General features: G+C 43.2%; 1 protein-coding gene and 1 long non-coding RNA gene across 2 annotated transcripts; one reads left to right on the top strand and one right to left on the bottom strand.

The window, feature by feature from the left end:
* Positions 1-13,634: 13,634 nt before the first annotated feature.
* On the bottom strand, positions 13,635-21,669 carry LOC144826932 (uncharacterized). The gene is made up of 3 exons (XR_013609974.1): positions 20,141-21,669; positions 15,027-15,591; positions 13,635-14,988 (listed from the first exon to the last, which is right to left on the bottom strand). It is a non-coding gene; the product is annotated as an uncharacterized LOC144826932 (long non-coding RNA).
* On the top strand, positions 20,742-30,233 carry LOC144826931 (GTPase IMAP family member 5-like). Its single transcript, XM_078685393.1, has 2 exons — positions 20,742-20,803; positions 28,741-30,233. The coding sequence occupies exons 1-2, from the start codon at positions 20,788-20,790 to the stop codon at positions 29,544-29,546; spliced, it is 822 nt and encodes a 273-aa protein (XP_078541519.1). The 5' UTR covers positions 20,742-20,787; the 3' UTR covers positions 29,547-30,233.
* The last annotated feature ends 41,856 nt before the right edge of the window (positions 30,234-72,089 follow it).

Below are 72,089 nucleotides of genomic sequence, written 5' to 3' on the forward strand. Positions count from 1 at the left end.
CAAACATCTAATAAGTGTCCAACGTAGTCTTAATAATCTGCCAAGACATTCTCTGGGTGGAATCACTCTGTATGAACTTTTGTTTGGTACTAGAATGATAATCGAAGACCTCTATAGTCAGACTTCAGTGGTGGAACATAAAACCTTTGATATCAAAGATCGTTTGGCTGTTTTACAGGACTTAAAAGAAACAAGAAGAAGTCTAAGTAACACAAAGCTACAGCCAACGGCCACTGAAGAAAAACCAGCTGTCCCAGCAAGACCTGTCTGGATTCCAAAGATTGGGGATCTGGTCAGAGAAAAGATCGCAGTGAAGAAGGAATTTGGGCCTTCTTACAGAAAAGCAGTACCTGTCTTAGCTATCAGCAGAACAAGATCAGTAGTACTACCGCCCCTTGCTGGTAAAAAGGAGAACAGAGTTGTAGCAATCGACCTGGTAAAACCACAATCATGTGGCCAATAATAAGTAGTAGGCCCAGTGGACTCCCAAGATGTAGCAGAATACCAAACCTTGCTACAATTCAAGAGGTTCAAACTGAGTGACTAATCACATCTGATAAACCTACAGTGAATAAAAAAGGACTATGCAACAAAGCCATGGAACTTGTGCCTCTTGAAACCCAAATTGCAACAGCTCTTCATGAAACACCTGTCTACAATGATGTAGCCTCTGACTATAGTAATATGTCAAAAGAAGACGCAACTACAAAGATTAATAAAAATCCGGAAACAATTCCAACAATTGACAGAACTGCATCTGCCTACTTCATCAATTTCGATGACTTTTCTGAAGATCCAAGTGAACATGAAGAAAAGCAAGCAAATAAAACTTTCAAAGAAAAAATAATTGAACTCTTTCATCAACTTGGAGAAACATATCTGATTTCACCATGGATTGAATTGTGGATTGTGTTAGGTGTACTTTTCCTCCTACTCTGACTCATTTTAGTCTTAAGCTTGGGAAGAATGATTGATGGAAAATACAGTACAATGGACACAGCAAGTCAGAACATCAACTTGGTTCTAAAGCCTCACAGATCTTCTCACATTGAAAAAAGAGAACTATCATCAGTAAACATCACAGCCATTTCTATACCTGGTGGTGTAGCATGGGACGCTACTGATTATGACATCTATGGCTCGGTTGAACTCTTGAAATATCCACATCAGTTCAAGGTTTCTTTAAGTGACTTTGTATCACCTAGCACTTTCGCTGATGATTGGGACTTTGAAAATATTAATAATATGATGTCAGATTTAGAAATGTCAGCAAAATTTACAGAACATGGGGCTAGATGTAGGTAAATCTTATTTACCGATTCATAAATACTGAATTTTACCGATTCTGTAATTATGAATCAGTAAATAAGATATAGGTAAAAATTCAGTAATTTTTACCGAATCGGTAGTATTCGTTATTTACCGATTCGGCAATTACCGAATCGGTATTTGCAATTGATTCCTATGGGCCTTGAAGCTCATAGGAATCAATAGCAAATACCGATTCGGTAATTACCGAATTGGTAAAAATACCGAATTGCCAAGGGGGACAGGGTGTCACTTTCACACCTGTTACACCCCTCTTTCTGGCTTGTGTGCCATGTGACACACATACATGCCCTTAGGGCCACATCCAAATGAATCTCGTGCAGGAATCCACTGCGACCATGATATATTTATAGTTGCCATCCCTTTGTAAGGGACCACAGTGGTCCAGGTAAACACATGCTAATGGTTTATCTGAGATTAGAAGGGGCGTCTGTGCAGGTCGTTTCACTGTTGATACCTTAATTTTTTGGCATATTTCATATTCTAAAACATAGTTTCTAGTCTGTTTTCTCATGCGTGGCCACCAATATCTCTGTTTTAATAATGATACTGTGGCGGAAACACCAGCATGTGCAGGAGCGAGCCCTTCATGTGCCGCTAAAATTAGTCCTAACCTACGTTCCATGTTTGGAATTGCCCTGTCCCCCACTGCAGGGATTACAGCAAAAGGAACATTATTTGCATCAGTTTTGTATGAGTACTTTACTGGAAAGCCTTTCGGGAGTGTTGACCACTGTTTTTTACTGAAGCACCGACAGCTTGCATTATCTCGCTGTCTATTTTTATTTTTGACCGGGTAATGGCAGCTACGGAAGCCGTTTGCACAGCAGCCTTCGCAGCCTAATCAGCCAATGAATTCCCTGCAACGTGAACGCCATCACGTTGATGACTCAGTGTATGTATCACGTGAGTCTTTCGTAGTTCTTTCTGTAAAAGAACCACTTGTTCCCAAAGCATTTTATGCTTGATTGTGCCACCTTTTGCATCCTTGAAACCGTTTTGAACTCAGTTCTGCAAGTATTCATTGTAAGACTGGATGCAATAATACAAATTGCACACTATTAGTGTGGGGAATTTGCGATCGGTATTTTCAAGCGCCATCTTAAAAGCCTGTAGTTCAGCTCGCTGATCTGTACAGTCTCCGAGTGATTGAGTTTTAGTGACCGGGGCTCTAAATTTTCCTTCTTGCTAATGACCTTTAACAATCACGCACGCAGTACTATATGCTTGTTTACCCCCAACTGTGGGTTTTGCTGATCCGTCTGTATATATTATACAGCCGTAATGTTCCAGAGGCAGAATTTCAGTCGGCAGAGGACATTCATAATCGTATTGGAGAAATTCTTGCGTTTTTAAGTTAGGATCAAATTTGTATACTACGTCTGATGCAGCAAGAGAATTAACCCATTGTATCCATCTCGGATGTAAAGCTTTAGCATTCAGAAAGCTGGCTCTTGTTACTGCCTCTAGGGCAGGTACCGGTGTAACGATTATTATACGTTTACCTTGTGCGAGGGCTCTTTCTTTTGCTACAGCAGTTTGGACCGCAGTCAGAATTTTTTCAGTAGAACTGAATTTTATTTCAGCTTGTGGGTACAAGTGTGATTTATAATCTATTGGTACCGTTTCTCCCTCATTAGAGGTCAGGTACGTAAATCCGCATCTTCCTGGGATGACTCCGATTACAAGGGTGCGTTCATTTGCGCGTGTTTGCAGTTTTGTTTTAGTTAACATGTCTGTTTGTATTGATCGTAAAATGTTTGTGTATTTCTGAGTCCAATTAATTGGTTTGAAATCAGGTTTTATTAATTCGTAGAGGGGTTTAACCCTTTCTGCGCAGTTTAGAATGTAAGTTCTTCTGAAATTCAGGAAACCTAGAATTGATTGTAAGTTTTTCAGCGTTTTTGGAGCTTGGAGTACTGCACACTTCTCTAAGAAGTTGCCTGCTAGGCTTTAGCATTCACTTGATAACTCATATCCTAAAAATAGGACAGTGAGGTGGGCAATTCGGGATTTTTTAAAGTTGAATTTGTAGCCTTCAGATGCGAACCCAAGTATAATGGTGTTCACTCTTTTCAAGTGTGTCTCCAGGTCATCGTCTGTAAGATAGATGTCATCGACATAAGATAATGCCTCATCATCATACATTTGTAGTAATTCTGGTACCCTTGCTGAAAATAATCCTGGGCTGTTCTTGAATCCCTGGCGCAGACGACAAAATTGCGTCTGGGCCCCCATACTGGAGAAAGCGGTCAAATACCAGCTTTCTGGTGCAATGTTTTGACAGAAGAAACCATTTGCAATATCTAATGTTGTTTTATATTTTTTGCGCACAATGTTATTCATTACCCTTTGGTATTCAAGTTGACCTAAGATCTCCCTGGCTTGTTTTTTAGCTTCTTGCTTAACAGGATACTGCCTCTCTGCAGTAGGTTGATTTTTTAACAGAATTTTTTTTTTTTTTTTTTAATTATTTTTATTGAAGTCTTAGATAATCAAGCAAAATCAAACACTAACATATCATATGCTAGGCAAAATATACAGATAACAAAATGAAATCAGAAGACACACAACAGGCCATCTCCTAAAGATGAATCACAGAAAAAAGAAAAGGAACCAACATAATCAATTTGAATCATTAAGATCGAAGTACGAACCCCAGATTTTCTCAAATTTACGAATCGCCCCAACTCTTTGAGCATACAAATGTTCACTATTTCTGACTTTTTGCATTTTATAGCACCATTCATATAGATTGGGGCAATATTGTGAACGCCAGTTTTGTAGAATTAGCGATCTCGCTACAGCCATAGCTATGTATATTAGTTTAACTAGTTGCCCCTCTAACATCATTTCAGGATCAAATCCAAACAAAATCAATTTAACATTAACCGAGATTGATATTTTACACTGGTTTTGTATAAATGCAAATAATTCTTCCCAAAAAGGTACAATTTTGGTACAATAAGCAACAATATGAGACCAATTAGCAGGATTATAATGCAGACATCTATAACAGCTGGAAGAGCAGTTAGGATACATTTTACTAACCATTGCCGGAGTGAAGTGCAGAAGCCATTTACTAAAAAACAGCATTCTGCGCCAATTGGCACCTCTTAATACGGAAAAATTCAGAACATTAATTCTCTTCCATATAGCTGGGGTTAATACCATGTTTTCCTGCCCTTGCCACTTATTGATTGCTTTTAGACACAAATCCGGGTCCCTATTCACGGTTAAGCATCGTTTCCACTCCCCCGGCTTTCTTTCTTGTATTAAACAAAATAAATCATTAAATAACGGAGCCGGGGAAAAGAGGAGTGAAGGGTCTAGTTGGATCAAGATTCCATAAATCAACTTATATGATCCCAGCAATAGGAAATTACCTTGAACCAAGGTTGACATATCAGACATCCTAATCCAAGCGCCATCTTTCATAAAATCGCTTAATATCTTAAACCCTATCTTCTGCCATTTTTCTAGTAAATCCATGCGGATATCCACTCCGAAGAATGAAAAAGCCGAGCAGAGGGAAGAGGATGTATTAAGAAACGAAAGGGAGTATCTCTTTAGGAGTGCTGAGCGTCTCTTAAAAAACCAGTGCAGCACCTTATACCTGACTGTTTTTGGAGATTTAAATAATTTAAGTGGGGAGGGAATCTGGGATTCTTCACAAATCAAATCAATGAAAAAATTTATAAAGAGTTGCTGATTATTATCCTTGAATCTGGTCATGAATTGAGCCAAATATGCATTGTAATAGTCTTTAAGGTTGGGAAGGGCCAGCCCACCTTGTCCCTTATCTTCGAATAACGTATTCAATGCAATACGAGGCGTCTTTTTGGCCCATATAAATGAAGAGAACAAGGCTTCAGCTTTGGAAAAAAAAGATGCCGGCAGAGCACAAGGAATTGTTGAAAATAAAAAATTAAATAAAGGGAGGACCGACATCTTAATTAATGCGACCCTGCCAATAATAGTTAATGGTAGGGGATTCCATCTTTCGAACATTGCTCGTACCTTCTGCAACAATGGTATAAAGTTCAAGCTGTAAAGATCTGAAACTGCGGTAGAGAACATAACCCCCAAATATCTTTTCGGTTTGTTATTAATGCATGATCTTAAATCAGGGTGAATTACAGGATTAATTCCCCCGCATACTAAGATTTCTTTTTTTTTTTTTGTTTATCCTATAGCCCCCCAACGCCTCAAACTCTTCAAATATTTGAAGTGCAAGTGTTTGGCATTGCAATTCCGGCTTAATTAACAAAATTATGTCGTCTGCATAAAGTTTGATTTTAGGCATCAAATTAATTGGGGGGAATAAAAGAGGAGCTTTCCTAATTGCAGTTGCTAAGGGTTCGATAAAGAAGGCAAATAAAACCGGAGACAGTGGGCAGCCTTGTCTAGTACCACGTTTAACCGATACTAGCCCCACAGACTCTGCATTGATTATAATATTAGCCCTAGCCCCTGAATAGAGACTCCGAATTAAGTTTATAACTACCTTTGGGATAGCGAAGTGCTGTAAAATAATAAAAAGTGTCTCCCATACCACCAAATCAAAAGCTTTTTCGGCATCAAATAATAAAATTAAAGCGGGGATCTTACGTGACTCAAAAAAATCCAAAGCCTCTGCTAAAAAATGAGTGTTAGTCAAAAGCTGCCTGCCAGCAACAAAGCCATTCTGGTCTGCGTGAATCAAATCTGAAGAAAAAGAGTTAAATCGTGTGGATAATAATTTAGTGGTAATTTTGTAATCTGTGTTAAGAAGCGTAATGGGTCTATAAGAATTTGGGTCGTTGGGGGGTTTACCTTTTTTAAGAAAACTTACTACTGTACCTTCCCTGAAAGAATCCGGGATATTTCCACCCAACAACATAAAGTTTAATAATTGAACGAAAACATCTGAGAACGCAGTAAAAAAAAATTCTGTTAAAAAATTCTGATTTTTTAACAGAATTTTATGGTGAGGAGAATCCTCATCCCATCCTACATGATTTTTATATAATGCAGGGGCTTGGGCCACTGCCCATTTTCTAGCATATGTGTATTTTTTATGAATTGGAATGTGATTTGAGAAAGCAGGCATAATCATTTCTTCGCCATGTGGGCACTCCCTGACAAACTCTGGTGGCCAGTCTTTCTCTGCTAGAAGGATATCATTGCCTTTAGATAGATTCTCCCAAAAGAGACCTCTTATTTTCCTAGTTTTGTCCCCTTCTATACGTAATGTTATTTCATATAATTTATGGGGTACACTAACTCTGGTGTCTGCAGTTTTCACCTGAATGTATTCATTCGTGTCCACTGTCTCCAGAAGATTCATCAGGATCTTGCGAGCTATGGTCACTTCTGCTGCGCTGTCTAGCATTGTCTGGCCCCATTCTCGGTTCTTGAGTTGTGTCCTCAGAATCCTCGACATGTTTTATTTTAATACTAGCTACCTTCTTTTTGGGAAATTGTAATTTTTTACTTTGATGAGCAGGTTCCTTGTCTTTGGACTTGACGCACTCTTCTTTATGTTCTGACCGTCTTCTTCTTTCTGATTTGTGTGAGGAAGTCTGAAAAGATCGAGAGGGACGTGTATCATTATCTTGATATCTGTCAGGTTTTCTTAAATTATCCCTATTTCTAAGGTTGTATCTTTTTTCAGAGGGCTCCCGTTGTGGAGACCTGTCCCCTCATCCTGGATATCTATTTCTCCGTTGCGGAGACCTTCCTCTGGACTGAAACTGTTTTTCCCTGGGAGTGGTTTGGTTATTACCCTCCCACTTCTTTTTTGGAGTAATGAGATTATTCTTAATAAACGTTTTTTCTGGATTTTCACTTAGTTGTGGTTTTAGTGGTTTCCCAACAAAACTATCTCTACCTAATTCTTCATAGGACTTTTCAATTATTCTGGCACGTTTAAAAGGTTGTTCTGTGATTTCTGTTTCTTTTAATGCTGCTTCTCCTTTTATGTTGGCTAGTAGTATAGCCGAGACTTGCTTAAAGTCTTTCAGTAATTTCATACCTAGATTTAAAGCAGGCTCTGGACCGTATTCATTTTGAATCTGTCTTAGTACGTCTGGTATAACCGCCATAGACGGAACACCATGTGTTTTTGTGTATATTGAAGCAAAGACTGTTCCCCAAGTGTCACCGTCCTCCATATGTGGTGCAATCCCCATTGGTAGACAGATTGTCAGAATTGTGTGTTTTTCGCATAATGCGCATAAAGTTAAACCTTGGGATCGTGTCCAGCACACATAAATGAACATGAAGTGAGTTAAACATGCAAGATCATTCACATATGGTTACAGAAAACAACGGTATTGCCACTGGGCCACTGTTAGACCTGGCATCATTGGTGTGGGTCTTCCTTCCCCTCTACTCTTCCTGTCTTGTATGTTGACTGGATATAGATGTTCTAGGCGCCGTGCCACTGCTAATCGGTGCCACAACACAAATGCTCCCTGTATATAAATGACTGTGTGAATAAGGATAACTCTAATGCCTACATCTGTGCAGCCAGTTTTTTAAGGATTACTTTCTATCACCCTATCCGGCACTAGGAACCAGATAGGAACTTCGAGTTTGATATAAATGATTCACACACTGCCTCTGAGATAGACTTAACTGCTCGTGCTACATTACCACAGGGTGGACCCTCTGCCTTCAGAGGACAAAGGGTTTGCTAGTATAAATATGGGTACCGAGGACCCCAAGACTTTAGAGCACTTCAGGGAACAAGACAAACCTTTTGCCAAGGAGAAGAACCAAGGAAGCTGTAGGAGTTTGGACTGCCCCTCTGCCAGTGTGCTGTTTGCTGGGGTGGCCTACAGTGGTCTCTTCATTGCCAAGGAAAGGAGAGGGAATTTTTAACCACATCCCTGCTAGAGATTTTACCCTGCTGTGCTGGACAGCAATAAAAACGGGTGAGGTCATGATGAGCTCAGCTCGTCATGAGCACAGGAGCATGGAAGGGGTTAAAGAATGTTCATCATCTTGCAGAATATTTCTCCAAGGGATTGAACTTGTGCTTGCCTCCTGCTGAAGCCTCAGGGCAACAAGACTTCACCAGCAGCTCCCCTCTGAAATTCCTTGCTGGGAAATCTATCTGCAGAAGCATTCATGTCGCTGGGACCTGGAAGTGCGACTCAAGAGTCTTTTATTCGGTGATTAAAAAACACCATAAAAGCACATGTATACAAACAATTAAAATGCAATTAAATCATTATCAGAACCCCGACTGCAATTACATGCTGGATTTAAAAGAGACTAGCAGAGAAAACTCATTATAATAGAAACAAACAGGCCTATCCTCTAGTTACCCTCAATCGCACCGCTACTTTGATGAAATTCATAATGCAACATAATGTTAGGGGGTCAATCGCCTTTTGTAAAAAAAAGTAAAGCGGCTTTGGCATGTGTCAGTTTGGCTTGTTTTAAAATTCCTACCAGAAATCTGCGCCTAGGCATTGAATAAAAAGAACACAAAAGTACAAAATGAAGGGTGTCCTGCGGAGACCTATTGTCGCAGCCGCAGGCTCCCTTCTGCTCATTTAAAAGTGTAAAACCTTGTGGATCCGCCAGTAAATATGGTAACAAATTGAGCCTAAAACGAGATATTAAAAACCACTCCTGGGCGTTATACATAAGGTAGAGGTACGGCTCCATTCCCTCAGTGCTTTTGACAAGGCTGTGGGCACTCACAGTACATTTGGTCCCTTCAACCTCTGTTCTATGTGTGGATCTCTAGGCTAATAAAGATCTCTTAATAATCAGCTTGTCTTGAGATACAATTGCTGCGGGATTTGTAAAAAGGTCCTTATGACCGAGGCTTTTCAAACTAGTCTTTACATAATTAAGCCATGGTATACTTCTACTTTTATCCCTTCCAAGGCAATCACCTAGGATTTGCCTACTCAAAGTCGCCTCGGGATTTATCCAAATTTTTAACCAGGCCAAGATAGGTCTAAGCTTAACCAAGTATTCAAGATATGGCCTCCCTAGTTCTCTATGGGCTATTACAGCTGGGGTGCTCTGCGGGATTTTCAAAATTGATCGTAGGAATTTATTTTCCTCCCGCTGTAATTGGTTAATATTCGCAAAGCCCCATACTTCAGCCCCATACATGGCTTTGGAGCAACAAATAGAGCTATAAAGATTCATTACTTGTTCAGTAGACCAATGAGAAGAAGCGTGTCACTACTGCGAGGGTCGTCATCGCATCACTGGAGAAGCGGGTTGCAGGGTCTGTCGCAGCTCGAAAGTACAGAGTTCGCCGCATGGCCGTCGAGCGTGCATGCTTCATCTTCACATTGTGGCATCAAGGGCGCCTTCTTATCTCATTGCACCGGATCGTCGCATCGCATCGAAGCGTAATCTTGTCGCATCGCAACTGGAATGCATCACGAGAATCTACGCATCACCTCCTCTCCGGTGAGGACTGAGACGATTGTCTCCCCCGAAGTGAGGAACCAACGCATCTCCATTCCTGCGAACCTTTTGTTTGTTTTGCGTTACACATACAGGTAATTTTGGGAGAACTTTGTCGCATTCATCATCAACTTGAATTAAGTAACTTCTACCATCTTTAAGCCAATTTTAAGTACAGTATTGTTGATTTTTGTCATTTATGGTCTTGTGTTAAGTCTACATAAAGAATATATTTTTTTGTAAAACCTGTGTGGTGTCCATTTGTAGTGTTTTCACTGTATTACTGTGTGTATTCACAAATGCTTAACACACTGCCTCTGAGGTAAGCCTGTCTGCTCGTGCCAAGCTACCAAGGGGGTGAACATGGGTTATCCTGTAGTGTAATACCCATTCCCTGACTTAGAAGCAAGGGCCCCTATTTGGACAAAGGTGTAGTCTGCCAGTTCTAACAGTCATCATCCTCAAAGTGGGCAGTAGCCCCTAGCACAGGCTGTGCCTCTGTGTGGAGGAGGTCCTCCAGTGTCAGATGGCTGAGGGTCATGCCACATCCTCTAAATGTGTCTCCTCCAGAGCGCCCTCTTCTTCCGTGGCAGACACTTGCATGGTGATTGACTGTGACACACTTGGAAGTTGTCTACCCTTGGTCTCGGCACTGTTCTGACGTCTTCAGGTCAATCAGCAATATCCTCACTTCCCATGTGGTTTCCCAGGAGTGGTCCGTGGCTGCGTTGGCCCAGAGCATCACTGTACCTCGTCCACTGTGTCTTTCTTGATGGGTTTTGCTCTCAGGGCTCAGGTAGCGGGTGTGTTTCGAACTTTGGCAAGCTCCATTTCTTCTGCCCGGCTGTTGGAAAGTTCATTGGAGCTTGCAAGGATTAGAATGTCATCCAGGCACATACCAGGTTTGCAGAGTATTTGGCATCTCAGTGCCACTGATGTGCACCCCTGTATGATCTGCTCGCAGATCTCTTTACGTTGGTCAATGTTCACAGACGTGAGTGCGAGTGCGAGTCTCCAAAACCTGGCGTTGGACATATCAACAGTCTGCACTCCTGTCTGCTTGGCTCGACGAAGCTTGAAACGCTCATAAGAGGGATTCATTTGGGGATCAAAATGCCTGTTGAGTGCAGTGATCGCTGCATTGTAGTCATCATCTTCGGCCTTGTTTGGCAGGGTCTCATAGAGTTCAAGCATTTCATCACCCCAAAGTGCATCAACTGTGAGTGCTTCATGGCCCGTCCTTCTCCCTCATCGCACGGAAGTAGTGGATGAGGTGTCCAAGCCAAAGCTTCTGCTGAGGTGCAGCCATAGCAGGATCGGCGAACATCCCCACTACAGGCAGGATCACATTAAAGTAATGTTTAATCGTAACAGAAATGTGTCCCATCCTCGCCGCCACTTTCATAAAGTGATACCAAAGGGGATGATGGACCCTTTCCATCATCCCCTTTGGTATCGCTTTTTTCACCCTAAATTGGCAGGGTATGCCCAGACGTGAGTCCCTTGCTCACTTTGCTACTGGATTCAAGATAGCCTGGCTGATGAGGGTTATGAATCTGAAACCAGTCCCAGGATGCTTGTTTCCGGTCCAGGGAAGACATGGCTTGGCAGTTCGGGTTGGACTGTTCCCATGAGGCACAGGGTCAGACTGATTTCCATATGGCCTTGTCTGAACTGGGGTGGTGGAGTGAGCTACAGAATGGTGATGGATTAAACCCAGATCAGTTGACTGGGGGTGAGTGTTTGATTTGCTCCAATGCTCCGTCCATCAGCCCCTTTGGTATCGTTTCATAAAGTGACACGGCCAAAGCGAAGACAGATATGTGTATTTAAGCTCCGTACATACGACCCCTGGCAGATCGTCCTGCCAATGCTTCAAGCGCCCTCCTTAGAATCCCACCTCCAAGCCCCGTGCTGGGCAGGTTCGCTTCTTGCGGGGTGGGGGAGGGTGCAGTTTGTAGGTGGTGTTCATGCTGTGCATGCAGTGCTGTGATGTCACTCTTGCTGTGCAGCACTCTCGGGTTCCAAAGTCTAAAATTCAAAGCACAATAACCCAAGTGTCCTTGTGCTGAACAACGCTAACTAGGCGTTATATTATCACAATGGGTCACGAGACTGCCTTTCATTTTCTTGATGTAAATTCACAGCCAGAGATTTGCAACGATCTTAGAAGATCGGTAGATGTCTGGCGCCCTCGTGTGTTCGAAGGCAGCACAGCACTGCCAGGAGGCGGCGCTAAGGGAGGCTGCTGGGATTTCACTCCTGCACCGGGGACGAGACGAGTAGTTTTGAGTGGAGAGCGGCCACGGAAGCATCCACAGATGGTGGGTGAGACGTCCGGGTGCAGGTGAGTGGGAGGGGGGCTGCAAGGAGGGGTGGGAGTGGGAGGGGTGTGCTGCAGCATGAGAAAAACAACCATGCCAGAGTTCACAAGATGAACCAGCATTAGTGCTTAACATTCATTTTACGTTGGGTAAGTTTAAGGATCTGCCACAGCCCAAGGGTGTAAGAAACCATGATGCCAGTTTGTTTGCGATACATAATTGTACATTTTCCTGCACAAAAAAAAATCATAGAGGCGTGTTCCTCCAAGTCTGCTGCATTCCCCTCTCTCTAGGTGTGCTGCACACCTTCCTGCACACAAAAAATCCACAGAAGAGCTTTCCTCTTTCTGTCTGTGCTGCACGTTGATCGAACAATAAATAGTCCTTACAATTTCATTGTATCTGGAGACATTTGGTGTGGCTCAGAGAGAGGTCAAAAGTCAGAAAATGGCTTTTGGTAAACTTAATGTTTTTTATATACAGTTTTTTTCATTTGTTTTCGAATACTGAGTGAGTGAGTGACTTTTCTTACATGAAACGAGTGACAATCTTGATGGAGTTCAGGTGCATGGAAGGAAAGGCCGCAGTATGTCAAATATAATGTAATACAAAATAAAACTTAAATGCACAAGAAAACACTAATCTTAGTATTAGTCATGAAGGAGGCCAGCTCACGTACAGGGAGCACAAAGAGAAGAAACAAAGTCATGTCTTGATACTTTGCACAAATCTTTCCCCCCAATAAAGTTCTTCCACGTTGGCTTCTTCATGGAAAGTTTTAAACTGATCCGTTAAGCCGGGGCCAAGATGCAGTGGGATTAATCCCAAACGTATGATTTTCTTGTTAGATCGCCTGGTGGTAACTTTGCACTCCAATACAGAAAAAACAGCTGAACACAATTACGCCAAACTTTTCAAACTTTGGTGATAAGGTGTCAAACCAGGTGTCATTTTCGAGAAATTCATGTTTAAAGAGGTGCATTTGGTTAAAAATCATATTGATATCTGGACAGGTGTTCCCTCGCAAGTCCTATTAGTTCTGTAGTACGGTCATTTCAAAAGATTACTTCCTCTAATGGGCAGGAAACCTTTTCTCATTCTAGTCTTTTCAAGGCCACTTGACCAGTACCGGCTGGCGGTCCGAGTAGTCTGGCTGTCTGGCCTCAACTTGAAGAAAAATATTGCAACTGTCATTGCAGGACACAGAGACTCGGTTTGATTGGCCCAATGTGTCTTTTTCATCTGTTATGTCTTTGGGGGTGAAGATGATAATGTCGTAGGTCATATGCAAATTGATGTTGGAATATAAATTAATATACAAGGGCCTAATTGAGGGTCTCTTGGTATGAAATGATTTATTTGGCACTTTGGCAACACAGTTTCTGCTGCAAGAAGTTCTGTGTGTTGTGCAACTTTGACCTGCACTGAGCCTCCCATCCAATCTCAGGTTGCTGTTGTTCTGAGATGTTAAGTAGGACCATTTCTAATCATGAATACACTGACCTGTGCCCGGAGAGTGGCGCATCCCAGTTTGTCCTCCTCGAGAAGTCAGCTCATGGGAGTATCTTCTTTTGCAGTGTGAGTAACACGTGCTTCATTTAAATGCCTTAAAGTTGCTCTCTTGAGTTGTAGACATCATCATCACTGGTTTTGACCCTTAAAAAAGTGTAGTCCAGCCTCCCTTCTAATTCTGTGATGTGGTGTGCCAAAGAGAATGTTTTCCTTCTCAAGGCACGGTCGCCTGATGTCAGCTTTGACTGCCTTTATTCTTTACCAGATCAGACTTCCTTGTTCAAACCCACTGTTGTGATGCAGCGTTTGAAGGCTCAGATCAATATAGTTCCTTCTTCTCCCTTTGTCATTGTTGCGTCATTGTTGCGTAAGACCTGCTGGCCTTCAGAAGACTCCTCAAGACCTGGCTTTTCGATCAGTAGCAGCAGCTGCGCTACATTCTTTGGCCGTCCATGAAGAGACAGCAACAGAGGATGTGAGCTTCTGCCTTTGGTGTTTCAACATGTCATAAACTTGGAAGAATGTCCTACGATTCAGGCTACTGTCTTTAAGTCAGGCCGCAGGGATTCCTTGACAGCATTTTTGGATGGGTTAATCATGTAACTCTATGAACAGTTGTCCATTGAGGTTTCTCATGCTGAAGGTAGCCCTTTTTTATTTCTTTGAACTATGCTTATTTTTGTCAGCATACTGCAGGCCCTGTCTGTTCATCCTCCAGGTACCTCTTTCTTCCTGGATTAACTAAGGCTCCTGGCAAGACCTTCCTTCGGCAGGAGGTGGTTCCCCCGACTCATTGCAGCACAATTGATTACCTTGCAAGTGGGATTCCTTCCCCTCTTCATCCTACCAAGGACGCGGGAGGCTGCAATGCTTAGACTCTCACTGTGCTTCAAGCTCCTCCACTGATAGGAATCTGGACATTTCTGTTGACCATAAGCCTTTTCTAGTCTTTGCCAGGTCAGTTTTCAGCTGTCTTGGTATTTGCATGAGGTTGTGCTATTTCCCTCCTGTCAAGAAGGATGCAGCAGGATTCATCCCAGCAGTGAGGGATGCTTTCGTAGCACTGTGCTTCTTTGTCATTATCCCGGGATATGTTGGGTCTGGACATCTGCCAGGCTGCGGTATGGGAACGCCGGCTATCAGTCCTAAGTCTGCAGAGATGGCCATTTTGCCGGGACTGAGCAGCGAGACATTTTGGTGTGATGACCCCACGTTACCAGCACAATAGAGATACTGCTTCATTACTTGTTCACAATGTAAGGGATCAGTGAGTAGACCTACCTATCAGAAGAAGAAGTTGCTTTCCTTTGCAAACAATCTTGCCTGCAATACTTTCTGGCACTGCAAATTCTCACGGACATTGCAAGTCTCCTTGCTCTGAAATGTGCTCTTATGGATTCTGCATGGAGAAAAGGACAGTATCTGGTATCAGCATACATGGTCAGATGTGCAAAGGTTTTCTTTAAGGTTGCAGAATCAGGCCATTTGCGAACACAAAAAAGACAATATAAAATCTACAAAGGGCAAATTGTCAACTGGTAACTTGATACTGAATCACAATTTGCATTAGTGATTCAATATTTAAAAGGAGCATGTTTAGGGCTTCACTTCCAAATCCGTATTCCCAGGAGTATGTATTAATGTTTTGCGATCAAATTCAAATTGCAAAACTTTAATACTTTACCACCCATTGAAAAATGGTGGTAACCCATGCACAAATGGGAAGGGGTCCCTGTGAGACCCCTTATAAAATTACAAAATAAATATTTTGTATGAGCAAGCAGTGATTTCGCGTACCACTGCCTACTCCTAAAAAAAGAATTTAAAACATGTATTTCTTTTCTTTTCAAATGCATCCCATTTCCTTTAAGGAAAATGGACTGCATTAAAAGAATAATTGCTTTATTAAAAAGCAATCACAGACATGGTGGTCTGCTGATTCCAGCATGCTACCATCTCTATAATGGCTATGATACCTAGTGGGTCGCAAACAGCAACCTACCTCATTAAAAATCACTCTCCTTACTGGAGGATAAGGCACTATTTACAAAAAGATCGCACGCATAGATGAGCCTAAACTCTTACAAATCACCAACACCACAAATATACTTCAATCATGGTTATCCAAAAGCAACAAAAATGAACTTTCTAAAATACAGACTAGGGATCTTGCCAAGTACAGAGCATCAACCGCCATGGCTCAGGAAAGACGGGAAAGAAACCTGCACACTATGCAACTTAAAGAATGGTGACATTCTTCATGTAATATGCTCATGCACAGAACTGCAACACGCACGGCAACTGCTCCTTAAAGACCAACTCAAGCAAAAAGGGATTAGTACTCGAAGGCAAGCGGTGCTCGCCTGCCTGAATCCGTCAAACATCAAATTAAACTGCAGACTGGTGAGTCAAGTCAAGTCAAGTCATGGAATTTGTATAGCGCACTACATACCCAGAGGGTTTCAAGGCGCTTAGGAAGGGGAGGAGGGTTACTTGTCAAATATCCATGTTTTAAGTTGCTTTCTGAATGCTAGGTGGTTCTGGGTAAGGCGAAGGTACGCGGGGAGTGAGTTCCATGTTTTGGCAGCCAGGTATGAAAAGGATCTGCCTCCCATGGTGGTCTTGTTGATGCGAGGTACAGTGGCGAGGGCTTGGCTGGAAGAGCGTAGTTGGCGGGAGGGGGTGTAGAAGGACAGTCGTGAGTTGAGGCAATCTGGTCCGATGTCGTAGAGTGATTTGTGTGCGTGGGTAAGCAGACGGAAAGTGATCCTCTTATTGACGGGTAGCCAGTGGAGGTCTTTAAGGTGACCGGAGATGTGTTCGTTGCGTGGGATGTCTAGTATGAGCCTGGCTGAGGCGTTTTGGATTCGTTGGAGCTTCTTCTGGAGTTTTGCGGTAGTGCCTGCGTAGAGGGTGTTTCCGTAGTCCAGTCGGCTCATGACCAGAGCGTGGGTGACTGTTTTCCTCGTTTCGGAGGGGATCCAGCGAAATGTTTTCTTGAGCATGCGAAGAATGTTGAAGCAAGAAGAGGATACGGCGCTGACTTGTCTGTTCATTGAGAGTGAAGAGTCCAGGATGACGCCTAGGTTTCGTGCGTGGTCTGTTGGGATGGGTGCTTTTCCGAGGGCTTCTGGCCACCAGGAGTCGTCCCAAGCAGAGGGGGATGTACCTAAGATGAGGACTTCTGTTTTGTCCGAGTTCAGTTTCAGATGGCTTTGTTTCATCCATTCGGCAACTTCTTTCATTCCTTCGTGTAGGTTAGCTTTGGCGGTGCTGGGGTCATTGGTGAGGGAGAGGATCAGTTGAGTGTCGTCCGCGTAAGAGATGATGTTGAGGTTGTGTTGGCGTGCGATGGCCGCGAGGGGGCTCATGTATACGTTGAAGAGGGTGGGACTGAGTGAGGATCCTTGTGGTACGCCGCAGATGACTTCAGAGGCCTCGGACTTGAATGGAGGAAGGCGGACTCTCTGGGTTCTTCCGGTGAGGAACGAGGTGATCCATTCAAGTGCTTTTCCTTGGATTCCGATGTTATTGAGGCGTTGTAAAAGGGTGCTGTGGCAGACTGTGTCGAAAGCTGCAGATAGGTCAAGGAGGATGAGGGCGACTGTGTCTCCATTGTCCAGTAGAGTTCGAATGTCGTCTGTTGCTGCGATGAGGGCGGTCTCAGTGCTGTGTTTTGCTCGGAAGCCAGATTGTGAGGGATCGAGGGATTTGTTGGCTTCGAGGATGGCGGCGAGCTGGTTGTTGACAGCCTTTTCGATGACTTTGGCCGGGAATGGAAGAAGCGAGATGGGGCGGTAATTTTTGAGTTCGGTGGGGTCTGCTGTTGGTTTTTTCAGGAGGGCGGTGAGTTCAGCGTGTTTCCAGTCTTCTGGGAAGGTGGCGGAGTTGAGGGAGCAGTTGATGACGTCTCGGAGGTGTGGTGCTATGACGGAGTCTGCTTTGTTGAATATGTGGTGAGGACATGGGTCTGTGGGGGATCCTGAGTGGATGGAATTCATCAGCCGGATGGTGTCCTCAGTGGAGATTGGGTTCCAGTTGTTAAGGGTGTTCACGGGGGGAGGATGATCAGCAAATGGTAGGGTGGGTTGGTTTCCGGGTTGGTTGTCAAAGCTGTTGTGGATGTCTGCAATCTTGTTGTGGAAAAATGAGGCTAGGGAGTCGCAGAGGGCTTGAGATGGGGTGATGTCGTTGGAGTTGGCCGAGGGATTGGAAAATTCCTTGACGATGTTGAAAAGTTCCTTGCTGTTGTGGGCGTTGTTGTCAAGTCGATCTTTGAATGCTGTTTTCTTGGCTTTTCGGATCAGTTGGTGGTGAGTGCGGGTGGCGCTTTTGAAGGCGTCCTTGGTGCTGGTGGTTGGGTCTTTTTTCCAAGCCTTTTCAAGGGAACGGCAGAGTTTCTTGGACTTCTTGAGATCATCGTTGAACCATGAGGCCTTCTTGCTGCCAGGTTTGCTTTGACGTTTTTTCAGTGGTGCTAAGGTGTCGGCGGTGTTGGATAACCATAGGGTGAGGTTGGCGGCGGCTTCGTTGGTGTCAGAAGATAGGGCTGGGGGGTTTCGAAGGAGCGATGCGGAGATTTGGTCCGTGGTGATTTTGTTCCAGTTTCTTTGCAGGGTAGGTTGGAGGAGTATGTTGGGTTTTGGTTTGTTGTAGGTGAAGTGAACGCAGCTGTGGTCAGTCCAGAGGAGGTCCGTGGTGTGGCTGAAGGAGACATGGTTGCTGGAGGTGAAGATTGGGTCGAGTGTGTGACCTGCGATGTGGGTGGGGAAGTGACCAGTTGTTTAAGTCCGAGGTTGGCGAGGTTGTCCAAGAGGGTGGTGGTGTTGCGGTCGTTGCTCTTTTCAAGGTGAAAGTTGAGGTCTCCCAGAAGGATGTAGTCTTTGGAGGGGAGCGCGTGTGGGGTGATGAAGTCCGTGATGTCTTCACTGAATTTAGCTCGGGGTCCTGGTGGTCTGTAGAGGAGGGTGCCTCTGAGTGTGGTCTTGGGGTCGATGTGTATTTGGAAGTGGAGGTGTTCGGAGTTGGCGAGGTTGGCGTCAGAGCTGGTTGAGATGCAGATTGATTTTTTATGGACGATAGCGATCCCTCCTCCGGTGTGGCTGGTACGGTCTTTGCGAGTGATCTTATAGTCTTCGGGGATGGCAATGGTGATGTCTGGTGCGGAGGAAGCGTTCATCCATGTTTCCGTTAGGAAGGCGACGTCTGGAGAGATGGTGTCTAGTAGATTCCATAGGTCGATGGCGTGTCTGTGGACTGATCGGGTGTTGAGAAGGATGCATTGTAGGTGGTTGGGGTCGGGGATCTGTGGTGTGGTCGTAGCGGAGATGTTGACGGTGCCGCTGAATTTGCAGGAGTAGCAGGAGAAAGGTCCATGGGTGTGTCCAGGAACGGCTTGGACGCAGTTGGTGGAGCGGCCGGGGTTGAGGGCTAGGAGGGTGGCGGCATCGTAGGTGACGCGGGGGGGCTGGGCAGCGCGAGGGGCAGGGGGTATGGCGCTGGGCGCGGTCCAGGCGCGGACGGGCGTAGACGGGCTTACCTTTGGCGCACCTTCGGCGCGAATGGGGCGCGGTCGCTGCGCGTGAACGCTGCGCGCGGGAACTACTGTCATATATGGATAGTGGAGGGGAGGGGCGAGGGCGGCTCGGCTGGGAGGCGGGGCGGGCTCGGGTCAACACGAAGCACAACAACAACAGCTACAAAATGGAGGGGGGAGTCGAGCAGGGCGCTGGGGGGTATCGCGCTATGACTTTGGCAAGAAAACAATGGTGCAAGCAGGCGAGGAGCACTCAATGCGGTTAAAGGCACAGTGAAGTAATGCAGCTCAGTTCAATGAAACCGGCAGGCAAGCGGCGAGGTTGAAACAATTAATTAAATTAAATGGCAGTGCAAATATGCTAGCGAGCTTACAACAAGTAATTGAATGGCAGTACAAACAAATATGCTAGCGACGTTTAAAACAATTAATTCAATGGCAGAAGCAGCGTGGGTCAAACAATTAATTCAATGGCAGAAGCAGCGTGGGTCAAACAATTAAATAAATGGCAGAAGCAGCGTGGGTCAAATAAATTATTTAAATGGCAGAAGCAGCGTGGGTCAACGATACCGCTACACGGTGGAGAGGCAGAGGAGCGACCACTCGGGGCAGAAGCACAGAGGAACGGTCGAGCGAAGAGCGCTAAGTCAGCCGATACTGGGGGATAACCCCACAGACTTACGTCGATAAGCAACTGACCACCAACACCCAAAGGGCACAACTAGTGCACATGTCCGTCCAGCACAGAGGGTAATTCTTGAGAAACGCAAAAATGCTAGGGGCAAAAACAGCACATGGGCGAACAAGATGGGAACAATTCGAAATATGAGCACCTGCACTGTTTTCCACTCAGTGTAAAAAGAGTGCTGAATAGTCTCATTGAATTACTTCTGTGTAAATCTCCTAAAATTTTATGATCTATTTTAATGGTTTTAAAGAATGATGTTTTAAGAATTTTTGTAATACGTACTGCAAAGGTTTTAATTAACTATGCATAATAAACTAAACTTCAAACTTCATTAAAAGTCATGAGGTAGGTCAATTTTGTGACTTATTGGGATTCAATAATTTCAACTAAAATGTTTATACATTAGAAATAACATTTCCTTAGTTGCGATTTGGAGATAATTGCAATTAGGAAATTGTTCTTCCTAATGTTAGGACATTTTGCCCATAGTTTAACACCTTATATGCATCACTGATGCTTCAAACAAGGTAAAGGCTCAAGGCATGCAGCACCATCTGTTGACAGAGAGGAGACACTGGAAGAGATTTGAGGTTTAGTGTGGTACCTGGCGGGGTTTTATAAGTTGATCCACTAGAAAGACTGTTATTGAAAGCATGTGTATTTTTCTTCATACAGAATTTCACAGTTAATCTTAGGATTTTGCAGGTCTGTTAGATTCTATAAGTAAATTGTATTGTTGTGCAATATTTACTTAAAATGTATGTGGAAATGTAAAGGAAAACACGTTCATGCCTCATTTATATACCTGGTTTGTTCATCAAAAACTGGAAATAATATAAAATTATGCTTTCAAGACTGCTCATGGTGATCTCTGCTATTGTATATCTGTGTACCTATTCTATATTAATTTTCCTTTGCATTTGTTTCTAGTTTATTGACTGACTTTTACTTCAGGCCCTGTTCTTCCATCCACAATGAACAATAACATAAGTAAGTAAAGTGAAATTTATTCTATGTAAGTGTATGAAACCTCTTTCTTACCATTTCTTTCATTGTTGTGTCATTTTATTGACATAGATGCCCTGTCTCACCTTTACGCTGTTGACCTTGTGGGCTTTTGTTGTTAACACCTATTTCCCCATGTTAGAAATGGGATCTCTGGTTGGCTGAGGCTTGCGCCAAAGCCAGGCAGAGACCACCACTCTAGTCAGGGAAAGGGAGTTACACGGCAAGAATAACCCCTGCTCACCCCCTTGGCAACGTGACACGAGGAGTCAGGCTTCTCCCGGAGGCAATGTGTAAAGCATTTGCGCACGCACCCACCAGCAACAACATCCCAGGCCCCCCACATAAAGAACTCCACACAAGGTTATACCAAAAATAGCCTTTGTACTCTCAAAACACATTAGAATAATAATCACACCATATACATTGTGCCAACTGGCATGGGCAATATTTACAAGGGATTATGTACACCTGACAGGGCCACATGGACTACTGTCAGGATCATCACAAAGTGAACTTGGTAAAAGTGAACTAAATCATAAACATACAAGTAAAATAGGTCATAGAACGTACAGCCAGTAAACACTGATACTCACTGTACTTTGCAACAGTCTGTGACATGAAATCCATCATGCACAGTATCCCATGAGTCTAACTACATTAGACCCTAACCACCTAAACATTACACTAGGGGCGTAAATCACACAGGGAAGTATAATCTCCCTAACACAAACCTAAACAGGTAAAACAACCTCCTATGCATAAATCATATCTCGACGTATCAAAACAGGGTGCACAAAACATACTATACACAATACATTTCCTGGCACCCAAAAGCATTGGCACATAAATCACATTAGCACATACATCACATTAGGGCCTGTGCCCTATAACTGTAACCATCCCCCCTGGCCAACTGGCCATCTAAAATAAGGGGGCTCAAACACCCTATGTCCAGAGAGTCAGGGCTGCTGCCTAAGCAGCAAAGGTCAAGGTTGCGTCACTGTGCAAAGCATAAACGTTGCAGCTGCCCACTACTTGCTGGGCAACTGAGAACAATAAACTGAGGCCTAAACGCTGGAGCTGGCACTAGGTGATGCGCAGCTGTGGAAGGCCAAGGTAGGGCGACGGAGTGAGTCTCAATCCCAGACTCACAAAGACCTGTCCCCTGAATAGAAATACCTAAACGGTGTAGCTGCTCACTACTTGCTGGGCAGCTGTGAACTGTATACTGCGACATGGGCTCTCACTGGCCCTCAGAACAACTTGCCACACGTTGGAGCCCTCTAGGCTCTAGAACAAATAAAGCGCACATTGGAGCCCTCTAGGCTTTAAAAATAAACATGTGCCCTGGGGCCCTCTGGCGCCTAGACTAATCAAGCGCCCATCGTAGATGACGCACTGGCCCCCAAACACTGGTGCTTTAAAATAACTGTGCCCCCTAGGAGCCACTGGCGATAAACATAAACATGCCCACAAGGGGCAGCTGCCCTCTGAAAGGGGGGGCAACGGGAAGAAATGTGGCCACGCGGAAGCCCTTGCGGCTCTGGAAAACTAATGGGAGTGGGGGGAGCCGCCTACGCTCCTTAAACAAACATGCCCCCAAACGTAGGAGCGGCCCGCTGCAAGACTGGGCCGCTCGAGTGACAACACCGGCCTGGGGCCTCGTCTGGCCCCTGGCAACATGGAGCCCCACTTCCCGGGGCGCCGCAAAGGAGGGATGTCTCGTTAGGGCAGCCCTCTGTCAAGCGGGGCTGCCCTGAAGGGAGGCACCAACGTGGTGATTCCCTACTACCCTCCCCCAGCCAGCTTTACTTACCGGCTCAGCGCGGGGGAGGTTCTCTCCATCGGGCGGCGGGGCAGGCACAGGCAATATGCCTCGAGCCCCTCCGCTCTCTCAGTGGTGTCGGCAGGGCTCTCCCTCACTTCCGGGAGCCCTGCCTTCACAAACGTGCAGTGCTTCACCCGGTCCTCTCTCCTCGGGGACCGGGACTTAAATGGGAGCCCGCGAGGCTCCGGATGTGTTCCAGGCACTGGTGCCGCCCACCTCCATCAGTTCCGGGTCGCGGTAGGCAGCGGCCCGGCAGCATTTCGCAAAGCTACTCGGGCTGCGGCGGTGACTCTATGGCGGCATAAACGGGGTGGCACCCGTACTTCAAAACAGGGGTAATCGCCTCAATCAGGGTGGGCACCTGCGGCTTTAAATAAAAGGGTATAACTCAGGGTGGGCACCTGCTCACCATAATGTGTCGAATAAGCGGGGTGGGCACCCGCAAGGCCCACAAGGAAGGGGGAAGCCCTACGAGGGGGATCCCCTCGGCGAGGGTGGCAGCGCCGCGTGGGTCAGCCCCCAGGCTCTCCCTCGCTGAGAGGAGCAAATCAGAAGCATGCCCAGTCTGGAAATGAAGTGCAGGAAGTCTGTAACAAGCCTTGGTAAAGTCCAAAAAGGAAGCATTAGGTCCCAGAAGTCCTGGGTAGCAAAGATGGAGCAACACTGCTCCCAACAAGGAAATTCCTCCAGCATCCAGAGGCTGGGCAGGGCCCAGGAAGGTAAGCTTTCCCCTGGGCCCCAGCAGCAACACGCCCCTGGTAGATTCGAGTTGAACACAAGAACATTTTCATGGGGTCACAGCCCCTCTTAATACACAAGATCCTTTGTCTCCAAAGGTGCAGGCAAGGGGTGAACCAGATGCAATTGGTTATGGAGCACTTTGTTTTTCTCAGCCCCTCTCCCTATTCACAGGACAGGCCAGGGACATAAGACACACCACAGGGGGTGGAGCCAGCATTGTGAAGGGAAGGTCCAGCCCTATTCATGTCCCAGGTGCAACTCCTCCCTGCCATCAACATGCAGATCTCCCCATTCACCACCGGGCAGACCCATCCTGACTCCTGGAGCCAGACACACCAGCCAGCTCCAGCCAATCATAAGCCAGACAGTCAATTCACATTCACTGCACAGACATGCCAACTTCTAAAAGTGGCACTTCCACATTAGACACATTAAATCTGTGCACACCATCGCACAGCATTCAACCTCATGAGTTCGCACATACCAAACTCAACCCTGCACTCCCAACACATCAGGAACTACCATGGACACACATATTCCCCATGCATTCCTATGGGAGGGCAGGCCAATCTCACCGCATGCACTAAGAGAGCGCACACACTTTACACTGGGCCACAATGCTAAAGTGTGCAAAGACCAGAAATCACGATAATTATGTAATATTAAAAGGCAAGAGGTTCAGGGGTGAACCTGCCAAAAGGGCCAAGTCCAACACCCCAGTATTCACCTTCCCTATTATGTGGCATCATTATCAGACCTGTAATCTCATCTTCTTTATCTGTATTTGTTATTTCTTTTTTGAGTTCAATAAGGTTTATTAATCATAATATAAAGTATGAATACAAAATACAGTAAAAGAATTGTGGGGAAAGACAGGAGGGGGGAGGGAGGGAAGGGAAAGCATAGGAAGAAAAATCAGAATACAATGTAGAGTTGAAGGAACGACGATAAACTTATCATGGGTATGAAAAAGTAAAAATAAAGGGTACAATAATTATACAATAGAAGTAAATGCAAATGAGGTTATGCAGGTAATTATGTTAACAAAGAAAGGGGAATGAAAAGGGGCATCAAGGGGGTTTAGAAACCTCCTGCTGAGCAGGGTGTGGGCAAAAGGAACGAGTTATACAATTATCCAAATACATCGTAACAGGAAGCCATAAATCTGCATGTTTAGTTGCCATCTGGGCAGGAAAAAACAAAAGCAGTATCAAGCCTATGATTGTGACAAACATTAGAGGAAGACTTCCAATTAATAGTAATTTGTTGAAACGCAACAGGCAGTAGTAAATCAACAATACGAACATAAAGATCAGTCTCGTCCCAACAAGGAGAAAGATTTCCCAAAAAGATATGGGTAGGAGAGAAGGGAATACAAGTATGAAAAATAACATTAATTTGTGCCCAAACCTGTAACCAAAAGGCATGTACATTCTTGCATAGGAACAACATATGAAACAGGGTGACATTAGGTGAGGAGCAAGACCAACATACATCTGGGGTGGCAGGGAATCCCTTGTGGAGGGTAGAAGGAGTCTGAAGCAATCGGTTATATATGAAAAATATAGATTGCGTCAGGAACGCCGCCCTAGAGGTTTTACGAACTTTTGTCCAAAGCTTGTCCCACTGAGATACTGGCCATGATGCAGAAAAATCAATTTCCCAATGCTCCTCTACCTTGGACTTGAGTCTGGGGAGTGTATGTGCATGAAGGTGCTTGTAAATAACAGAAGCCTTGGGAAGAGCATGTGGGATAGAATGAAATTGGAGAGGAAGGGCAGTTGAAATAGGAGAAGGGGTCCCCTGCAAGAGTCTCGTATAAACCTCCATGACTGTTGAAGATATTTGGGAGCAAATGAGGAGTGTAGATGAAAGGTGGAACATAGGGTGTGGAAAGGCAGAAAGGTGGATTGTGAAAAGAGCTGCGATATCCAAAGCAATCCTTTGGATCTCCAAGATTTCCAGTAAAAGGGTTTACCTCGGATTAAAAGATATTTATTATGCCAAATAGTGGATGAGAGGAAATCGGCAATATTCGCAGGGGGGAGGGTTGGAGGATAAGAGGAGTTTGATAGTGAATTTATGAATGAGAGTAGGAATTGTATCCTGTTTCTGTTGGTTTTACGACTCTGGGCACTTTGCTACTGTGTTTTAGTGCTAAAGTGCATATGCTGTCCAGGTAAATTGCTATTATGAATTGGTGTTCCCATGATTGGCATATTTGATTTACTGGTAAGTCCCTAGTAAATTGCACTGAGTGTGCCAGGGCCTGTAAATCAAATGCTACTAATCTGCCTACAACACTGATTGTGCCACCCACATGAGGAGCCTGTAAATGTAACTCAGAACTTCCTCTGCTATGTCTGTGCACAGTTTGATACTGCAGCAGCTCAGGTCGTGAGGCACCGCTCTGTTAGAAGAAAAAGCTGTATTCATGGATCTGGGAAATACTCTATAAAGCAGCTTTCCATTAATTAAAATCAACACTGAAAATGTCAACTTGACAAGTAAGTGTTGAATCATGCAGAAAACTGTTGAATATTCAATAATATTCAGTAGAAATACAGTCCCATTAGTTAATGATAATGTTCTGCTATATAATACTGTCCCAAATTTGATCATACATTTCTAAGCCGATTTTGTCAAGTGACAGCTAGCCTCTTGACCCAAGGTGTACCTCTGAGCAAAAGAAATGGGTCCGTTCCACCTCAAAATAGTAACCATAAATTAAAAGCTGGCCTGTTTGTATTCATTCTCCCCACTGGGTATAGCGTGTTGTTCTAGAGCAAAAAGGAAGCCTAAGGAAAAGTGCCCGCTATGCTGGACAAGAGACGCACTAGACCATAGACTCAGAGCGTTTCAGCAATAACGATTTCCTCTACTAACCTCTTAGTCGGTACCCCGGTAACCCTCAAGACAAAAACATTTTTTGACCTCTTGTATCAAGAAAATTAAGAGAGGGCTAACACTGGGACTTGATTGCTATTTTATTTTATTTAACATGAGTCCTGATAGCAGTATACTATAACATCACTGTGTTAAGTACTATATTGCCCAAGATCTTAGGAGTGCTTAATAGGGACTCTTAAATAGGACTCCTTCGATGTTAACATAAGATCACTTGCTTGCACTATATGCGTCTCTGCCCTCTCCCTGTAGGATTGTACTAGACCCACAGACGTCTTTTGTTCATGATGTACACACACTCACAGACTCGGTGCCCTGCTTCAAGGAGGGGGTTGACATAAACAGGGGGTCAGAATTGTGAGGTAACTCCAGTGGTGCGCAGTGTCACCGAGGTGGATTAGGGAACTGGCACGGGGGATCATATTCCTGGTGGTGGGTGGGCCACTTTACTGACTCTAGATGAGAGGTGCAGGTAGAGGGGTTCTCTCATAGTAAAAGCCCTGGTAAGTGAGTATTGAGACATGCCAAAAGAGAATGGGTTGAGGGACAGCAGCAGTCACACACTGTCTCACCAATCTTGCGAGAATGATGTCGGGGTACTTTTATGAGACACTGAATGGTTGGGTGAAGGGTAGTTTGGTTGACACATATGAGGGGCTGTGTAATTTGGATGCTGGAGAGCATATGTTCAGTCCCTGTTTTCCAAAGCTATGCCAATACCCGGTTGTGTGTGAGTTTTCTGACACCAGGGCACTTGCACTGAAAAGGTAGCATGGAGTCCAGGAAGCTATAAAGCAAGGGAGGGCCAGATTCCTTTTAGTTGGTTCAGCTAGCGTAATGCAGTCTTGTGTTCTTTTGTTGATGTCTTACTTGAGATTAAGGTCTGGGTCTGTCGTAGGGATTCTGCTCTTACAGACCTATGCACAAGAAAGTGGGACATCAGTGCAAGAAGGGTTGTACCGCCCTCACACCTAAGAACCCATGTTCCCAAGACCGACTAGCTATAGTGTCTCATTAGCTCCCCAGACCTTCCGGAGATACCCATTGCTTAGGCAACCCAGAACACAGAACTCTTCGACCTCTCAGGGTCGCTGCAGCAATGCACACCTTTTCTCACTTACTCTTGCATCTCCACACCTAATAAACATTCATTTTGAACTAACATGCTCTGTATGTAGATCTATAATGCAGTATCCGAGCTAATACCAGCAGCAAAATGCATAAGAATAAAACAATAAGCATTGTTACAATTCCATTGGCAACAAATGGGGAAATAATTTTTAATGAACCATGGCAAAAGGACTATAATGCCTAAATCACCCTCCCCAGGATAGGGTTATGTTTTATTTATAGGAAAAAAGATCTCTTTTTCTGGGGGACCCCTCACCATAGAACCTAAAAACGCTGGTTACATCATAGGCACAGCAAAAGCTCTGGTTCATAGAAGGACATTTTCTGTCTGCCTACAGAATCTTGCTGCGTATTAGCATAATGCAAGCATTTCTTAATCGTGCCAAAAAGTGTAACATTTTATGGCTAAACAATACGGGCTAACCAGAACTAAGTGCCAATTTGTCTTGTTTTTCGACCTTGTACGAAGCACTCAGATTATAACAGTTTGAGCTCATGTAGGCTGAAAGGCGCGTTGCACAATAAGTTTGCAGAGTAATGTGTGCGAAAATAAAAAGACACGAAAAGCTGAAAAACATGGCTGCTGGACTTAGTCTAACTTAGCAAAGTCTAGAATTACCCCAGGGGCCAATCGACAGGTCCAGGGAGAATCTGTTCAGGTTCATGCAGTTGAATCAGGTTTTGACTTGTCGCTATTTGGTTATCTTTCATTAAATGGCAGGAAGTGTGTTTGGTGTGATTGGGCTCTGAAGCCTATTGTTTGTTGATACAGAACTCTGCCAACCCGGGTATACGCACCAGGTATATCCCCGGTGGCGAGACCAGAACTGATGCCAAGTTCACTTTAATTTTAGACATGTGTGGTTCTCAAAGTGTACAGACCGCCCACAAAGTTGTTATGATGAAGGCATGTTCCATGGGTATTCACTTCACTTTGAATGTCTTTCCACTCATGCCTTCAATGAAATGAACTCAAAATAACGTGAAGCGAGGAAAGTGCACACAACCTATACTGTGTTAACGTGTACAGCAATGAACCGTGGTCATGGATGGATACTCACTGTTTATTTTACTCTATTTTTCAGAAAATCAGATGCCACAATTTTTATTTGTGGTTAAATAAGGTGCCATTAGATATGTATGATGTTTGCATTTGTGTTCTAGGTTGTTCCCTAAGATGGGATTCTGGGTTTCTGAGATTTTGAAAATAATATACACTTTGCCTCCTGCCCACACTGACCATCTCCTCCTCTGTGCTACTTTGAACCTGGCACATCTTTGCTTGCTTACATATTGTCGTTTCTCCTTCTAGACAGACCGGACTATGGTTCACATGGTGAAAATGATGACCTGACCATTTTACTGACTGGAAGCACTGGAGCAGGGAAAAGCGCCACTGGAAACTCCATCCTTGGGGAGAGGCGCTTTATTTCCAGGGCGTCTCCGAAGACAGTGACAATAGCGTGTGACAAGGAGGTCTGTGACCGGGACGGGAGGCGCCTCGTGGTGGTGGACACTCCAGGGTTCTTGAACAGTAACATAACAGAAGAAGTGAGGAGTGACCTGATTCATTGTCGGCAGCTCTGTGGTGCTGGCCCCCACGCCATTGTCCTGGTGCTCCAGGCTGGGAGATTCACCGAAGAGGAGCGCAAGGCAGTTCAGAGAGTCCAGGATTTGTTTGGACGCGGGGTGCTGCAGCACATGGTCATCGTATTCACTCGGAAAGATGATCTGGAAGACAAACCAATAGAAATATTTGTTTCAGAAGCTGAGGCAAGACTCAGAGAGTTAACTGCAAAATGTGGAGGTCGGTACTGCGCCTTCAACAATAGAGCGACTGGAGAAGAAAACGACACACAGGTGTCCAAGCTGATTACCCTAATAGACCAGATTAAGAAGGGGAGATATATTCTTCAAGATCCTACTGCTAGATCACCGCCTGGTAGAGGTCTATTGATTAGACACATCTGGAACATAGGCATGGCCATAGGGGCTGGGCTGGGATTGGTAATTGGAGGAGCAGTGACTGCAGCTGGAGGGTGGGTATATTCATTCCTGATGATGCTTCTCCCTGTTCTGTTGGGTCTCGGGGGAGGGGTGCTTTGGTGCTTGTTCTAAAAGCGTTCATCATGTGACGATTTTACTTGGGTCTAATGAGCCAAACCCATGAGTGTTTGTGTCCCTGTCTTCATAGGATGCTAGCTCAGGGTGGGAGAGGGCGTACAGCCAAGTGCGGAACCACACTCACAGTAATAATACAAACCGCCAATAGCTATGTAGTCACAATAGGCATTGTAAATACTAGTCAACAATTGATGTAAACCTTGGGCACAAGGGCTGCTTTAATCCAGGATACCCAAGCCCCTGTGCCATTCTTCCATTGGCTGTGAGCTCATGGAATCAAACTTGCTTCCCATGAAACAGTTTAACACAGAGAACAGGCAGCTTAACAATCAGGACCTACAGCTGGCATGTCTCATTAATGCTGACGAGTTACAATCAAAAAGACTTTTAGAAGGACATCCCACTCCATGTTCTAATGTCCTTTGTATATTAAAAAGGTGCGTATTGTCTATTAAGATGCCTGCACCAGAGAAAGCGCCGACAAGACCACTCTAAAGCAGGGGCGTGTGTGTGACAATTCTAATTGCTAAACATCAAACATTGCATTACTATCAGAAACATAGAGAAAACAATTAAACTTCTGTGTCCTGTGCATGAATAAAAGCTGTCAGGGCATATATTCTAAACTTTATCGACATGCTATAGTGAAACATTAATGAATAAAAATAGACTGAAACTCTCTATTACTTGTCAACAGTTTCCATTTAATACATGTAGCAGGAACTTTGCTGCGCGGTCAATACCCTTACATTAGAGATTATTGCTCCAAAATGCAGAACAGGTGAACAGAGGCAAACGATCGAATAAGTTATTGGTGCTGTGCTCTGGAGGAGGGACAAGGGGGAGATTGACAAGCCAGTCTGCCAATCCAGCAGCGGGGTCTGAAAGTAGAAGCAAAGTAGCCTTCATACACACATTGGATCTGTGAGGAGAGCAATTTAAATTTGTGGATATATGTTTCATGCCCAGTGTGTGTGTCTCTGACGCTCTTTCCTCACTACACAAAGATGTTACCAAAAGTAGCAGCTTTGTTGGCCTTAGGTAAGGAATAGGCTTCTACAGAAGCCCTTGCACTAGCTTATTCTTGCACCTGGGTCTTGGCCAACTCCTCTCATAAGGTGGCGCTTTGGCTGCTCAGATGAAGAGAGTAGGAAGGCGGATGCAACGTCCCTTGCAGGGGTACATTAGAGCGGAAAGCACTTTAGCATTCCCTCACTGCCCGGAAGGGGCTAGTATTTCTTCTATGCCTACCTGGAGGGAAGGGGTCAATCACAAGGGACAGCAGATCTCACCTCAACCAGGAACAACGCACTTCCGGGAGCACAAGGGTATTTAGGTGGACAGCTCACCTGGGCAAGCCCTCTTTTCCGGCATAGGCAGCAGAAGAATTTCAGGAAGGGGTGCCAGCACTTAGTCCTTTACAGTGCTGCACGTAGATGATCACCGGTAAGATACCCTTGCCTGTGTTCATATATACATGCATGACAAAATGCAAATAAACTTGTAACAGTTTTCCCACAAGACAAAGGTGTTGGTGTGTTTTGTTCCTAATGCAACTGTATAACTGTCTTTTTCTCCAAGTCAGGATCCCTATAACGTACGTGAGATAACAGGGGGCTAGGGGTGGGAATGCTAGTGACAAGGAATGCAGGAAGTGCATGTGCCTCCCTAAACCATTGCAATCTACATTCTATTTACTTGGCCTTTGCTGCCCTTTGACTCAGCTTGTATAGACCTGCACAACCTCTAAATGTAGATCTATTAACCATTGTGATTCCATTCCCTGCCCTGGCCTCCCTTCATGGGATGCTCCTCCCACCCCCGGACCACAGCTCCCTCCTCCCTTGCCCTGTGTCTTACTGAGCTCCCCCAGCCCAGCTCTGCAGTCAGCCTGCTGCTGTTTTGTCGTCAGTTATAGGTTTTGTAGTTATCAGGACTGGGGCGCTTCAAGCAATGCAGTGTGTAGTTATGGGTGAAGGATACGATCGTCAAGATAATGGGACGGTGCTGCCAGTTTAGAGGGGAACCCTAAACCCTCTTTGCGGAGCCAGGCGGGAGACGCCTTGGCACCATACAGATACACAACAGGTACTGGGCACACGTATGGTAAACAGTTCTGATAACACAACAGTAAAGGAAAAGATCGATAGACACCGGTAATGTGATAAAAACAACACGTTAGCTTTATGTGGATCTTTTCTTCAGATTTTACAACACCAGCCGACACGTGTTTCATCTAAAGGGCGATACCTGTGACTCATCAGGGCTGAAATGGTGTGGCTCAGAATCCAATGACCGGTGATATTTACAACCCAGTTGGGGGTAATAAGGGGTCGTAGGTAAGAGGCAAAAGATAATGAGAGGGAAAAGCAGTCGGGTTCGTCTGCGTTGCGGCAACCTCGGGGTGATGGGTCACGGCGGAGCTGTGGGGACAGGGGCTGTCTGCCCTGTAGTGGCCCCACTGTGATATGGAATAACAGCTCCCCTTTAACCCTTTGTGTGCGTTGGACGGCCCCCGGCCGTCTGCCGTCTTGCTGGGTGTGTGCGGAGGACGGCCCCCAGCCGTCCTGATTACGCCCAGTCATAAATCACCCGCTCCTCAGAGGAATTCCCGCCGCGGTCAGCGGGTTAAGACAGAGCAACAACACCACCGACCGGGCACTATGAGACTGTGATATTTGTATGCCTTTCTACGGGTGTGTGGTGGCAGGTTTGAGGGATCAGGAGGAGGAGGGATGTGCTGAGCTCTTGATGTTTGGATACAATCGACAAATTAAGAGCAAATCTGCATTGTACTCAAAATACTGATGGATTCCTATCATAACATGCATCTGCACTGGTTCAGAGTAAATCATGGTGCCCAAACACCTTGGCACAATGAAGCCATTCTCTTCTACAACAGCTGAACATGCAATCACTGTGGGGTCGTGACCTCTCATATGACTACTGCAACACAATTTAAACAAAACACACTAAAATCAGATCAAACAATACAGCAAGCTAAACGGTGCATAGGCTAAAGTACTTGCACGGTCCTGCGGGGTTCCGCAAAGTGAATTATGCAGGGGCAGTCCAGTGTTTGGGCGTGGCAGGCGGGTACACCATTGCTGATGCGAATCCTAATGAGGAGAAGCTGTACCGCGGGAACACTGGTGCCGTCTCACTTGCCGGAGGTAAACTGTCACTGATGCCCACTTATCCTCCTAGCTCCCCAGGAGCAAATCATCCAGCCGTGTTGGAATTATCACCAGCCAACGGGTTGGCTCGACACGCGCCCACCCATCCTTCCAACTCCTTATCATGAGCACATGACCCTGCCGGGTTGGGATTATCACTGGCCTCTTCACTCTTGGTCCCAACCACACTACTTTTCAGCCCTGAAGAAGTTACAGGATTACTCCCACATGTGACGAAACATGTGTCGGCTGGTTGCGTTTGCATTTCCTCATTGATTAAACACACGTGAAACTACTCATCTAGTGTGGATCAAATATCCTGTTTTTGAACACTAAAACGTACGGAACCATTTTAATACTCATTACGTGTGCCCTGGACTTTGCTTTGCTTTGAAATTGTAGGTTTGTAGACTCGCATCTATATTGGGGTTTCAATGTGTTTTCCCTCAACTGGTTGGTATCGTACACATACGCAGCTCATCGCACAGATGCATAACTCAGCTTGAGCGCCATTTTTCCTGTAGAACACAAAAACCTTGCATAGACACAATACACATTCACAGGGGCTCCTGAAATGAAACTAGAACACTAGAACCGTAGCAGTATCACTTGTAGATGTGAGGAGAGTAGCAGTGGACCATTGATAGTCTCTATAATATTGACACTGGCACACAACCACTGAGGTAGTAGCACTGATACTAGAACACCAACACAGAAACAGAGACACCTGTAGAAGTGAGGACAGAAGCACTGTCAGTTTCCCAAAGATTGACACTCTCACACATCCACAAGGGCTCCTGTAGACATGAGGATAGTATCACTGGAAATTTGACTGTCTCCAAGATATTGACACTAGCACACATCCACGGGGGAGATGCATTGATACTATAAAACTGCCACAGAAGCACCAACACCTGCTAACATGAGGACAGCGGCACTAGAATATTGAAGTCTCACAAAGATCGACACCCGCACATCCACAAGGATGCCTGACTGATGCTGGAAGACTGCCAATAAAGCTGTAACACCTGTAAGCATGAGGCTAAGAGCACTGGGACATTGACAGTCTTCCAAATATTGACAGTTGCACCCCACAATAGGAGCACATGCACTGACACTAGAGCACTGGCACCGAAGCAGTTACTCCAGTAGACGTGAGGGTAGAAGCACTGGAACATCGAAGTCTCATGAACATTGACAGCAGCACACATCCATGGGCACACCTGCACTGATAATAGAACACTGGAACTGTAGCAGTATCACCTGTAGATGTAAGTAGAGAAGCAGTGGACCATTTACAGTCTCTAAAAGATTGACACTGGCACACATCCATGGAGATTCTAGCGCTGATACTGGAACACCAACACAGAAGCAGAGACACCTGTAGGCATGAGGGCAGAAGCACTGGATTATTGAATGTCTGCAAAAGATTCACAACGTCCCATGCCCACAGGAGCACCTGCACTGATAGTAGAGCACTGACACCAAAGCATTAACACCTATAGACACAAGGATTGGAGCACTGGGACATTGAAGTCTCCCAAAGATTGACCCTGGCACACATTCACGGGAGCACCTGCCCTGATACTGAATGATACTAGAGCAGTGACAGCTCAGAGGATTAATTTAAATCACATGTGAATCTATGGTGCCCCTTGCTGATACAGCATTTGAATGCAGCAATCTGGGAGGGGGGCTTGCTCCTAGTTAGAAACAATTCATTATAGTCCTGATCGCTAAGAAAGGCATCAGGGCTCACCTTGCTGGCTACCACCATTCCAACTCAGCTAAAGTAAAGAATGTCCTCTCAGAAGCCCAATATGGGTTCAGAGTTGGACCTGGTGTCATTCACCAGACCCTTAACATTTGCATGATGACCGCTAAGTATGCAAAGGCAAGGGAGGAGACGGTCCACTTGGCTTACATGGACCTAAGCTCAGCCTTCCACAGAATTAATATAGCTAAGGTCACCGTGGGGGTAGAGCCAGCCTTTCTCTCCTTCTTTATGCTCTGCATAAGGGTCTGTCTGCCTCTGCAATATATATGTCAGACGGAAAATGCCCTCTGCCCCTGAGGCTGAACAGAGGGGTGAACCAGGGTGTAATCTTACCCCTTTTCTCTTTACACTCTACATTAACAACCTGGATCTAGGCCTTATGGATCCAGGAGCAGACAATATGTCAGGCAGTTGGTCATCTGCCTGTTCTTTTATATGCACATGATGCTGTCCTCATATCACGCACACCCAGGGGATTACAGCATCTCCTTAATCTCCATGCCACCTATATGGACGGGCCATCACCATCAATTATTTTAAATCTCACGTTATGGCGGTGGGTCCAAAGAACACCAGATCTAAAAGTTATTTGACAAAGGGTCAGCCCGTACCAGGGTCGATCACGTCTTATACCTGGAGATTGTATTAGACCCTAACCTTTCTTGGCAACCACTGATTAAGAAAAACATCATGAGGTTTAATTCTGCCATTAATGCGCTCAGTGCCTTGGCAAGGCGCATGGGACATACACATGTGGAGGCAATGTTAAAGATTTTCAGGGCCAAGTGTGTTACCTCAGTCAGCTTTGGATGTAGCATCTGGGGTTATGTGCCCTCTTCAAAGTTACAGGTCATTGAGAATTTCTTTTTGAAAGAGCTTCTCAAAGTCCCACAGAATATTCCCTCTCAAATGCACCATTAGGAAGTTGCTCTGGGGTATATCACTGGTCTGATTGGATTGCAGCCCCTTTTACTATGGCTCTCTATCTGTTTAAAGGAAGACTTGTCCCTTAATCAGCTCATGCAATGTGATGGCCTGGCTTTGGACAGCATGTCATGCATTTCCTCGCTTTCTTACAATAGACGTACCCTAGATACCTTGGGCAGCCCAAACTCTTTAATGAACTGGGTTGTATAACAAGGAGGGTATTGTATTTATAAATCAGACATTTTGTGCCAGGGCGGATGCAGAATGAGAGGCTGCAGCCATTTACAAGCGCACTATGCAACATTTCATTATGTTGAAAACTGTCTCTGGGATGGAGTCTTACCTGTCATTAGAGATTTGTTACTTTCATTGTAGACTGATACCCTACTTTAGATTCAACTTATTCCATCAACACTTGATACCCAAAGGGTCTTGATTGAAGGTTTTAGACCTGCCAGCATTTTCCTGCAATGAGGTCTCAACTCCTGACACCGTATACATTGTTATGATCTGCCCAACATTTAATAACCTCCGGCACAGGTTTATTCATCCACTCCTTTTGCTCATTCATTTTACCCAAGTGTCGCCTGCCTTTCTGTTCCTCCAAATGTAAAAATCCCTCACTATTGGCTTCTTCTCGTCTCGATTTTTATCTGGGGTTATGCATGGGTGCTGAATTTTAGCATTCGGGATTCAGACAAAATATCGAGTTTTTAATACAACCTACAGAAATATTGAGTTAAAAATATTGTCAGACAATATTTAACCCATAAGCAAGAGTATAATTGACAAGAATATCGATTTTAAGGTAAGTAACATTGCTGTTAGAAATATAGAAAGTGTTAATGTTGATTACAGAAATATCTAAGTTGTTGATTTTATCTATGTATGTTGATTTTTATTATTTTTATGTATTTTACTATATATTTTATTTGTATATGCTATAAATTGTTTGTATAAATATTGTTAATGTATTTAATATAGTTTGCAAATTTTTAGTATTTTGTACGTTTCATTTAATAGTTTATTTGACATTTTTTGTACCGTAACAGATTGTGGAGTGTACCAGGGTACAGGGTGGGAAGCAAATTGTTTATAATTATTTAATCATACATTTTTTATCAATATTCATTATGTAATTGATCTTTATTTATGTTCATGGTATAATGGCTTTTTTATATAATGAATTATAAGGTGCTGGTTGTGGATTTTGTATGGGATATGAGGGAAGTAAATTAATTATACTTAAGTAATAATTATTTATTATTATAATTAATTATTTAATTGATATTTAATTATGTACATTGTGTAATGAATTCACCTAAACAGCGCTGATCTCCGCAACCAACGGCATCAGGACCATGATTGACAATGGAGAAACCGCAGCCCTCATTCTCCTGGACCTTTCAGCCGCCTTCAACAATGTCTGACACAACACCCTCCGCACGTGCCTCCACAATGCAGGGATCCATGACAAAGCACTGGACTGGACCACCTCCTTTCTCACAGACAGAACCCAGAGCGTCCGCCTCCCCCCATTCCACTCTAAAGACACCAAGATCATCTGCGGCGTACCCCAAGGATCATATCTCAGCCCGACACTCTTCAACATCTACATGGCACTGCTCGCCAACACCGCCAGATCGCACAACCTCAACATTGTCTCATACGCCGACGACACACAGCTGATCCTCTCCCTCACCAAGGCCCCCACCACCGTCAAATCCAACCTCCACGAAGAAATGAAGGCCATGTGGATGACGAACAGCTGCCTGAAACTGAACTCAGACAAGACGGAGGTCCTCATCATCGGATCCACCCCCTCCGCCTGGAACAACTCATGGTGGCCGGCCGCGCTGGGAGCTGCACCAATGCCCACTAACCACGCACGCAACCTGGGAGTCATCCTGGATTCCGCGTTGTCAATGACCCAGCATGTAAATGCCGTCTCCTCCGCCTGCTTGAACACCCTCGGCATGCTCCACAAGATCTAGAGATGGATCCCCACTGGTCCCAGACAGTCACCCATGCCCTCGTCAGCAGCAGACTGGACTATGGCAACGCCCTCTATGCAGGAACTTCAGCCAAACTCCAGAAACTACTACAACGCATACAGAAAGCCTTTGCACGCCTCACCCTCGACATCCCCGCAACAGCCACATCACAGCCCACCTGAAAGACCTGAACTGGTTCCTTGTCAGCAAGAGGATCACCTTCAAGCTCCTCACCCACGCTCACAAAGCTCTCCACAACACCGGACCAGTGTACCTCAACGAATGACTCACCTTCTAGGAGTGAACCACCAGCTTCACTCCGCTGACCTCGCCCTCACCATCGTCCCCAGCAACCGCTGAGCGACTGCCACTGGCATATCATTCTCCCACCTCACCGCTAAAACCTAGAACACCCTCCCCATCTGCCTACGACAGACCCAGGACCTATTGGCCTTCAGAAGACTCCTCAAGACCTCGCTATTCAAGCAGTAGCAGCACCACAACCCCTCAGCTTCTTGAGACCCTCACGGGTAAGTAGTGAGCTTTACAAATGTACGGATTGATTGATTGATTGATTGATTGATTGATTGATGAATCATCTTTTTATTTTGTTTTGTTTTTGTATTGGTACAGGGTATGCAGGAAAATATGTAGGGCCTCATTTGGTTTCAACTCCAACCACCTTATTACAGAGACTGTGGTTGGAGTTGAAACTGGCCGGTCAAACCGACTGGCTTACACAGTTTTTTTTTAGCCTGTCAACCAATCGGAAACTGATCACAATCCCTAATGGACAGTGTTTCCGATGTGAGGATTATGATGTCAGTTTTTGACATGCTTTCCATGTCGAGCTTTCTGATTTGGAAAGCCTGTTGGAAAGCGTCTTTGAGGGCCACTATCAAGGCCACCTTTCCTCCACTGTCTAGTGTTATGGGCCTGGGGTGCACAATAGCTGCTGCTACATGGTGCAGGGTTTTAAAAGAAACTCCTATTTGTCGATAAGAGCTTGTTTCGGGGACAGTTTCAGTCCGCACCACAAGCTCCCATAGAGAAATGGGATTTTGCAACAACAGCATGTGCAGTCACATTGTATTACGGTGTTCGGAACCACCGACCTATGGTCATTTGGTTCCCACACAGAGATAGTGTGGGTCAGAGGCAACGCTGACCAACATCATAATTGGGCCCTTAAAGTATTTAATTAATTTTAATTCATAAAAACCACTTAATTGATAATTAATAACATTAATTATGCAATTAAGATAACGTTTGCGTTATATGTTACATGTCTGTATTTGTAGGGGTAGTGGGTGGGGAGTTAATTAAATATAACTAATTTGTTTTTATTAATTAATATAAGTGTGTAATTGCTAATTAATAATATAAATGATTAAATTGCATTTTTTTTAAATACCTATATTAGATGCTTGTTGTTTGTTTTCTAAGGACAAAAGGTGTGAAAGTAATCAAGTATAAGTAATTTACTATTGCATAATTATTCATAATATTTTAGTTGATAATTATATACAATTTGTAAATATTATCATTTAGTAAAAATATTTCACATGTGTTTTTTGTGTTGGATGTATAGGTATAGGATAGGAATTTGCTTAAGTAACATAAAATTGAAAATTATTTATATATTTTTTTTAAAATGTGTTTTTTAATATGTTACATGTTAATTGTGTTGTTCTTGTTCATGAAAAAAATATTGTATTTATTTGTTGTTATTATTTCGAGACAATAGGTCCTCATTACGATTCCGGTCAGACAGACTGCCACAGTCTTGTCGAAGACAGTCAGACCGCCGATGTTCTCTTCGGAAGGGTAGGGTCTCATTACAATGCCAGTCGGACTGGCTTCCAAGGTCGTGTCGGAGGAGGGCAGACCACCGAAGGTCTCTTCGTAAGCGGTTGGTTCGACTGCCAAATTATAATACATGCATTCTGTACTCTGATCGACCACTGAAAGACTGCCGTCTCTAACAGCCTTTCTCTGACGTGCGAAATGGCAGATGGAGAACATGAACAGCTATAGGGAAGTACTGTGTTCTCCAACCGCTGTCCGGATTACGATGTGGCTTTCCAAAGACTCAACCGAGGCAGTCTGACCGGCATTGTGAAGAGGCCCTTATTTGTTTGTAATATGTATTAAAGATTGTAATACATATGTAATTTGTTTATTTTTTAAATAAAATTATATATATAAATTTTCTTTTTAAATATTTTACATTTTTTATAATTATTTATATATATATATTTTTTTAAGTGAACTGCTGTGTGAGTAATGTTGCATAGAGTGTGGTGGCAATAGTAAATTTGCCATTATGCATGCCAACACTTTCCCCATGGTTACATTATATTTATACCTATCTGCAATACAAGACTTTTCCTACTGTTGCACTGACTGGAGCGGGAATAGTAAATTTTACCCCTCCTCAATCTGACACTTCCCCATCTTTTGCACTGACTGGAGTGGGAATAGTAATTTTAGCCCCTCCCGCGCAATCCAGCACTTTTCATACTGTTGCACTGACTGTAGTGGAAATAGTAAATGTTACCTGTCCGCAATCTGACACTTCCCTATTGTTGCACTTATTGGTGTGGAAATAGGGTATTTTATCCCTCCGTAATCCAAAACTTCTTCTACTGTTACCCTGAGTGGAGTGCACATAGTACATTTTACAACTCCACAATTCAACACATTCTCAACTGTTGCACTGAATGTAGTCAAAATAGAACGTTTTCCCAAAGTGCAATTTAACGTTTTCCCTACTGTTGCATTATTGTAGTCAGAATACTAGTTTGTACTTTTCCTGAGTTAAATTTCTTTTGTACTGTTTTATAAATTGAAGTGGCTATTTTATATGCATTATTTGGGGAATTTTCTAGTTCAGTTTTTATTAATTGCATTTACATTAATATGTTTTTCCTCTGTTTTTTTGTTTTGTCCTCATATCATGCAGAGATGAGATATAGAAAGACTAGGATACTATTTAGGCAACTTTACCGACCCTGATCATTCTCACCTCATCTGGAACTGTGGAAACCTTCTTGGTCTGAGGTAGAATACTGTGTTTAATCTCCAAATTCTTTTGAAAAATCAATAGTGGTGCCACCACTGTGCCTGATCCAGAATTTTATAATGCAAGGCGAGTAATCATAGGACTTCCCTTCCTGCCTTACCTTTTTCTCCTATCCCATACCTCCCAGAAACTCTTCTGCTTTCTTCCTTGTCTGCTCAAATACAACGTCTTAATCTTGCCTACCAATGTCAACGATTCATTTATTTATATTTATTTATTTATTTATTTTGTGTACTTGTAGAGCGCAGACCTGTCACCCAGAGGGCATCCTGGCGCTTTGAACTTCGGGACGATTGCACTTCTCACTGCTCAAACAATTTTCGGAAAGAGATGCGTTTTCAACGCTTTCCTAAACGGCAGGTAGTCCTTGTGGCTTCTCAGAGAAAGAGGCAGGGAGTTCCAAAGTTTGGCCGCTGCAACACTGAATGAGCGGCCACCCATCCTAACTCTCTGAAACCTCGGGACCACCAGCAGTTGTGCCGAAGAGGAACGAAGGGGCCGCGAGGCAGAGTACCAGGCAAACATATTCCGCAGTGGTACTGGGCCCTGTTGGTGTACTGCCTTGAACACCAGGCACGCGGCTTTATACAGCACTCGCAGATGTACCGGAAGCCAGTGTAAGTCTCTTAGAGCGAGAGTGGAAGAGCTGGACCTAGGACGAGAAAGAGCCAACTTGGCGGCCATGTTCTGCACCCGTTGTAACTTCCCCAGCAGATTTTTTGGGGCCTCCAGAAGTAGCGCATTGCAATAGTCTAAACGACTTAGAATGGTACTGCAGACTACTTCCGGCCTGGCCTGGGCGGGGAGAAGGGGCAGAACTTTACGCAACATGCGTAACAGCATCATGCACGTAGAGATGGTTTTGTTTTATTGACGTGCAAGTCAAGCTGTAAATTTGGGCCGAAGATCACCCCCAAGTTGCGAGCTGATTCCGCCGCCGCTACTGGCTCGAGGAAGGTGGTAGGCCAAAAGTTCTCTGGAAGAACTCGCGGGATCCGGTCTATGGAACAGTAGAGCACCTCCGTCTTTGAGCTGTAAAATTGGAGGGAGTTGGCCCGTAACCAGTCCGCTGTGGCTGCCATACAGCGGTGAAATGTCTCCAGCGGGACCGCATTATTTCCTTCCAGAGAGAAGACCAGCTGGGTGTCGTCGGCATAGTTGAAAGCCGAGACACCAAAAGATTTTATAAGCTGGACCAAGGGGCAAAGGTACAGGTTAAAAAGTATAGGGCTGATGGCCGAGCCCTGTGGGACCCCCTGTCCAACTTTCCTTGGCTCAGAACAGAATGGAGGAAGCGAGACCAGCTGTTGCCGGCTACCCAAATAAGATATCAGCCAGTCTCTTGCACCCTCTGTGACCCCACACTCCTCTAGTCTCCTGATAAGGGTCTGATGGCAGACCGTATCGAACGCGGCCGACATCTCGAGCAGCACTAGAAAGGCTGCCCGACCACTGTCGACACGCGAACGAAGGTTGTCCAGTATGGTTACCAGTGCAGACTCCGTCCCGTGCCCGGGGCGGAAGCCAAACTGTGCCTCGTCAAACCAACCGATGTTCTCCAGGAAACCTGAGAGCGAGCGGGTCACCCATTTTTCCATGATCTTGATAGGAAATGGGAGCAAAGAGATTGGCCTATAGTTAGAAAGGCAAGCAGGGTCCAGCGTTGGTTTCTTGAGCAGAGGTGACAATACTGCTAACCTCCAGCACTCGGGGACCGATGCCAACTCCAAAGACTGGAGACAGATGGAATGCAGAGGCTGAAAGAGTTCTGCGTGGAAGGCCTTCCAGAATTTGGGAGGTAGTGGGTCGAGAGGAGAGCCCGAGGCTACCGTATGTGCCAAGCTACAGAATTCTTCAAAGGAGGGACAAGGAAACAGTCTTAGTTGAGGTCGACTGGAGGAGGTCTCCGGAGCTCCCAAGCAAAGAACTGGGTCGCTCGGCTGGGGTCGACTGGGTGGTCCATCCGGAGCTCCCAGACTGGGGCCAGAAGTACCCGTCTGGGGTCGACTGGGCGGACCAGCCGGAGCTCCCAAGCCAAGAGTACCCTGTGTGAGAGCTGCGACAATCGGCTGGGGTCGACTGGGTGACCCGTTCGGAGCTCCCGAGCCAGGGCAAGACCCGACTGGCCGGGGTCGACTGAACGGGCTAACCGGAGCTCCCAAACCGAGAGCAGCGGGCAGAGGGTTTATTAAGCCCTCTAAGATCTTTGTAGTCTTCTCCTCAAAAGCAGCCGCCAGGGAGTCGCACAGGGCCTGCGACGCCACGACCGTGTTGGCCACACACACTGGGTGAGACAAGTCCCTGACAATTTTGAACAGGGCTTGAGATTTATTAGGCGCCTTGTTCAAGGTGGATTCCAGAAAGGCCACCTTTGCCAACTTAATCTGCGCCTTGTAGCCCTGCAGTGCGAGCCTAAACGAGGCCTTAGCCGAGGGTGAGTACTGCTTCCTCCAAGCTCTCTCAGCACGTTTGCAGCTCAACTTTAGCTGTCGTAGCTCTTCCGTGTACCAGGGCAAAGCGCGATTCACTCTCCCTCGAGACCTACGAAGGGGCACCAGCTTATCTAACGAGTCAGTAATAGACCGACACAAGGTGAGGTAGCTTTCCGCCACCAAGTTGCTCAGACAAAGGTTGTCTGGTAGTAAGGAAGGCAGTGAAGATGACTTGAAGAGTCGGGACCAAGGTCTACCCAGTTTCGATAATCCTACCCCGGCAGCTTCAGAGGGATAAACCCCTATACAAAGGGAGAAAGCCACCAGTGTGTGGTCGGTCCAGCATTGGCGTAGGATATCGTTGACCACTACTGATTGAGCGTCAGCGAAAATCAGGTCCAGGATGTGACCTCCCCTGTGGGTCGCAGAGCCGACCAGTTGCTGCAGCTGAATATCACCAAAAGCTTGGCAAAGTGTCGTGAATGCCCCATCCAGTGGACCGCCCTGCCATAAGTTGAAGTCCCCCAGGACCAACAGCTTAGAGTGAGTATTCGATAGGTCATATATCAGATCAAGAAAGTCTGTTAGGGAGGGAACAGAGCCCGGTGGGCGATAGCATAACACACCTGCGAGTAGTGTTCTCTCCAGGTCTTTAATAGAGAATCCCATCAGTTTGAAGCCCGAAACCTCACTGATTTTAAGCTGGAAAAGACCCAACGATTCTCTATAGATGATACCAATTCCACCACCTCTGTTCTTCAGTCGAGGGGTGTGAATGATTTTAAAGCCTGGGGGGCAGGCCAGTCCCAGTTCGACTAGACAGTCCTCCCGAGTCCAGGTTTCAGTTAAAAACAACACATCCAGCCCTGAGGATTCAATCAGGAATGCAATCTCTATGTGGTGCCTGCAAAGCGACCGAACATTAAGAAGTCCGCAAGACAGAGATTGAGAGGGGCCTGGAGCAGTAGCCCGCCGAGTCAGGGGCGCCTGAGTCGGTCTTAGTTCCAATAAGGCAACCCGAGAATAAACTAGGCGGGGAGAGTGCGAAGGACCAGAGGGAGCGGCTATATGCGCGCCCGTTGCGCGAACGGGCGCAAACGGGCTTACCTCTGGCGCACCTCCGGCGCGCCTACGACGCGCCCGCTTCGCGTAACCGCTGCGCGCTTGAACCTCTAATGTGGGGGGAGCTGCTAAAATCCATTTTATGCATATCTCCCGTCTGGCAAGTAAGATTAATATAAACAGAGGATTGTTTTGGTTACTGTTTAAGTGTGAGGGGCCCCATTATCATTCATCACTACAAAAATATTAAAGTCCATGCTTACCTCTACGTACTGTCCCATTACTTGATTTATCACCTTACCCACTTTAGACCAGATCTGCTATAATTGAGTTGATGGAGCGAGATAGAAAACAAAATTTTGTTTAAACTCGCAAAGTCACATTTCCATAACATGAATAATAATATTAATGATTTGTGATATGTCGTACTAATACAACTTAGATTAAACTTTACACGTGGGGGGACTAACATGTGTGCTCATAAACGTGCATATTTGTTGCATCTTTTTGTTCGTGCAAAATAATAAAATAATTTATTGTTTTCGTTTTTGTCATTACTAACTGCTGCAAACTTAAAAGAAGCATGTGCTTGTTTTGCTTTTCCTTGTCTGTGTGATGTCATTTCTACTATTCTAGGTGCATATGGGTCTCATTGAAAAACGGAGACTGGTAAATATAAACGCTGCTTTATTTGTTTGCAATGGCTAGGTAACATTTTGATTAATCGGGTGGGTTAATTAATTAGTAAACCATGGGGTGGATACAGAATCTATTTTATTTCTTACATTAATACTTTTCTTGTGTTTGTTTTATACTAGAAAACATAAGTTGCCTGCTTTTGGGCCTAGTTATTTGGGCCGCAGAAAAAGAGCTGATCTATAATTCTGCAGAAAGTCACGAGACGCCCATTCTGAATTAAAACGTTTATTGAAGCTGCATTCACAAAGCAAAAACTGATGAGCTGACTTCATTCTGTCGGACATGGCCAAGGTCGAAAGTGAACTTTTTGTCAGTCCTTAACTTGGCATCCGCGGAAGTTGCACTGAAAGACTATGGAAGCTGTGAGGATGACTTAATACAAAGTTGCAATCGCAGGAAGCCTCTGGCTTCACGTGGAAGAGACAATGGTCTTTGTAAGACATGATTTTGTGGAACTTTTTAAGAATCGGGTGACATGTCACTTGTCACTCTCAACCAATGGGACGTCGTAGATTTCTGAAAACTTTCCTTTGCTAGTTTAGTTAGCGTAGAAAGGTATAAAAAGTCATGCCCTTAGGGTTGGGCTGGCTGCTGCTTTCTGACTTTCCGATGAGGGTGATGTGCTGCTGGACTTTGCGTGGAGCACGTAAGAATCCTCAAAGAACTTTACTTTATTTTCTGTCTATTTAGCTCAGTTAGGGAAATAGGTTTTAGAAATGTTAAACTTTATATAATTTCTTTAAAATTGATTCAATTGCTAAAATTGTATTTTTCTCATATTTCTTACCATCATGCTTGCTTCATTGCAAATAAATTTCATTTATAAAACTTACAACATATATACCATAATTTAGAAAATAAAATCTTACTTTTGACAAACAAGCTGGTCTTGGTTATTCAGAAGTGTAGGTTACCATTAGCTAGATCACGTCGCCTATGGTGGTCGTTTAAATGGTTGGGTTTTATTCTAATGACAATATTCTTTCTGTAAATGTATAAATATGTATATAGTGTGTAGATAATGTGTATATAGATTTATTCTGACCACCTGATTCAGTAGGCCCAAAATATATCAGGTTCATAAATGGGTCCATATTTAGTATAGAAATTTGTTTATAGGTTATGAAGTTGGGTAGCGTAGTTTATGATATATTTTCTATAGCCCGCTGGATCAATTCTCTGGTAGCAGAAATTGATGGTTGCTAAGAGGTAACCAAGGTAATATGTTGGTTGCTAAGGGTTACGTCATGGTATGGAAATAGGATCGATGTTTTAACACTTGTTAAGTTCGTTTTTCGTGCCTATCTGTAAGCTATACCGGTATAGATTGTGTGGCGAGAAATTAGTCACGCAAGCCATCTGTTCAGTTTGTAGTGATATCGCCGAGTATCACAAGAGGTATCGCCGTGTACCATAGTGTTGTCGCCGAGCAGCACAGTTTTAGGGCTAGGTCTGAATCTTGTATAGTGAGGATTTTCTAAGAAATCAAAGCAGCATGAGAATAGGGACAAAGCGCCTTCCATAAAACTCACTGTGATGAGAGTATTAGTTATATCCGAGCTTGAGTGAAGGGTAAAATTAACGTCGGTACATGATTATCTATAAACAGGTTAGAGTCCTGTACGGGTACATGTTTCATATCTATAAACAGGTGAGAGCCCTGTACGGATAACGTCGTTATTTTGCTAACGGTGCATGAATTCTATAAACAGGTGAGAGTCCTGTACGGATTTCATGTGTGTTTGAAATTAGGGAAATTTCCGTGTAAAAGTGCGAGTTTGAATTGTATTTTATGTTCAAGTGGAACTCTTAGAACTTTCACTTCGCGGTGGGTTCAGAGCAAAGCGAGTTCATAATTATACGTGTTAGAAGGGTGGGGTAAGGTTACTCTACTGACAATTGAATATTATCCTTAGTGTGAATAGCGCCGTCTATTCCGAAGTGTGGATACTTGAATGTATGAAAACTATCCTAAATAGTGAAACGAACAGATGTTGTCTTTATAGTCATTGTTAAGAATTAATTTACACTGAAAAGTGTCCTTAAAATGGCGCTGTGAAAAGATTTTGTGAAGGAGGGGTAAGCGCCAGGAGTGAGAAGCGAGAAACCGCAGCTGCTGTGTACGTCACAGAGCCGCGCTGGGATTGGGTGACCTACGTCACAAGCTGTATTCTGATTGGCTCTTGAGTCTCTGACGGCCTGTGAGCTGATTGGTCGTTCGGAAAAACTCTAAATTTATTGGTCGAGCTGAAAAGTGACGCAGCTCAACTGCCATTGGCTTGTTGGTGTGTTTCGCGCACGGATTGGTTGTTTTGCGGAACATCCCGGAAATATTTTACGAACGATTTTGTGAATTAAATTTAACTCTTAAAAATGAGTTATCATTTTAAACATGTTGAGAAAAAGACAACATTATTTCAGAAATTTAAAAATTTATTTTCACCTGACAAGAAAATCGAAACGCGAGGTGGTAAACTACTTCATAAGTATAAAACACCTGCAGCGTACATGGAAGGTGAATACGGATATCATACTGTCTTATGGTTCGACAGTTGGAAACGTTATACTAAAAACGACGGTGTTTTGGCTTGGCCTGATGATGGTTCATTTAATGTAAGAGTTTTAAGAAACTTACGAGAGAAAATGAATGCTCTTGTTCCAAAACCGAGACCAACTCAATTTGAAGCTTTAGTTGAGTGGGAAGACGAGATGTATCAGTTACAAAGAGAAGCTAGTGGAATTAAAAGACCTTCTAAAAATCCATCATGGAAAAGAGAAACTCATGAAGATAGATTGCGAATGTGGAGACAGGGAAACATGAGTGAAGGATTGTATTTAATTCATGAAATGGTAATGGGTTCTCCTACAGGGAAATCTATGGAAAGTGAATCTGAGGATGCAGTTATGGAAGAAATATATACAACTGCTAGAAAGAAACAGCCTAATCAGCCTTTGAGACCTCCTAGATCATGGTCTACTCCGGTAGTTTCTACTGAAACTTCACCAAGTGCACCTCCAATTAGTGAAGCTCCTAAACTTTATCCAAATAATTGTGAAATCACTGAAACTCCTAGAAGATCAGAATTTGAGAATGCTCGAAATGAAGGTAGACATTTTTCAATGACTCCAAGAGCAAGGGAACCTCCAAAAGATTATGCAAGAGAGAGAAGAAATGTTGAGGATGTTGATTATAATGAATATTTAAGGTCTAAAGAAGAATTGATTAAAAGAATGACAAAAGGCATGGAAGCTGTCACAGTTCCAGTAACAATAGGTCCTGTTCAGCCTGTATTTGATCAAAGAGATACAAACAAAAACGGATTAACTATTCCTTTAAATACAGAAATTCAAAAGCCTGCTGAAAAATTTTATTCAGACTTGACTGAATTAAACACTTCTAGATCGAGAATGCCTGATTTAACCTTTAATGAGGATTTATCTCCAAAAACACCAATGGGTGCTATGTCAGATGTAGGAAGTCCTGAAGTCAGGGTAACCACACCAAAACTTGATGTGGCCAAATTAAAAGCTAATATTGAAGAATTAATAATTGGAACAATTGGCCCAGATAGTTTAAATTACTATCGGGATGATGAACTACTATTCATTTGCAAAAGTATTCAGTGGAAAACGAAAAATAAATATGATCAATTAGAAGATTTAGCTGTTGAACTTGAAATCGATGTAAGTAAACAAAAGAATTTTGCAAAGCATTACAGATTAGACTTTTCAGAAAGTGACATTGAGAGTTTGAACTCAATGGGAAGAATAGTTCACATTAAAGATTTGATTGTCTATATCAAAAAGCTAGGAGAACTGAACAAATGGAGAGTGAAATGGACCAAAAGGAAGGAAGATGAAAGATTGGAAAAATTGTCAAAACAATTTCCAATGAGAGAAGTTGCAGGTGGAGGATATGTTCATGTCCCATGGTCAAGACAAGACATTCTGTTATTCACAAATGACTTTCCAAAATTAAGGGAGAAACCTGTTGAGTGGTACAGGCAAGTCGATAGATTTATCAAAGTGTCAAAAGTTCTGTGGATTGATTTAGATGGATTTTTTGACATTGTAGTCCCATCTGATCTTTGGACAGAATGTAAAATATCTATTAGTTGGCCAAAAGCAGAACCTGAGCGAATTAAAGAAACAGGTGCCCCAAATCCAATTGTAATGGATTTCTATGAGAAAGTAATTGTTTGGATGAAAAACAAAATTCCACCCAAAGAAGTTGATTGGGTTAAAATAGAAAGAACAGAACAGGAAACAAAGGAATCAGTTCATTCTTTTTATGAAAGACTATTGTTAATCTTTAAACAATACAGTGGTTATGAAAAATTAGATGAAAAAGACATGAGTCATTTTATCTATAGATTTGTTTATGGACTAAAACCTGAAATTGGAGAAATGATCAGAACTAGTATTGTCGGATGGCAAGCACTATCTGTAGATGATATTCTAAGAAAAGCAAAATATTGTAGCGATGAATTAGAAGTAAAACAGAAGAAGCTGAAGGAGAAAGCCATGTGGGCTCAGGTAAAGGTGGCTGAGCAACAGATTGCCAGCATGGGAAATAAGAACACTAATTTTGTTCAAACTGGAAATACTAACCCGATACAAGGAAAGTTTAAAGGTAATAATTTCCCAAAGAAATTTAGCCCAAAGATAGAAGAGCTGAAACAAAGATTACCTTGTTTTAATTGTGGCGAAATTGGACATTGGAGGGACGAGTGTCCTCATCCTCCTAGAAACTCAAAGAATCCCTTATTGAATCCACAGATGCAGAATGGTGTTAACCTACAGCAACAGCTACAGATGCAACAGGGGTTAAATGAATTAAATACTCAGCGACAGTTACAACAACAACAACAACAACAGGTGAATAATCGTCAAGACCAATTGCCACAACCACCTTTTCCGAATTGTGGGGAAGTTCAAAAATATAATCCAAACGTGGGATTTCAGGGATGTGAACAGGTAATAAAACCACAAAAACAGCAAAAGCAACAAAGGGTTCAAATGCAGAATGCTTCACAACAATTTTTATTAACAGAAAGTCAAGACAGTGATTCTGATGATTATTGCTGACGGTGCCCGAGAGAGGAGGAAGAGTGTGTTGTTGGAGCCACTCTTGAGGTTGACCAGTCTGGTCCTTATGTAAACGGGAAAGTTAATGATGTAGACATCACTTTTCTAGTGGACACTGGTGCTACCCGTTCTACTGTTAGATCAGTGGAAATTGAAAACCTACCTCTCTCTGGGGATACCATCCAAGTTGTGGGAGTAAGTAATCAGCAAATTAAAACAGACTTAACTGATCCAGTACCAGTTGAAATTGGAAATTACAGAGACAAACACAGATTTGTGGTTTGTAATAGTAGTCCAGTAAATCTATTAGGTAGAGACATCCTATGTAAAATGAATTGTAGAATATATTGTTCTCCTGAAGGAGTTGAGTTACAAACAATGGAGGAAGATGGTTTGTACAGAATGACAATGATGATGATGGAAGCAGAACAAACAAAATTGTTTCCTGCATTTGAAGAAAAGGATTTACCTGAAGAGCTAAAAGAAACAGTGAAATCTGAAATATGGGATTTTACTGGGAATGAGATGGGTCTGATGAAAAACGTAGATCCTGTTAAAATTGCATTGAAACAGGGAATAGAATTTCCAAACACTCCACAGTATAAAATGAAAACAGAGACAATTGAAGGTATTACACCTATAATTGAAAAGTTAATCAAGCAAGGTGTATTAAAGGAAATGAAGAGTAGCTCTTGTAATTCACCAATTATGGGAGTTAAAAAGTCTAACGGAACATTTAGGATCGTACAAGATTTGAGAAAGGTTAATCAAATTGTCATTCCATGTTGTCCTGTAGTTCCAAATCCAGCAGTAATTCTATTTCAGATTCCACATGATGCTGAGTGGTATACAGTCATTGACCTTTGCAATGCATTCTTTACTGTTCCCTTACACCCAGACAGTTATGAAATCTTTGCTTTCAGATTCCAAGGTAAGACCCTTGGATGGACAAGAATCCCTCAGGGCTATACAGAAAGTCCTTCAATCTTTAATGAATTGTTAAAAAGATCATTAGAAGATTTAGACTTACCAGGTAGGTCTACGATGGTGCAGTATATTGATGATTTGTTAATAGCTGCAAAGACAAGAGAAAATTGTGTAACAGACACAATAATTCTGTTAAATCGCCTAGCAGAAGAAGGACATAAAGTGTCCCCAGCAAAACTACAGTTTTGCAAACAAGAAGTAAAATATCTTGGTCACAGAATTGCAAAGGGAAAAAGACAAGTAACAATAGAGAGAATAAAAATGATTCAAGCAATGTTACCGCCAAGAACACAAAGACAGGTCAGAATGTTCCTGGGAATGGTAGGTTACTGTCGACAATGGATAAGTGGATTTTCAGTAATTGCAAAACCACTACAAAGATTGACCAAATCAGATGTAAAAGATCCAATTATTCTCAATGATGCTGAGATGGAATCTTTTGAGAACCTGAAAAAGAGCTTATGCCAAGCTCCTGCTTTGGGTATGCCAAATTATGAGAAAGATTTTGAACTGTATTGCAGTGAGAGAGAAGGATGTGCATTATCTGTATTAATACAGAGACATGGAAATCTAAAGAAACCTATTGCATACTTCTCTGCAGTTCTTGATCCAATTGCAAAAGCATTACCAGGTTGTTTGAAAGCAGTTGCAGCTACAAGTATCAGCCTTGAACAAAGTGAAGGAATCATAATGGGATTTCCTGTGAAAGTTTTTGTGCCTCATTCAGTTGAAATATTACTGACAAGAGGTAAGACTCAACATTTAACAAGTAGTAGATTGACAAAATATGAGAAAATCATACTGGGAGCAGATAATGTTTCAATTTCAAGATGTTTGAATCTGAATCCTTCTACATTACTGCCTGATTCTGAAATTGTTGATGACATTGAGACAGAACACGAATGTTTAGATGTCATGGAATTCTGCACTAAACCAAGAAAAGACATCAAAGACAGACCTTTGTCTGAATCGGATTTTGTCTACTTTGTAGATGGTTCATGCTTAAGATCCGAAGGAGGTGTCTTGAAAGCTTCATACTCAGTTTGTACAGTTGTAGATGTTGAAGAAGCATCATGTCTTGAAGGAGTTCGTTCAGCACAAGTGGCTGAATTGATTGCTTTAATTCGTGCATGTGAAATATCAAAAGATATAAGAGTTACCATCATTACTGATAGTCAGTATGGGTACGGAGTTGTGCATGATTATGGACAACTCTGGTCACAGAGAGGATACATGACATCAACAGGATCACCAATTAAAAATGCAGTTTTCATTAGAAGATTAATTGAAGCAATACAATTGCCAAAAGAAATTGCCATAGTCAAGTGTGCAGCGCACACTAGAGGAACTGATTATATTTCCAAGGGAAATGCCTTCGCAGACGAAACAGCAAAGTACTGCGCAAGGAAAAATTATTCATACAATCGGGAGAGGAGTAAAGAAACTGATTCAAATTCATTAATGCTAACAACTGTTGTAGAAACATGGCATGAGATTAGAGATTTACAAAACGAAGCAGATGATGAAGAAAAAGACCTATGGTTAAGATCAGATTGTAGACCACGTGAAGAAGATGGAGTGTGGGTTTACAAAGATGGCAGAATAGTCTTACCAAATTGCTTGATTGCTGACATGGCCAGATTATATCATGGTCCTGCACATTTAGGAAGAGATTCTATGGTCAGGCTTTTTAGAGAAACATGGTTCAATACCAAATTTAGAACCATTGCAGAATCTTTTTGTCAAAGGTGTTTATCATGCCAACAAATGAATCCAAACAGAAAATCAGTGGTGGGAACAGGAATAATTGGTCGAGAGGGTGGTCCCTTTACCAGGTTACAAATAGATTTCATTGAAATGCCCTTACACAACTGTTTGAAATATGTACTTGTAATTGTATGCTTATTCTCAAGATGGGTAGAGGCTTTCCCTACACGACATTGTGATTCAATTACAGTAGCAAAACTAATGCTCAGAGAAATCATCCCAAGGTACGGTTTTCCAGTCACTATTGAGAGTGATGGAGGAAGTCATTTTGATAACAAACTGTTGAAGTTAATTTGTGAAGCTTTGAGCATTGAGCAGAAAATACACTGTGCATACAGACCAGAGGCATCAGGTGTAGTTGAACAAATAAATGGAACTATCAAAAACAGAATTGGAAAAATGTGTCTTGAGACAGGTGTTAAGTGGACTGATGCTCTTCCACTTGTTTTGATGTCATTAAGAAGTACACCAGATAAAAAGACAGGTCTGAGTCCTCATGAAATATTAATGGGAAGAGTTATGAGGCAAGCTTTTGTACCTGTAGGTAAACTGTTGAGCATAAATGACAGTGCAATTTTGGATTACTGTAAAAGGTTATCTGATATGGTAACTTCTGTGTCTAATCAGGTGGGAACTGAAGCTCAATCAAATGAAAAAGTTTTGACTCATGATCTGAGACCTGGCGATTGGGTCAGAACGAAAGTACATCGGAGGAGGAATTGTCTATCTCCTAGATGGCAGAAACCTAGGCAGGTAATTTTGATCACTACTAATGCTGTAAAGTGCAGAGGATTGAAGCGCTGGATTCATCCAAGTCATACTATTCCAATACCAACTCCTGAGAATTCTGATGTTGAAAGTGATACCACAGATGATTCTGATTCTGAAGCAGAAGACAGAACAGAAAGTGAAGTAATTCCAGATTCTGAAGATCGACAAGAAAGTCGACATCTGGAAACTGTGCCAGTAAATGGAAATCTGACAAGAAAAGACTTAGAAATAATTGAAATAGATTCTGAAGGTGAAGAGAATCTGTTAAAAGGAAAGATAACTGAAGATTCTGTTGTCTCTATTGAAGATAAAGAAGCTGAACCAAAAGAAGTTTCAGACTGGGAGAGTATCGAAAGGCAGAGAACAAGCTCTGGAGTAAGGAACAAAAATCCGAAATCTGGGAAGCTAGAGGTAATTGAAGAAGAAGAGGAGAACGAATTACCGAGTACCAGTGATGGAAGACAAAGTGAAGTTCCTGAAGGAGTGAAATTGCCGAATAGAGAAGTTCCTGAGTCAATTGAAATTTCAGACTACGAAACTGAAGAAAGTGACGTGGAAGGTGGAAGTGAAAACGGAAAGAAAAGGACTTGGAAGTCAGAATTAAATAATTCTGAACCAAAGAAAAAGTACGTGAGAAAAGCAGACTACTGGCCTGGTGGAAGATTGAGAGTCAGATTGATCAAAAAGCCAATAGAACAAGTTGAAGAAATCAGTAGTCAAAAGAGTCCAGGAAAAGAAGTTGGAGTTGGAAGAAAAATTGAAGTGATATCGAGAAAAGGGAAGAGAATAATTAGACCAAACCAGAAATACAAGTCTCCTGAGTGGACTTACTTAGTAATTCCACCTGTTATAGACATATATGATAGTAGTGAAGAAGAAAACGAAATCCAAGAAATTAGTGACAATGATTAAAGTACAAAATTATTAATTTGGCAAAAGGCTGAAGAAATCCTGTTAGTTGACACAAGGTCGAAGAAAAACTGTTTAGTAGAAGAAAACTTATGTATGACATAAGGTCGAAGAAATCTTGTTTAGGGTTATAAAAGAAAAATATATTTTAAAAGGGGGGTGTATATAAATTTTAAAATTATTTTTATTTTTGAGGCTAAAACTAACCTAAAAATGCCTTACGTTAAGGAGAGCACTTCAAAATGTTCTGTTTTTAAAAGATGCTGTAAGATGACTCTGGTATGTCTGCTCATTTTAGTTCTGCTCTGGTTGGTACTAGCTGTGATTATACCTTTAGAAATGAATAGAGAATTACACAAAGTTAACATAACTAGCAAAGCTCTGGTTAGCCAAACTAAAAATAGTGCATCTGCAAAAGTAATTGATCATCAGCCTAACATTCATCAAGATAAATCAATAGGTGATTTTTCAAGCAATACATTCACAAAGCTATTGAGTGAATATGTAAAGGTAATGGATGCAAAGGACTGTTATGTCTGTGTTAAGTTACCTGCTTCTGTTTCTGAGGGAGTAACATATAATATGCTTCCTCTCACTTATGCTGTAACATGTAGTGTATTAACTAGTTTATTTTATCAAACTGGTCGTTTAGAATATTACTATTCAAATTATGATGAGATTTTTGCTAATGTTAAGATTGATAATGTTTTAAATAAGCATAAGAAAGCAAAACAATTGAGAGAATATTTCCTTGTTACTAACGAACTCACTTATGAGTATGCTTACAAGAATAATTTAACATGTAAATTAAGTGCTGAAGGAAAGAAATTTTTGAATATGGTTGAGGAGAGAAGAGCAATTTATAAGAGAAATGAATTAGTCAAGCAGACTAAGTCATCCTTCTGGCAAAAAGAGGATGAGAAATTAAATGGCAAAATGCTTGAAAATATTGCAATTCACATAGACAAACCAGTTAGTGGAAAGCTTTGCATTAGAAGAGATAATACACTTTTTAATAATTATTTTGTAGGTGCAAGCAACTGTGAAGATACTTATCAGATTATGGGAGGTTGGGGATTTAAAGGTGGAAAAGATCCTATCTTTCCTGGAATTTATTTTGTTTGTGGTGACAAAGCTTACTATAACCTTCCAGACCATTGGTATGGAACTTGTTATGTGGGAATTGTTTTTCCTAAAGTGTTTCATGTTGACAGAGATTCAGAAGAAGGATTGTTTAAAATACATAATTATGTAAATAGAGCTAAAAGAGAAACTTTTACTGAAGTTCTGGGAGATATTTTTCAAGCTGTAATACCTTTTGTTGGTATAACCCTAAATGCAGGGAGAATCAGAAAATTGTCTACTATAGTTGATAGATTATCAACCGACACAGCTGATGGATTTCAATTAGTAAATGTTGAAGTTATTGCAATTAGATCTATGGTAATACAAGATCGCCTTGCTTTAGACATTCTCCTAGCAAAAGAGGGAGGAGTCTGTGGCATTTTACACGTCCAACATTGCTGTACATATATTCCTGATGAAAGTAAGAATATTGAAATGTATATTAAGAATATTACACAAATGCATTCAGAAATAATTCCTTTAGAAGAAGAAGATTTTACTGGGAAACTTTCAAAAAGGCTTCAAGCAATTAAAAACTGGTTTCATAATATCGGAAGTTCAATTCTTGGCAAGATTCTGGCACCTTTGATTATAATAGTATTCATTTTTATTTTGACTAAAGTAGGTTGTTTGTTACATAAAAGAAAGAAACATTTGAGAGAAAAGAAGAGAATCTATAAACTCAGAAAAGAAGAGGAAAGGGAGATCGAGTTACAGGAGTTACATAGAGAGCGTCATGTTAATTGCAAAGATTATGCTGAAACAGACTTTTAGGTTTACTAATACAAATGAATTTGAATCGATTTCTTAAAAATTTAATTTACCAAAATTTTGAGTGCTGGTGTGGTGATTTATTAATCACCAGATGAGGGAGTTGATGGAGCGAGATAGAAAACAAAATTTTGTTTAAACTCGCAAAGTCACATTTCCATAACATGAATAATAATATTAATGATTTGTGATATGTCGTACTAATACAACTTAGATTAAACTTTACACGTGGGGGGACTAACATGTGTGCTCATAAACGTGCATATTTGTTGCATCTTTTTGTTCGTGCAAAATAATAAAATAATTTATTGTTTTCGTTTTTGTCATTACTAACTGCTGCAAACTTAAAAGAAGCATGTGCTTGTTTTGCTTTTCCTTGTCTGTGTGATGTCATTTCTACTATTCTAGGTGCATATGGGTCTCATTGAAAAACGGAGACTGGTAAATATAAACGCTGCTTTATTTGTTTGCAATGGCTAGGTAACATTTTGATTAATCGGGTGGGTTAATTAATTAGTAAACCATGGGGTGGATACAGAATCTATTTTATTTCTTACATTAATACTTTTCTTGTGTTTGTTTTATACTAGAAAACATAAGTTGCCTGCTTTTGGGCCTAGTTATTTGGGCCGCAGAAAAAGAGCTGATCTATAATTCTGCAGAAAGTCACGAGACGCCCATTCTGAATTAAAACGTTTATTGAAGCTGCATTCACAAAGCAAAAACTGATGAGCTGACTTCATTCTGTCGGACATGGCCAAGGTCGAAAGTGAACTTTTTGTCAGTCCTTAACTTGGCATCCGCGGAAGTTGCACTGAAAGACTATGGAAGCTGTGAGGATGACTTAATACAAAGTTGCAATCGCAGGAAGCCTCTGGCTTCACGTGGAAGAGACAATGGTCTTTGTAAGACATGATTTTGTGGAACTTTTTAAGAATCGGGTGACATGTCACTTGTCACTCTCAACCAATGGGACGTCGTAGATTTCTGAAAACTTTCCTTTGCTAGTTTAGTTAGCGTAGAAAGGTATAAAAAGTCATGCCCTTAGGGTTGGGCTGGCTGCTGCTTTCTGACTTTCCGATGAGGGTGATGTGCTGCTGGACTTTGCGTGGAGCACGTAAGAATCCTCAAAGAACTTTACTTTATTTTCTGTCTATTTAGCTCAGTTAGGGAAATAGGTTTTAGAAATGTTAAACTTTATATAATTTCTTTAAAATTGATTCAATTGCTAAAATTGTATTTTTCTCATATTTCTTACCATCATGCTTGCTTCATTGCAAATAAATTTCATTTATAAAACTTACAACATATATACCATAATTTAGAAAATAACATCTTACTTTTGACAAACAAGCTGGTCTTGGTTATTCAGAAGTGTAGGTTACCATTAGCTAGATCACGTCGCCTATGGTGGTCGTTTAAATGGTTGGGTTTTATTCTAATGACAATATTCTTTCTGTAAATGTATAAATATGTATATAGTGTGTAGATAATGTGTATATAGATTTATTCTGACCACCTGATTCAGTAGGCCCAAAATATATCAGGTTCATAAATGGGTCCATATTTAGTATAGAAATTTGTTTATAGGTTATGAAGTTGGGTAGCGTAGTTTATGATATATTTTCTATAGCCCGCTGGATCAGAGGGCACTCCCGGAACATGTGGGTGTTGTTTGCTTTTGTCTCTCTACACCTTGGACAACTTCACCACTTGCTTATTTATCTTGGTGAGCTTTTCCTGCGTCCAGTATGGCCTGTGTAGTGTAAAAAAATGATTTTTCCTAAGAGGTGCAGATTGCGTCATAGAGTAATCATAGATACTTGCCATAAATGTTGAAGATCCAGCGATGTCAAGTCCTTCTCCCAGAGTTCTCTTGGAAGTGTGAAGTCTGCTAGAATTAGTAGCCAGTACCATTTAGATATCTCCTTCCCCAGTGGGTCCATTCGTATCACCTCCTCTGTAGTCATCTTTCCTCCCAGTCTCTTCTCCAACATTTTAATCCAACTAGTCAGCTGATAGTACTTGAACCTTGACAGTTTCCCACCGTACTTTCTTCTAGAGATTCTCAGCTAACCAATCTTCCTGCTTGCATCATCTGACCCCATTTTGTTATGCGTGAGAACATGGTGGCCGGTCCGGTCAGGAGCACTCACCCGTCCGAGCAAAACGCATGCGGATATCATAACTAGTTTTTGGAACAGTGCTGACATTTCTTATGGGACATTAAGCACAATAAAATAAAAAGCCTCACAGACATGCGGAAAGGAGTTGCTCGTCCTGTTTGTGGTGGAGTTCGCTGCATACAGATTGTTCAGTGGAAGCTGAGTCTCTGGGGTCGAGAGCAGACCGCGGAGCTCAAGGTAGTGCGCACATACAGCTGCACCATCTGGGCAGAGGCAGCTGAGGGGCTTGCGTCTTCACGGAAGGCAGCAGGCATCTTGCTTAGAGAATCAGTAGTTTGCACTGGGTGCGGGCTAACGGATACGGAAGGCACGGAAGACAACCGGGACAAAGCAGAAAAAGAGTTGGAGAGCAGGATCCCCTGTATGACACCGGTAAGAGGAAGAGGAGGGTTGAGAGAAGCAGAAAAAGCCCCCTTAGATCACAAAGATATTACAACACCGGCAAATACTGACCAGAAGTGGAGAAAGGGACATCATCTGCCTGAAGGTTTAACTAAGGGGGAGACAAGAGTTTACAGTGCTAGCTATAACCTTAGAAGTAGGCATTTTGATATAGAAAACGCCGGTCTGTGCAATACGGAGAAAAATCTGATTATAACACCTACAATCCTCAAAAGTAACACCAAAATGAGCACTATGGAGGAAAAACAAGGAGTAAACCAAAGCCAGGGGGGCATACTACCTCCACACTGCCTAATCTGGGTCAATGTAACCAAGGGAAAATTAAAATTACTCCCTCTCTTCACTCGTATTTTAAGATAAAAAATAAACAACTGCTTCAAAAGCTATCAATTGGAGAGTCAAATATGAAGGAAGGGTTTAAGAGGATCGACACAACAGCCAACATGCTAGGAGACGCTAATACTCCCAAGAGCGGGGAGATTGTTACCAGTAATAGATACCAAGCCTTAGTGAGAGACTGAGGTAGGTATGTCGTTCTCAGTAATGGGATCATGGGAAGGCCCAGCGACAGAAGAGAACATAGGGTCAGACTAAATCAATCGCCAGATCAACCTGTTGAGTAAGAGATGGGGAGAACTATGGGCACTCTAATTGTCGAAATGAGAGCTAACTTTGCCAAATCAGAAAAAAATCTGGAAAAGATTCAAGAAACCTGCAAGGCTGTTGCATTAAAAGTGAACTCCCTGATGGATCAGGTATAAGTGGTAGAAGCAACAGTAGAAAAACTCGGAAGGGACATCATCGAGAACCAAGGGGAGATCCTCACATTGACTGCAAATGTCATTAGAGAATAAGGCAAGACGCAATAATCTTCGAATCCTAAATTTACCTGAAGGAGAGGGTGGACAAAATATTAAGAACTTTGTAATTAACCCTTTCAAAGACTTCATCCATGGATTGGAGATTAATACACGTGAATAGTACATCCAAAGGGTTCACAGAGACCTTTTAAAACTAGGGAAGCCCAGAAAAACTCTGAGGAAAATACTAATCAATCAATTTTAAAACCTATACAATCAAGGAGAAGATTTTGAGTGAAGCTCTGGGAGCCGGAGCATTCACCAAAGGAGAATACAAATTCAGAATTTGCTCTGTTATATCAAAAGCTACTATAGACAGGCACTGGGAACTCTGGAACCATATGCAAGTACTTAGGTCTCTGGGGGCAACAGTCTAGACGAGATTCCCGGCCTCACTTAAAATCATGTGGAGAAACCAAATGTGTAATACTCGGGAGCCTAATGAGGTTGTAAAACTTATATATCAGTTTTAATCAGCACAGAAATAATGAGAGTTTAGGGAAAAACAGTAAAAAAATAAATTTTTTCCTCAGAGCAGGTAGCTCTTGAAGAGGGCAAATCCAATGTGCCCAACAGAAGCAGTGAGTGTTCTCTAGGGAGGGAGGAGGGGCACATAGCATAAACAAGTACACAAAGTGTGGGAGCATATGGTTAAAAAATTAAAAAAACATATTTGGCCATCATGCGTCATCCATAGGAAGACTGGGTCCGAATTTTCAAACATGTGAAGCAATATGATCGTTATTGCAATTGTAAGGGGAAGATATGGTGAATAATAAATTGAATTTCACATCCTGGAATGTAAATGGCCTCAGATAAAGAAGGGAGGAAATCCTGGAATACTTCATAATTATAAAAGGGGTTGTAATATGAAACAAGAGTGGGATATAGTCATGAAACATCAAAATGGGTGTATTGCTATGCTTGCACAAACCAGTCTTGTTGTATCAAGGGAGTGGCAATCATATATTACAAAAATATGCAAAGGTGATGATTATAGAAGAGCTAGCTGATCTAGGGGGAAGGTGGGCAACAGCCAAAATAAAAATTGAAATTAATTTATACACAATTGTGGGATATTATAGTCCAACAGCAGACAATCCTGCTCCCCTCCAAGCATTGTATTCTCATCTAATAGAGGTGTCATCTCCAATTATACTGGGGGGGGGGCATTTTAATTTACTAATAGATCCTAGACAAGACGGATCCCTTCTAGGTAAAGGTTTAAACCTACCAAAACTCCCCTGCCACCTTGACAATAAAAATTGATAGGCATCAGACAATACCCAGATGGACTCTAGACCGTACACTTCTTTTAGGCCAGAAGGTCAAAGATAAGCTTAAGATAATCATGGAGGAATACTTTAAGGATAATAGTAGTAAGGAAACACTGATTCAGTGAGCTATCCAACTACGACCAAGGAGAAGACAGCGGTAAAGTGCTCACCTTGAAATTCAAGACAAAACAGAATAGAAATAGAATAGCAGCAATATGGATAGGAAAGCAAGCAAAGCAGGTAATAGATGAGGAGGAGATTGATTGATTGATTGGTTTAATGCTTATATAGAGCATGCTGTCACCCTACGGGTATCCTGGCGCTTCAGACAGAGAAGAGTGGACCAGAGTTGAATAGGTTGGGTGGAAAGAAGGGAGATCAGAAGTTAGACCTTAGGGAAGAGACAAGTTTTTAAGCTCATACGAAATTCTAGCAAAGAGTCAGCTTGTCTGAGGTTCAGAGGTAGTTCATTCCACAGGCAGGCGCCCGCCATGTTTAATGCACTCCCTCCTGACTTGGAACGTTTAACCCTGGGGACCTTCAGAAAGCCGGCGCTTGAAGAGCGAAGCTGTCTCTTAGGCTGGTACCATGAGAATTTTTCCTGTAGTGGTACTGGACCCAACTCATGCACCGCTCTGAATACCAGACAAAGGGATTTGAAGTGAACCCTTTCCTTAACGGGCAGCCAGTGTAGCTCCCTCAGCGCCAAGGTGGTAGATGCGCGACAATGCCTATAAAGCGCTAGTTTTGCTGCTGCGGACTGGACCCTCTGCAAACCCTGAATGATATATTGTGGGGCCCGCAGATACAGAGAGTTGCAGTAGTCCAGTCTGCCTAACACTGTGCTTCTTACCACCAAAGAGTGTAACTTATTTGGGAGAAGTGGAAGAATTTTTTTTAACACACGCATAAGAGAGAAGCACACATTGGCAGTCTTACCCGCTAGTGACTCCATCTGAAGGTTGTCATCAATCAGGACCCCTAGGTTGCATACTCTCATAACTGGCACTAATGGTTCCTCCTCAGGGGAGAGTTTAAACTCAAATGGTAATGTTTTGGCACCATGCCCGTGGAGCAGTACACCACCTCGGTTTTGCTGCTGTTACATTGTAGGGAATTTCTCCTCAGCCAGTCAGCCGTCTCGAGAAGCACCAAAACAGTGGCGTTCCCGTTGTCGGCCCGCATGCGCAGATTGTCCATCATGGTGACCAAAGCCATTTCTGTCCCGTGGCCTGTCGAAACCCAAATTGATCTTTGTCAAGCAAGTGGTTATCCTCCAGCAAGCACGATAGTGTGCTACTGACTACTTTTTCCAGGATTTTAACCGGAAATGGCAGGAGAGAGATGGGCCTGAAGCTTGCCGGAGTTGACGGGTCTAGGGAGGGTTTTTTAATGAATGGAGTCACCACTGCCTGTTTCCAGCATTCCGGGACGATTCCTACTTCTAATGGTTGATTACAGATCTGCCTCAGCCAGGGAAGGGTTTCTCAACCAAATGATTTCCAAATGTTATGAGGTAAGGGCTCAAGAGGAGAGCCCAAAGTCACACTGAGGGCCATATTATTAAAAGCAGCAACAGTGAGGGGCAGAAAATAGTCCAGGGTCGATAGATGGGGAAGATCTTTCATTAATGGTTGTTCTAAATTGTTTTGCTAATCGCTGTTATTAGAATGAAGGGTACCAACAATTTTGTCAATCTTATCCTGGAAGTAGAAAGCGATCTCATCACATAATTTTTGTTATTGTTCTCTGATTTCTTTCAGTCTTTAAACGCAGAAGACCTAGAGTCTTCCGAGGATCAGGCGGAGTTCTACCGGAGTAAAATAGCAGTCCCTATCCTAGAAGAAGACAACAGGGGATCACTCAATGCAGAAATAACACTTGAAGAGGTAACCAGGGTTCTGTCAAGCTTATTTGAAAAGAAGACATCCGGCTCAGATGCCCTCTCTGCTGGGCCCCATATTACTGACTCTGCTAAATATATATATTTTTTTTAATGGGTTAAAACTACCTAAATCTTGGAATGACGCTACTCTTAGCATACTTTTGAAACCAGGGAAGGACCCTATGAGATGTGAATCATACAGACCAATTTCTCTCTTGAATAATGATTATAAAATATCCTCACATATATTAGCAACAAGACTGGGGCAGGTGTCAAATCACCTGCTTCACAATGACCAAAAATGATTTATTAGGGGCAGACAACTACATGAGTTTCTTTTGTTTAAATTTGTTTATTGGGTTTTAGTTTGCAGGTTACAATCAGCATGACAATCAATAATGCATTACAGTGGAATATGACCATAGGTACACAGTATCAGTGTATATCAAATAGCCTTTCTCACACAGTGTTCATGTGCTTGTCAGCCTATTCAAGTTGGTCGGTCCGTGAGTGTCCCCCAAGTAGTCCCCTGCAGTGTCAGGAGCTCGCCTCTGAGGCGAGCAGAGATTGTCCGAGTCGGACGACCTACTATGTTTAGCGTGGTAATGACCCTGTGATATGTTGGTCCTTACTCAGTCTTCCTAGTTAGTGCCGACGAGGTCGGCATGATATGTGTCTGCATGTGTCATCATGATGTTCTTGTCTTTAGGGTTTTCCAATAAACGAATGGAAGGGGGAGATATCCCCTCCAGTCTAAACTTTTAACTGTTTTAACCTTTGGGGTTAACCTGGTGTGGTGGGAGGGTTTGGGGGAGGAGTGGGAGGTGGTCTGTTGTGCTGGGGTGGGGCTGAAACTTCTCTAGATTACAGAGCACTGCAGCTTTCAGGGAGTCTGTAGCGTGTGTTGGATGGCAAGGGCTTCGGGGTGTGGAGCCATGCGGTGTTTGAAAAGTTTTGTGACTGTGTCAGTGGGGTGTGGGGACCGGGGTGGCTGTTAGTCTCTGGGACTGCGAAGCCGTCTGTGACTCTGGTGGACTTTTCTCCTGTGTGAATTTGTGCAGTAACTGGGCCCATTTTAGGGATATAGGGTATTTGCGGTGCCCCTTCACTTCCTCCTCTCGGAGTATCTCTTCCTCCGCTTTACCCCATTTACGTACAGCGCCTATACAGGCTGCTTCCGGTGGTCCGGCGGGGGCCCTCCAGTGCATAGCTATCCCCCTTTTTGCCAGGAGGATGGCCAGTGAGAGGAAACAATACTGTACTTTCTCGGTCTTCCGCCTGTGGAAGATTCAGAGCGTGCATGCTTCCCATGTAGACAGGGTTGTGGCTCACTGTTTAGAGAAGGCAGACCTGGAAGCAGAGGTCAGCCCAGACCAGGGTTCAATTCCCAGCTCGGCGGGGTCTTGAGTCCTAAAATGTCCATGGACTCGGCAATTCTCGCTCCGGTGCCTACTCGATTCACAGATTCACACTCTGCGACTCTGGGCAATAGCTTGCTTAAACTCCACAACGGCCCCTCGCGGCGGGATGCATGGCTTTCACCTTGCGGATACCCTGCTGGGGTTATCTCTCAGGGGAATACCAGGACGGGTTCCCTAAGCAAGCGCTTAGAGACCGGTTGGTGATTTGCGCTATATAAATACCTGTACATTTACATTTACATTTACATAGCAGTCGTCTCCCCGAGGGTCTGGTGGACTGTATTCGAGAACCCTTGTAGTGTGGGGCAGTCCCAGAACATGTGCTTAAAATCTGCTCCCGGGGTTTGACAGCGGGGGCAGGCAAATCGTGTGTCCGGAAAGAAGCGGTGCAGTCGGTGTAGTGAGAGATAAGCTCTGTGGAGAATGTTAAACTGTATGTTACGGAATCTGGCATTCCTAGAGATATTTTTGGGGTATTCCAGGGCCATGCTCCATTCTTTGTCGTGGACCACTCTGCCTATGTCCGTCTCCCACGTCTGACGTAGCGGTTGGAGAGATGGAAGGATCAGGGTACGTACCGCCTTGTACAGCCAAGTGACCAGATGACGGCCCACTCCCATGTGTAGGATAGTGTGTATCATTGGGTGTGGTGCAGGTTCCCCTGTGTTAGGATTCCAGTATTTACGACTGCTCTCTATTAATTGCCTGTGGAGTAAGAATTGCCCAGGGGGAAGATCATATTGCTCCATCATCTGGTTGTATGTTTCAACTGCCCCTCTTCGAAGAATGATTCCATCTCTGTGACTGATAACTCAGTCCAGGCTTGATGGGTTCCCTGTGTGTAGTACGTGTCCCCTCAAGGAAAGCCCACCAGCGGTAGCAGGGGTGAGTATGGTGGTTGTGCTTTAGACATTCGGTGAATAAGCATCATACAGGTGCGGGCTATGGATAACTGTATGGGTCGAGTACTTATAGGTTTGGTACCTGGGAGTAGCATCCGGTGGATTGCCGGCTGTGGCGTGGGGCCGTTTGCGGTGATGGTTTCTCCCATGTGTCGCCTTGCTGTCCAATAGGACAACCATTGGAGAACAACTACATGAGTTAATGCAGGAATTGATAGAAACAGTTGACATAGCAACGCAAGAAAACACTCCCCTTGCAATTCTCACATTTGATGCCGCTAAGGCCTTCGATCGGGTGAACTGGGTTTTCCTTTGTAAATAATTAGCAAATACAAGCTAAGTGACATATTTCTGAAGGCGATTATATCTATAAGTCTCCAGTGGCAAAAACATTAGTAAATGGAACTCTGACCAAAGGAATTAGGATTGAAAGAGGTATGCGTCAAGGATGCCCACTCTCCCCATCTTTATTCAATGTGTATATTGAACCTTTAGCCCACTCCACAAGAACATCACAGGGAGCTATCCCGTTAGTTTTAAAGGCAGGGAAAAAAATTGTGTTATTTGCAGATGACGTAATGGTTTTCACCAGTAATCCTACGATATCTTTACCTAATATTACTAAACTATCAGACGACTTTGGTGGAGTCTCGGGATACCAAGTTAACCACCCAAAAACTTAAATCATGGAATGGAACCCCCCACTCCCACACTCTTTAGAAAAAAAAATTAGATATCTAGGCATAGAGATATTGCAGGATGTCGATAACATTGCACAAACACATTTTGACATAAAGGTGAAAGAGACAAGGAAACTCTTGAAAACTAGGAGTGGATTACCATTGTTCTTTTTGGGAAGATCCAACGTAATAAAAATGATGATCTAACCCAAATTCACTTTTATCTTTAATACTATCCATCTAGATTTCAAGATTCAATGGTTCAAGAAAGTGATTTGATTAGTTTCCTTTGAGCATCAAAAGGTATACAAATAGCATGGAAGAAATTGTGTAGGAAAGAGGAACACAGGGGCATAGCCAGTCCGGACCTTTTGTTTTACTTCAGAGCCTTTGAATTCAAAAATGTTAGAGTTCTACTTAAAGAATTTTCTCTGATCCCTCCTACTACAAGTCAATTTTAGTAGGTGGCTTCTGCTTATACAAATGTGGTCATCCATATTTAAAAAATGTTAACGCATGCGTCATCTGGAACTAGATTAGAAGAATATTGCAAATACCATACTACAGCTCCTTTACACCAATCTGGGTCTCTCCAGGCACACCAGAATGCTTGGAAGACAAATTAGCAATTACCATAATTAACATGTTTTTGTGTAATAAAAATTATAATATTTTTAATTAGTAATGTTTTTAATATGTAAAATATTTTTAGTAAATTTAAATTTTATAATAAATGTTTTTATTTGTAAATAAATGATTATGTTTTTCAAATGTTTATGTTATTCGGTATATGTATATATATGTTTTATATTCACAACATTATTAAACTATCACATACATTAAAATGATTCGTTTAGTGATATTTAAAAATTAAATGTATACATATATAATTAAATGCATATAGTAATATATATATAAATATTTGTGTTGACTTTTTTAAATAAATATAATAGTTATATATTTTCTTAAATTAATAAAAACATATGTTATTTTTATTATATCACTCTCAAATATATTTAATGTTTATTACTCATGTTTATATATATATATATATATATATATTCACTGAAAAAAAAACATAGGTATCAGGGTGTTATAGTTAGCTGAACATTTCACTAGTACAAAACCATTGAAATCCCTCCGTTATAGTTAGTTCTACTAACTATCGCTCACAAGCCCGCAATCCATTGCTGATTATGTCAAATATTGCATCATTCATGACATGGTCAGTGACATCACTGATGACATCACTGATGTCATCCACGATTCAGCAGTTTTCATACTGTTCTATGGGGAGATTTCCTGAGCAAGGAAATACATTTTTAACAACTCAGAATATAAAAATATTGTACAGCCTTCCTACTTAAGCACTAACCTACAACATAGATAATGAATAACCCGCTGACCGAATGTAATTTGGAGGTGTCAGAACAAACTATTTGCATAAAAACAGTAAACCATTGTGAATACATGTAATATCACATGCAAGAGCCTTAAAAAAAATGTTACATTCTAAGTCCATTCCAAAGAGTCTTCTTCAAGAACAGTGTCATTCAGAAATAAACAAACAGGACCTGCTTGCGAAACAGTGAATGTGACGTACATTTTTGACAAGATGAAGTTGAAACCTATTTGAAGCCTAGTTAGCATAACATTGACCATATTCTTCCTTTCAACGGGAAATGTACCAGCCTGGTATCTTGATACACCTGGCTGAGTAAGAAAAGTAGTTACAAAGCAACCCAAATGTATATTAATTCACTGCATTTGAATTGTCATTTGATTGCATATATTTCTACAAAGAATTACTACACATACCTGTACCAGACCTTGCTAGATTCTAGAAAAATAAACTACAACTAAAGAATATTTTTATACAAATAGGTCTGAGTTCAGTCCTTAAGTGTGTGAAATCATTCCTTGCCTGAGTGTGTACAATAAATGCTTAGTACTACCCTCTGATGAGGCCTTACTGCTCGACCACACTACCACAAATAGAGAGTAAGGTACTAGCTACTTTTACCTCTGCCTACCTTTTGGATTTCACTGGACTCTGTGCACACTATACCTCACTTTGGTATAGTATACAGAGAGCCAGCTTCATGCAGTCGTCAGCATTGGGCGGCTGGTCACCATCGAGCCGAGAGAAAATGTTTACCGTTGGACTTAGACAACATTTTGGAAGACAGAAACCTCCAGGGTGACAGAGCTGTAATAAGTGGCAGAATAGGGTTCCATGAAGCCAGACACTGTCACTGAGAGGCCCTGGTGAGCAGGATTAGTTGATGCATTAAATAACATCGGTACAAAAGGGGGTGGTGATGGACGGAGCATCTGAATCAATCAAACACTCACACCCAGTCAAAGGATCTGGGTTTAATCCATCACGTTCTTTAGCCCACTCTGCCACCCCAGTTCAGACATGGCTATATGCAAATCAGTCTGACTCTGTGCCTCATGGGAACAGTCCAGCCCTAACTGCCAAGCCATGTCTTCCCTGGACCGGAAACGAGGAACGATTTCTGGCATTCCAGCCGCCTTCAGCCCAGTTTGCTTGAATCCAGTGGCAAAGTGAGCAAGGGACTCACGTCTGAGCATACCCTGCCACACTTAGGGTGGCCAAAAGCGGTACAAAAGGGGGTGGTGATGGACGGAGCATCTGAATCAATCAAACACTCACACCCAGTCAAAATATCTGGGTTTAATCCATCACTGTTGCTGCATTAAATAACATGGCAGGAGCTACTGCAAAGTCAGACCAACTGGCAATTTACCTTGGACAGATCCACTGTCAGGTAGCTCCATGTCAGTACGTTCGGTAAAACATTTTAGAAGTCCCACAATTTAGGGCTAGCCAGGAGCAGGACCTCTAACACCAATTTCAAGAGTGCAAGACCTGGGAGGCACCATTTGTTGGGGGAGTGGGGGGGTTAACACTCACTCTGGCGGAGATGAGGTAAAGATTTCAAGGTCTCTGGAGCTTGGTATGCCCCTGTAGCTCACACAGAAGGCCAGCCAACTATCCCTTGAATACATGTTTGGTGGTCCTGCATTCATGGAGTTGGTCCAGTTCTCCTGCAAGCATTAAGGCAGGTCACTAGCAGCAGGGCAGTCCTCTGGGAAGAAAGATGCTCAAGCAGCAGAGCAGTCCTCTAGTAACAGAAGTGCAGATCTCCAACCAAGGCAGGCCTCAAGCAACAGGGTGGTCCATTAGGGGTCAATGATTCCTGATGAAGTCTTACACAAGATCACAAATGTATTGAATAGGTATTCTGGGGGTGAAATATGTATATCTAGTGCCAGCCTTTGAAGTGGGGGAATTTCCCATGCTACCCCCCCCACATCTGGTTCTAGAAATGTATTCTCTTAACCTACCAAGTCTCTAAGAAGTCTGGGGTGAGAACAGGCCAGTTCCAGGTTCCTTAGTGTGTGTGCTGGAGACAACCCTTTGAACTGTAGGTGTGCAGGGAACAGCTCTACCCCAGCCATCCTGGCAGGCTGGCCAAGTCTGCCAAAGTCTTATCCCCTTTTTTCTCACTTGGAGGAATATACATAGGCCAACAGCAAGTGATTCACAGTCAAGTGACCAGCCCAGCTAAGTACCACGCATAAGGCAGTAGATTAACTCGTTTCAGTGTGGTGGTTCACATCTCCTTCACTAAAATGCATTGTCATGCATTTATAGTGCCTCCTTAACAAGCTGGAGCTGAACGCTACTAATTAAACCACACTGAAGAGTAAAGCCTGTTACCTTGTAGCAGCATGTGTGCACTGCTTGTGGCAGGCTTGGGGGCTGAGTCAACTCTCTCAGATGCCTACAAAGTATAATGATTTAGAAAAGGGGGTGGTGATGAACAGAGTGTCTGAGTTAAACAGACCACTCTTACCCAGTCCAAAGATCAGGGCTTGATCCATCACCGTTATTTATCTCACTGCCCCATCCCAGCTCAGAACCTGGCTATATGCAAATCAGTCTGTCCCTGGCCCAGTGCATCATGGGAACAGGGCAGACTAAACTACCAAGCCAATTCTTCACCAGAAAGGAGACAAGCTACCGGGGACCGGTTTCTGGCATTTCAGCCTTCTTCGGCCCGGCTTGCTTGAATCCTGATGGAGCAGTGAGAAAGGGACTCATGTCTGAGTATACCCTGCCACACCTATAGTGGCCAAAAACGATTTAGAAAAGGGGGTGGTGATGAACAGAGTGTCTGAGTTAAACAGACCACTCTTACCCAGTCCAAAGATCAGGGCTTGATCCATCACCGTTATTTATCTCACTGCCCCATCCCAGCTCAGAACCTGGCTATATGCAAATCAGTCTGTCCCTGGCCCAGTGCATCATGGGAACAGGGCAGACTAAACTACCAAGCCAATTCTTCACCAGAAAGGAGACAAGCTACCGGGGACCGGTTTCTGGCATTTCAGCCTTCTTCGGCCCGGCTTGCTTGAATCCTGATGGAGCAGTGAGAAAGGGACTCATGTCTGAGTATACCCTGCCACACCTATAGTGGCCAAAAACGATTTAGAAAAGGAGGTGGTGATGAACAGAGTGTCTGAGTTAAACAGACCACTCTTACCCAGTCCAAAGATCAGGGCTTGATTCATCACCGTTATTTATCTCACTGCCCCATCCCAGCTCAGAACCTGGCTATATGCAAATCAGTCTGTCCCTGGCCCAGTGCATCATGGGAACAGGGCAGACTAAACTACCAAGCCAATTCTTCACCAGAAAGGAGACAAGCTACCGGGGACCGGTTTCTGGCATTTCAGCCTTCTTCGGCCCGGCTTGCTTGAATCCTGATGGAGCAGTGAGAAAGGGACTCATGTCTGAGTATACCCTGCCACACCTATAGTGGCCAAAAACGATTTAGAAAAGGGGGTGGTGATGAACAGAGTGTCTGAGTTAAACAGACCACTCTTACCCAGTCCAAAGATCAGGGCTTGATCCATCACCGTTATTTATCTCACTGCCCCATCCCAGCTCAGAACCTGGCTATATGCAAATCAGTCTGTCCCTGGCCCAGTGCATCATGGGAACAGGGCAGACTAAACTACCAAGCCAATTCTTCACCAGAAAGGAGACAAGCTACCGGGGACCGGTTTCTGGCATTTCAGCCTTCTTCGGCCCGGCTTGCTTGAATCCTGATGGAGCAGTGAGAAAGGGACTCATGTCTGAGTATACCCTGCCACACCTATAGTGGCCAAAAACGATTTAGAAAAGGGGGTGGTGATGAACAGAGTGTCTGAGTTAAACAGACCACTCTTACCCAGTCCAAAGATCAGGGCTTGATCCATCACCGTTATTTATCTCACTGCCCCATCCCAGCTCAGAACCTGGCTATATGCAAATCAGTCTGTCCCTGGCCCAGTGCATCATGGGAACAGGGCAGACTAAACTACCAAGCCAATTCTTCACCAGAAAGGAGACAAGCTACCGGGGACCGGTTTCTGGCATTTCAGCCTTCTTCGGCCCGGCTTGCTTGAATCCTGATGGAGCAGTGAGAAAGGGACTCATGTCTGAGTATACCCTGCCACACCTATAGTGGCCAAAAACGATTTAGAAAAGGGGGTGGTGATGAACAGAGTGTCTGAGTTAAACAGACCACTCTTACCCAGTCCAAAGATCAGGGCTTGATCCATCACCGTTATTTATCTCACTGCCCCATCCCAGCTCAGAACCTTGCTATATGCAAATCAGTCTGTCCCTGGCCCAGTGCATCATGGGAACAGGGCAGACTAAACTACCAAGCCAATTCTTCACCAGAAAGGAGACAAGCTACCGGGGACCGGTTTCTGGCATTTCAGCCTTCTTCGGCCCGGCTTGCTTGAATCCTGATGGAGCAGTGAGAAAGGGACTCATGTCTGAGTATACCCTGCCACACCTATAGTGGCCAAAAACGATTTACAAAAGGGGGTGGTGATGAACAGAGTGTCTGAGTTAAACAGACCACTCTTACCCAGTCCAAAGATCAGGGCTTGATCCATCACCGTTATTTATCTCACTGCCCCATCCCAGCTCAGAACCTGGCTATATGCAAATCAGTCTGTCCCTGGCCCAGTGCATCATGGGAACAGGGCAGACTAAACTACCAAGCCAATTCTTCACCACCCCTTGTTGTAAATATTTTTGTCCACCCTAAGTGTGGAAGGGTATTCTCAGATGTGAGACCCTTGCTCATTGCACCATCAGGATTCAAGCAAACCGGGCCGAAGACGGCTGTAATGCCAGAAACCGGTCCCCGGGAGCTTGTTTCCTTCCCAGTGTAAGAATTGGCTTTTGTAGTTTGGTTTGCCCTGTTCCCATCATGCACTGGGACAGGAACAGACTAATTTGCATACAGCCAGGTTCTGAAA

This window comes from Lissotriton helveticus, chromosome 4_1 (assembly GCF_964261635.1).
Source record: "Lissotriton helveticus chromosome 4_1, aLisHel1.1, whole genome shotgun sequence".
NCBI lineage: Eukaryota > Metazoa > Chordata > Amphibia > Caudata > Salamandridae > Lissotriton > Lissotriton helveticus.